General features: G+C 47.2%; 1 protein-coding gene and 1 pseudogene across 2 annotated transcripts; one reads left to right on the forward strand and one right to left on the reverse strand.

The window, feature by feature from the left end:
• The first annotated feature begins 37,108 nt into the window (after positions 1 to 37,108).
• Positions 37,109 to 37,902, forward strand: LOC123168203 (macrophage migration inhibitory factor homolog; annotated as a pseudogene).
• A 1,692-nt stretch (positions 37,903 to 39,594) lies between these two features.
• LOC123169996 (mitogen-activated protein kinase 4) lies at positions 39,595 to 42,327 on the reverse strand. 2 transcript variants are annotated; one of them, XM_044587848.1, is made up of 3 exons: positions 41,749 to 42,326; positions 41,191 to 41,616; positions 39,595 to 40,614 (listed from the first exon to the last, which is right to left on the reverse strand). In XM_044587848.1, exons 2-3 carry the CDS (start codon positions 41,611 to 41,613, stop codon positions 39,928 to 39,930), a joined length of 1,110 nt encoding a protein of 369 aa, XP_044443783.1. In that variant the 5' UTR covers positions 41,614 to 41,616; positions 41,749 to 42,326; the 3' UTR covers positions 39,595 to 39,927. The 2 variants fall into 2 exon arrangements, with proteins under 2 accessions (XP_044443783.1, XP_044443782.1); XM_044587847.1 differs by having other exon boundaries at positions 41,191 to 42,327.
• Positions 42,328 to 72,089: the final 29,762 nt, after the last annotated feature.

Consider the following 72,089-nt stretch of genomic DNA (forward strand, 5'->3'; position numbering starts at 1 on the left):
TCGTGCTGAGACACCATGCGATGATCGGGTGTGATAAGCTCTACGTTCACATACAACGAGTGTAAGACAGTTTTGCACATCCGAATACTCGGGTTAAACTTGACGAGCCTAGCATGTACAGACATGGCCTCGGAACACTGGAGACCGAAAGGTCGAACGTGAATCATATAGTAGCTATGATCAACATAGAGATGTTCACCATTGAAAACTACTCCATCTCATGTGATGATCGGACATGGTTTAGTTGATATGGATCACGTGATCATTTAGATGACTCGAGGGACGTCTATCTAAGTGGGAGTTCTTAAGTAATATGATTAATTGAACTTAATTTATCATGAACTTAATCCTGATAGTTTTTGCATATCTATGTTGTAGATCAATGGCCCGTGCTTCCATTCCCTTGAATTTTAATGCGTTCCTAGAGAAAGCTAAGTTGAAAGATGATGGTAGCAACTACACAGACTGGGTCCATAACTTAAGGATTATCCTCATTCCTGCACAGAAGAATTATGTCCTTGATGCACCGCTGGGTGAAAGGCCTGCTGCAGGAGCAGATGCTGATATTATGAACGTCAGGCAAGCTCGATCTGATGACTACGTGATAGTTCAGTGTGCCATGCTTTACGGCTTAGAATCAGAACTTCAAAGACGTTTTGAACGTCATGGATCATATGAGATGTTCCAGGAGTTGAAGTTAATATTTCAAGCAAATTCCTGAGTTGAGAGATATCAAGTCTCCAACAAGTTCTATAGCTGCAAGATGAAGGAGAACAATTCTGTCAGTGAACACATACTCAAAATGTCTGGGTATCATAACCACTTGATTCAGCTGGTAGTTAATCTTCCAGATGATAGTGTTATTGACAGAGTTCTTCAATCACTGCCACCAAGCTACAAAGGCTTCGTGATGAACTATAATATGCAAGGGATGGAAATGACAATTCCCCGAGCTCTTCGCAATGCTCAAAGCTGTGGAGGTAGAAATCAAGAAGGAGCATCAAGTGTTGATGGTTAACAAGACCACTAGTTTCAAGAAAAGGGGCAAAGGAAAGAAGGGGAACTTCAAGAAGAATGGCAAGCAAGTTGCTACTCCCGGGAAGAAACCCATGTCTGGACCTAAGCCTGAAACTATATCTGGCCATGGGCCGGGCCGGGCCGGGCTTGGGCCGGGACTAAAAAAGCCCATGGCAGAAAACTGAGGCCCAGGCCCTCCTAGGCCCTACCATCGGGCCTACTTTTCAAGCCCAAGCCCGGCCCATCTAGTAAAAAGCCCTGAAAAGCCCTTAGGGCTTAGGGCCGTGGGCCGGGCCTCTTCCTTTAAATGCAAATATGCCAAGCCCAAGCCCGTCCAGGCCCTGCTGGTGGGCTCAAAACTCAGGCCCAAGCCCGGCCCACGGGCAAGCCCATTGGGCCTAGGCCCTGGATTTTAGGGCCGGGCCTGGGTGGGCCGACAGGGCCGGGCCTGAGATGTCCAGGACTACCTGAAACCGAGTGCTTCTACTGCAAAGGGATTGGTCACTGGAAGCGGAACTGCCCCAAGTATTTGGTAGATAAGAAGGATGGTAAAGTGAACAAAGGTATATTTGATATACATGTTACTGATGTGTACCTTACTAATGCTTGTAGTAGTGCCTGGTGAAGGAAATATGCCCTAGAGGCAATAATAAAGTTGTTATTTATATTTCCTTATATCATGATAAATGTTTATTATTCATGCTAGAATTGTATTAACCAGAAACTTAGTACATGTGTGAATACATAGAAAACAGAGTGTCACTAGTATGCCTATACTTGACTAGCTCGTTAATCAAAGATGGTTAAGTTTCCTAGCCATAGACATGAGTTGTCATTTGATGAACGGGATCACATCATTAGAGAATGATGTGATTGACATGACCCATCCGTTAGCTTAGCACTATGATCGTTTAGTTTATTGCTATTGCTTTCTGCATGACATATACATGTTCCTATGACTATGAGATTATGCAACTCCCAAATACCGGAGGAACACTTAGTGTGCTATCAAACGTCACAATGTAACTGGGTGATTATAAAGATGCTCTACAGGTGTCTCCGATGGTGTTTGTTGAGTTGGCATAGATCGAGATTAGGATTTGTCACTCCGATTGTCAGAGAGGTATCTCTCGGCCATCTCGGCAAGCAATGTGACTAATGAGTTAGTTGCGGGATGATGCATTACGGAATGAGTAAGGAGACTTGCTGGTAACGAGATTGAACTAGGTATGGTGATATCGACGATCGAATCTCGGGGAACTAACATACCGATGACAAAGGGAACAACGTATGTTGTTATGCGGTTTGACCGATAAATATCTTCATAGAATATGTGGGAGCCAATATAAACATCCAGGTTCCGCTATTGGTTATTGACCGGAGATGAGTCTCGGTCATGTCTACATAGGTCTCGAACCCGTAGGGTCCGCACGCTTAACGTTCGATGACGATTGGTATTATGAGTTTATGTGTTTTGATGTACCGAAGGTAGTTCGAAGTCCCGGATGAGATCACGGACATTACGAGGAGTCTCGAAATGGTCGAGACATGAAGATTGATATATTTGAAGGTTATATTCGGACACCGGAATAGTTCCGAGGTGTATCGGGTAATTTCCGTAGTACCGGGGGGGTTACCGGAACCCCCCGGGGGGTTATTCGGCGTCATGGGCCTAGTAGTGGAAGAGAGGAGGAAGGCCCCCCCCCCTAGCCCAAACCGAATTGGACTAGGGGGCCGGCCCCCCTTTCCTTCTCTCCTCCCTCTCCTTGCCCCTTCTCCTAGTTGGAATAGGAAAGGGGGGCCGAATCCTACTTGGAGTAGGATTGCCCCCCTTGGCGAGACTCCTCCCCTTGGCCGGCCTCCTCCTCCCTCCCCCCTTTATATACATGGGAGGGGGCACCCCAAAGGCACACCAAAGTTTCTCTTAGCCGTGTGCGGTGCCCCCTCCACAGAAACACACCTCGATCATATCGTTGTAGTGCTTAGGCGAAGCCCTGCGCCGGTAACTTCTTCATCACCGTCACCACGCCGTCGTGCTGACGAAACTATCCCTCGGCCTCAGCTGGACCAAGAGTACGAGGAACATCACCGAGCTGAATGTGTGCAGATCGCGGAGGTGCCGTGCGTTCTGTACTTGATCGGTTGGATCGCGAAGACGTTCGACTACATCAACCGCGTTACCTAATGCTTCCACTTTTGGTCTACGAGGGTACGTGGACACACTCTCCCCGCTCGTTTCTATACTTCTCCTAGATAGATCTTTTGTGATCGTAGGCAAATTTTTTGAAATACTACGTTCCCAAACAGTGGTATCAAAGCCAGGTCTATGCGTAGATGTTATATGCATGAGTAGAACACAAAGAGTTGTGGGCGATAATAGTCATACTGCTTACCAGCATGTCATACTTTGATTCGGCGGTATTGTTGGATGAAGCGGCCCAGACCGACATTACATGACCGCGTTCATGAGACTGGTTCTAGCGCCGTGCTTCGCACACAGGTGGCTAGTGGGTGTCTATTTCTCCAACTTTAGTTGAATCGAGTGTAACTACGCCCGGTCCTTGTTGAAGGTAAGAACGGTTCTTGCTAAGCCCGTAGCAGCCACCTAAAACTTGCAACAACGAAGTAGAGGACGTCTAACTTGTTTTTGCAGGGCATGTTGTGATGTAGTATGGTCAAGACATGATGATATATAAATTGTTGTATGAGATGATCATGTTTTGTAACAGAGTTATCGGCAACTGGCAGGAGCCATATGGTTGTCGCTTTATTGTATGCAATACAATCACCATGTAATTGCTTTACTTTATCACTAAGCGGCAGCGATAGTCGTAGAAGCAATAATTGGCGAGATGACAACGATGCTTCGATGGAGATCAAGGTGTTGCGCCAGTGACGATGGTGATCATGACGGTGCTTTGGAGATGGAGATCAAAGGCACAAGATGATGATGGCCATATCATATCACTTATATTGATTGCATGTGATGTTTATCCTTTATGCATCTTATTTTGCTTAGTACGGTGGTAGCATTATAAGATGATCTCTCACTAAATTTCAAGGTATAAGTGTTCTCCCTGAGTATGCATCGTTGCGACAGTTCATCGTGCCGAGACACCACGTGATGATCGGGTGTGATAAGCTCTTCGTTCACATACAACGGGTGCAAGCAAGTTTTGCACACGCAGAATACTCGGGTTAAACTTGACGAGCCTAGCATGTGCAGATATGGCCTCGGAACACTAAGACCGAAAGGTCGAGCGTGAATCATATAGTAGATATGATCAACATAGTGATGTTCACCATTGAAAACTACTCCATCTCACATGATGATCGGACATGGTTTAGTTGATTTGGATCAGGTGATCACTTAGGTGATTAGAGGGATGTCTGTCTAAGTGGGAGTTCTTCAGTAATATGATTAATTGAACTTTAATTTATCATGAACTTAGTGTCTGATAGTATTTTGCATGTCTATGTTGTTGTAGATCAATGGCCCGTGCTACTGTTCCTTTGAATTTTAATGCATTCCTAAAGAAAGCTAAGTTGAAAGATGATGGTAGCAACTACATGGACTGGGTCCGTAACTTGAGGATTATCCTCATTATTGCACAGAAGAATTACGTCCTGGAAGCACCGCTAGGTGCAAGACCCGTTGCAGGAGCAACGCCGGACGTTGTGAACGTTTGGCAGAGCAAAGCTGATGACCACTCGGTAGTTTAGTGTGCCATGCTTTACGGCTTAGAACCGGGACATCAACGACGTTTTGAACGTCATGGAGCATATGAGATGTTCCAGGAGTTGAAGTTAATATTTCAAGCTAATGCCCGGATTGAGAGATATGAAGTATCCAATAAGTTCTACAGCTGCAAAATGGAGGAGAATAGTTCTGTCAGTGAACATATACTCAGAATGTCTGGGTACCACAACCACTTGACTCAACTGGGAGTTAATCTTCCTGATGATAGTGTCATTGACAGAGTTCTTCAATCACTGCCACCCAGCTACAAAAGCTTCGTAATGAACTATAATATGCAAGGGGTGAACAAGACTATTCCCGAGCTCTTCGTGATGCTAAAGGCTGTGGAGGTAGAAATCAAGAAGGAGCATCAAGTGTTGATGGTCAACAAGACCACTAGTTTCAAGAAAAAGGGTAAAGGGAAGAAGGGGAACTTCAAGAAGAACGGCGAGCAAGTTGCTGCTCAGACGAAGAAGCCCAGGTCTGGACCTAAGCCTGAGACTGAGTGCTTCTACTGCAAAGGGACTGGTCACTAGAAGTGGAACTGCCCCAAGTATTTGGCGGATAAGAAGGATGGCAAAGTGAAAGTTATATTTGATATACATGTTATTAATGTGTACCTTACTAATGCTCGCAGTAGTGCCTGGGTATTTGATACTGGTGCTTTTGCTCATATTTGCAACTCGAAATAGGGGCTACGGATTAAGCGAAGATTGGCTAAGGACGAGGTGACGATGCAAGTGGGAAATGGTTCCAAAGTCGATGTGATTGCAGTCGGCACGCTACCTCTACATCTACCTTTGGGATTAGTTTTAGACCTGAATAATTGTTATTTGGTGCTAGCGTTATGCATGAACATTATATCTGGATCTTATTTGATGCGAGACGGTTATTCATTTAAATCAGAGAATAATGTTTATTCTATTTATATGAGTAATATCTTTTATGGTCATGCACTCTTGATGAGTGGTCTATTTTTGTTGAATCTCGATAGTAGTGATACACATATTCATAGTATTGAAGCCAAAAGATATAAGTTTAATAATGATAGTGCAACTTATTTGTGGCACTGCCGTTTAGGTCATATTGGTGTAAAGCGCATGAAGAAACTCCATGCTGATGGGCATTTGGAATCTCTTTATTATGAATCAGTTGATGCTTGCGAACCATGCCTCATGGGCAAGATTACTAAGACTCTGTTCTCCGAAACTATGGAGCGAGCAACAGACTTATTGGAAATAATAAATACTGATATATGCGGTCCAATGAGTGTTGATGCTCACGGCGGGTATCGTTATTTTCTGACATTCACAGATGATTTGAGCAGATATGGGTATATCTACTTAATGAAACATAAGTCTGAAACATTTGAAAAGTTCAAAGAATTTCAGAGTCAAGTGGAAAATCATCGTAACAAGAAAATAAAGTTTCTACGATCTGATCATGGAGGAGAATATTTGAGTTATGAGTTTGGTCTTCATTTGAAACAATGTGGAATAGTTTCGCAGCTCACGCCACCTGGAACACCACAGCATAATGGTGTGTCCGAACGTCGTAACCGCACTTTATTAGATATGGTGCTATGATGTCTCTTACTGATTTACCGCTATCGTTTCGGGGTTATGCTTTAGAGACGGCTGCATTCACATTAAATAGGGCACCATCTAAATCTGTTGAGACGACACCTTATGAACTGTGGTTTAGCAAGAAACCCAAGTTGTCGTTTCTTAAAGTTTGGGGCTGCGATGCTTATGTGAAAAAGCTTCAACCTGATAAGCTCGAACCCAAATCAGAGAAATGTGTCTTCATAGGATACCCAAAGGAGACTGTTGGGTACACCTTCTATCACAGATCCGAAGGCAAGATATTCATTGCTAGGAATGGATCCTTTCTAGAGAAGGAGTTTCTCTCGAAAGAAGTGAGTGGGAGGAAAGTAGAACTTGATGAGGTAATTGTACCTCTCCCTTATTGGAAAGTAGTACATCACAGAAATTAGTTCTAGTGATTCCTACACCAATTAGTGAGGAAGCTAATGATGATGATCATGAAACATCTGATCAAGTTACTACCGAACCTCGTAGGTCAACCACAGTAAGATCCGCACCAGAGTGGTACGGTAATCCTATTCTGGAGGTCATGTTACTTGACCATGACGAACCTACGAACTATGAGGAAGCGATGATGAGCCCAGATTCCACGAAATGGCTTGAGGCCATGAAATCTGAGATAGGATCCATGTATGAGAACAAAGTATGGACTTTGGTTGAGTTGCCCAATAATCGGCAAGCCATAGAGAATAAATGGATCTTCAAGAAAAAGACTAACGCTGACGGTAATGTTACTATCTACAAAGCACGACTTGTTGTGAAAGGTTTTCGACAAGTTCAAGGAGTTGACTACGATGAGACCTTCTCACCCGTAGCGATGCTTAGGTCCGTCTGAATCATGTTAGCAATTGCCGCATTTTATGATTATGAAATTTGGCAAATGGATGTCAAAACTGCATTCCTAAATGGATTTCTGGAAGAAGAGTTGTATATGATGCAACCCAAAGGTTTTATCGATCCAAAGGATGCTAACAAAGTGTGCAAGCTCCAGTGATTCATTTATGGACTGGTGCAAGCATCTCAGAGTTGGAATAAACGTTTTGATAGTGTGATCAAAGCATATGGTTTTATACAGACTTTTGGAGAAGCCTGTATTTACAAGAAAGTGAGTGGGAACTCTGTAGCATTTCTAATATTATATGTGGATGACGTATTGTTGATTGGAAATGATATAGAATTTCTGGATAGCATAAAAGGATACTTGAATAAGAGTTTTTCAATGAAACACCTCGGTGAAGCTTCTTATATATTGGGCATCAAGATCTATAGAGATAGATCAAGACGCTCAATTGGACTTTCACAAAGCACATACCTTGATAAAGTTTTGAAGAAGTTCAAAATGGATCAAGCAAAGAAAGGGTTCTTGCCTGTGTTACAAGGTGTGAAGTTGAGTCAGACTCAATTCCCAACCATTGCAGAAGATAGAGATAAAATGAAAGGCATTCCCTATGCCTCAGCCATAGGCTCTATCATGTATGCAATGCTGTGTACCAGACCTGATGTGTGCCTTGCTATTAGTTTAGCAGGGAGGTACCAAAGTAATCCAGGAGTGGATCACTGGACAGCGGTCAAGAACATCCTGAAATACCTGAACAGGACTAAGGATATGTTTCTCGTTTATGGAGGTGACAAAGAGCTCATCGTAAACAGTTACGTTGATGGAAGCTTTGACACTGATCCGGATGACTCTAAGTCACAAACCGGATATGTATTTATATTGAATGGTGGAGCTGTCAGTTGGTGCAGTCCCAAGCAAAACGTCGTGGCAGGATCTACGTGTGAAGCGGAGTACATAGCTGCTTCAGAAGTAGCAAATGAAGGAGGCTGGATGAAGGAGTTCATATCTGATCTAGGTGTCATACCTAGTGCATCGGTCCAATGAAAATCTTTTGTGACAATACTGGTGCAATTGCCTTGGCAAAGGAATCCAGATTTCACAAGACAACCAAGAACATCAAGAGACGCTTCAATTACATCCACGATCAAGTCAAGGAGGGAGACATAGAGATTTGCAAAATACATACGGATCTGAATGTTGCAGACCCGTTGACTAAGCCTCTCTCACGAGCAAAACATGATCAGCACCAAGACTCCATGGGTGTTAGAATCATTACTGTGTAATCTACATTATTGACTCTAGTGCAAGTGGGAGACTGAAGGAAATATGCCCTAGAGGCAATAATAAAGTTTTTATTTATATTTCCTTATATCATGATAAATGTTTATTATTCATGCTAGAATTGTATTAACCGGAAACTTAGTACATGTGTGAATACATAGAAAACAGAGTGTCACTAGTATGCCTCTACATGACTAGCTCATTAATCAAAGGTGGTTAAGTTTCCTAGCCATAGACATGAGTTGGCATTTGATGAACGGGATCACATCATTAGAGAATGATGTGATTGACATGACCCATCCGTTAGCTTAGCACTATGATCGTTTAGTTTATTGCTATTGCTTTCTTCATGACTTACACATGTTCCTAAGACTACGAGATTATGCAACTCCCGAATACTGGAAGAACACTTAGTGTGCTATCAAACGTCTCAACGTAACTGGGTGATTATAAAGATGTTCTACAGGTGTCTCCGATGGTGTTTGTTGAGTTGGCATAGATCAAGATTAGGATTTGTCACTCCAATTGTCGGAGAGGTATCTCTGGGCCCTCTCGGTAATGCACATCACTATAAGCCTTGCAAGCAATGTGATTAATGAGTTAGTTGCGGGATGATGCATTAAGGAACGAGTAAAGAGACTTGCCGGTAACGAGATTGAACTAGGTATGATGATACCGACAATCGAATCTCGGGTAAGTAACATACCGATGACAAAGGGAACAACGTATGTTGTTATGCGGTTTGACCGATAAAGATCTTCGTAGAATATGTGGGAGCCAATTTGAACATCCAGGTTCCGCTATTGGTTATTTACCGGAGATGAGTCTCGGTCATGTCTACATAGTTCTCGAACCCGTAGGGTCCGCACGCTTAACGTTCGATGACGATCGGTATTATGAGTTTATGTGTTTTGATGTACCTAAGGTAGTTCGGAGTCCCGGATGAGATCATGGACATGACGAGGAGTCTCGAAATGGTCGAGACATGAAGATTGATATATTGGAAGGTTATATTCGGACACCGGAATAGTTCCGAGGTGTATCAGGTAATTTCCGGAGTACCGTGGGGTTATCGGAACCCCCCGGTGGTTATTGGGCCTCATGGGCCTAGTAGTGGAAGAGAGGAGGAAGGCCAAGAGGTGGCGCGTGCCCCCCTAGCCCAGACCAAATTGGACTAGGGGGGCCGGCCCCCCTTTCACTACTAGGGAAAACCCTAGTAGTAGCGCGGGTTTAATGCCCATAGCGCGGGACACCGCGCTACTAGTAAGGCGCTAAAGCTATTCCTTAACAGTAGCGCGTGCAACACGCGCTACTGGTAAGACTTATAGCCGCAGCGTTTTTTCACTCCCGCGCTACTGCTAATATAGCTAGGAGTAGCGTGTTTACTCTCCATCGCTACTAGTATTCTTTTTCTCTTTTTTTTAAATTTTTAGTCTATTTATACGCCGTTATACAAATTTTGGCACAATACCAATTATGAGGTTGTTATATCAATATGTCCATAACAGTGTGTCAAATGAAGGTGGATTAGGTTCAAGTGGAGGCAACATGTGGTGCATGTCAAAAGTATACTACTAATCCAAACTTGATCTAGTTTGGACTAGTAGTACTTTCGATGTGCACCACATGTTGCCTCCACTTGAATCTAAACCGCCAACACAAGCTATTTAATCATCATCATAGTCATTACCACCAACAGTAGCTATTTAATCATCATAGTCATAGTGTAGCACACATCATCATCTTCAAACTCATTCTAGCTAGCTAATCACCACCAACACTAGCTGCCGTAGCTATCTAATCACCACCAACACTAGCTAATAATAATCATCATAGTCATTACCACCAACACTAGCTATTTAATCATCATAACTCATTTCTAGCTAGCTAATCACTCCTTCTGCTCTCTCTCAGGTAAAATAGCATAAAACATGTGTAGCAATCCTGCTTCATCATGTTGGAGCATGCAGATGAATCTGTCTCCTAATCGTGGGTTGCGCTTCTTATTGCTGCCCCCTAGTACTTCTCTCGATCGTTCACAATTTTGCTCCAGTCTTTCACTATTAAGCATTCATCGCTTTTAAATAGCTACTTAGCAATGTGTAGCCATAAGCTAACCATTCTCATGCGACCTTTAGTCTCGATCCAATGAGGCACAACATTCATCGGGAGTCCCTGTTGAAGAACATCGTACAGTAACATACTTAGCAATGAAGTTTAGCTTAAAAAATAATGTATGCAAAAGATGCACTGAGGACTAATAGTAAAAATCTTACCATCTTTCCTAAATAGATGTGACCATAGTTCAATACGATCACTATTGGTCCCACGTTTTGAGTACTAAGATTTTTAAGTCCAGGAAAATAATTTGTCTTGACAGCATCAAGATCCTCAAGCCATGAAACATAATGACTTATCTCCTCACAATTTAGTTCAGCCCCGGGGCAGTGGACGGTCATGTCTACCAAGCGCCGGACATGTTTGCTTGAATGCAAATAAGCTGTCAATAGAAATTAGTTGTCAGCTATTTTTGAATAAACAATATCGAAGACTTAAATATGGTTGAGAAACTCACATAATGGTATAGCTGGAGGCGCCTGCACATCGACCCAGATGTCGATATTACCTTCAATATCATCTTCGGGACGAATATCAAAGGTGATAACCATATCAGGCTCAAATGCATAAGTCTTGCATAGTGCTTGCCAAGTTTTGCATTCAAAATAGGTGTTGGTGTCTGCGTTGTATAATTTTGCATGGAAAGTATAACCATGCTCGGTCTTCAAGTAAACTCTCTTTACCTCCATAGTAGTTTTCATAGGACTGAAACCTATCTTATCCCAGACAAAAACTCTTGCATGGCTGGGGATACGCTAGTAGAATTGTAAAAAAAAAAATTATAAGTTGAATCAGATGTCATGCTTAATTACGAAAAAAGACTTGTCGTTGTGACTTACTGTATCCACTTCAAAGTTCTCATCCAGCTTGATGCTGAAGCGCCTATCATCATCTAGGAAGATTCTGTCGCACAGGTCGCGCTCGTCTTCGCAGTATTCGCAAATACCGAAATCCTTTTCGTCGTGAGACATTTCCTATGTTCATAGTTGAAACATTAATTGAAAATCGATCGAAGGCAACTACCAGGATACTCAACACACAAATCCGGGGCACTCGATATTTCCTACATATTCTGGCACAAGTCATGACAAAATTCACGGAAAAATTCGGCATGACCTTTGCTAAAATAGGACATATCGAGCGCCTGAAATTTTCCGGAACGGAAATGAATCAACACTCCGGCAAAACATAGGCCACTCGGAGGTGTAACCTGCAAACATGACCGACCACTTGGGCAAGCACATATCCTATTTGAGCAACACAAGATATACATTTCAAAATATCTTATAGGACTCATATTGACATGAGCATTCAATAAGCAAAACCAAATCGTAAAATAAATAACTATTCAAATTAGCATGCATTCAATAAGCAAAAGTAAATCATCTCATGCGTCCGTACATCGTCGAATATTATCACTAATACATCCCGAATAGTATCATACATATAACATCACTAATACAACTAAAACCCAGCGCACGACGGGTATCGGCGCGGGCGGTGGACACCTAAAGAGCAGGAACCATCACAGGATCATAGCTCTAGTGAGATCCCTGGAGAACCTGCCAGGTATTGGAGAACCTGTGCTCCAACGCAAACAAGTAGCGACGGACGTGCGCGTCCTCCTCACTGACACGGTGACATACCACCTCCGCGGGGTCCTCAAGCCTCTGCACCGTCACCGGCCCACGCGACCGCCACCAAAGAAGGTTCGGGTCAATGATGGGCTGGCTCCTCACCAAGTTGCGCCCCCCGGTAGGTAGCGCCTCCCAGTGCCAGCCCGGCGGGGCCCAGTCCCGGACATGGCCCATCTGGTCAAGCAGGTGTCCTCCGCCGAGCCGACGACGAGGATGCAGGATAGGCATCGTCGACGTCGATGTGGGAAAAAATGCTTTAACTAAAAAAATAACAACAAATGTGACATGTTCAACTAGTTCTATTAATTCAACTAGTTCTTCCTAAAAATAAACTTACTATAAATAAAAATAAACTAGTACCTAATTAGTACCTAGTTCTTACTAACTAATTAGTACCTAGGAACTACTGCCCTAATTACCATCTAATTTGATGAACCTAGGGGTGGAAAGTGGTAGCGGATATTCCAATTATCCAACTTAAAAGTGAAATAAGTGGTCAAATTTTACTCGTTTTATTATGCATTAAATAGTGTTTATTCATCATCTAAGAAAACATCCGAGCCGCATCCGTATCTGATAAAATCCGCATCCGATTCGTTTCCACCCATAGATGAACCCTAACTAATTTGATGCAACTAAAATTTGAAGAACCCTAGGCAGAGGTCGGGTAGGGGGAGGAGCAGGCATGCTCACCTCGGGTGCCTGCGGCGAGGGAGGGGCAGGCGGCGTTGAGGTCGGGGTCGGTGTCGGTTCAATATCCAGCATATCTCGTAGTAGGGGTCCTAAGCTAGGCGTCTTGGAGCGATGGTAACATGGACACGGGGTTTTACCCAGCTTCGGGCTCTCTTGATGAGATAATACCCTACATGCTGCTTTTGATTGTATTCATATGGGTGTAGTACAGAGTATATGTATCTACCACGAGATTGTAGTAATGAATATGAGATTATCTATTGACTAGCCTAGCCTCGGTTTATATATGCACCGTAGGCCTAGGGTTTAGAGGAGTCCTTATCTTGGTCGCCAAGTCTTGTAGAATCCTCCTTGTATGCCGCATGGGCTGTCCGAACTGGCCCAATAGTGAACCGCCATGGGGGTCCTCGGCCCGATCCAGCTGGTCGGGAGACGGCGTGGTGAGTACCCCCTAGTCCAGGACACCGTCAGTACCCCCCTGAACCGGTCTTCAAGTTGGGGACGCTCCTCGATTCTTCCAAACTATTCTTCATCTTCGGTCGTCGGTCTTGAAAACTGGTTCAACAAATCTTCTCATCTTCGATCTTGAGGATCGCCGAAATGCATCCGAAGAGTTTACACGTCAGGTACCCGAGGAGTCCCTTTAAGTTTCCATCCTTTATCAATGCCCTGTTATTTTTATGCCACACCACGGGTTTGAAGTTGTTCCCAGGCGGCAGTGTCCTCTTGCATCCGAGCTCCAACGCCGGACTGCATTCGAGGTATCTTTTGCAGCCGAGCACCAACGCCAGACCGCTTCTGAGCTCCAACGCCGGAATGTATCCGAGCTCCAATGCCGGACTGTATCCGAAGAGTATTGTTATAGTCGAGCTCCAACGCCGAACTGCATCCGAGCTCCAGCACCAGACTGTATCTGAGCTCCAACGCCGGACTATGTCCGAGGTGTCATAGATCACCTTGGTTCAAAAAAGTGTTAGCCGAGTTTAATGCCGGAAATGCCCTCTAAGGAGCCAGCCACTTGCATCCGAGCTATATGCCGAACTGCTTCCGAGGTGGCTCAACACCTCGGTCATGGGCTGATTGTTTGTGGATTTTATTTCCGATGCATATAAATTTATTTGCTAACGAGATGTATTGCCAGTAGCCCTCAAGGTGTCTATCGGCCTAAAATCCAGATGCACCTGAAGGAAAAGATAACACTGTTGATCCTGGTAGCCCCTGAGACCCAGGTCATGAAATCGGCCTGAGGATCAACTCCTAGCTTGGCAGCATACATAGGAATAGAAACGCAGTGTAATATATTAGAGGTAATAGTGAGCGGCGAACGGGCCCCTGAGAGAGGGTCGTGAGAAGTCGACGTGATATATCAGCTTGATGCCGGATAAGTCCCATATGGTACTTATTGTCGTCCGAAGACGCGCTTGTCCATAGTTCGGTTATGCCGAACACTGAGCACTTTGAATTTTCTGCACTGAATAGGCAATGCAGTAGCCCCGGAGACGCTGGTCGGGTGGCAACACCAGATTAGGGGATTGATGTGCCCCTTTAATATTTGTAAATAATGAGCGCAAAGCCCAGTAGCCCCCGAGCCTTAATGTGGGCACGGGTGGCTGAATTAAGGATTGATATCCATTTGACAGAAAATTTTGTTGTGTTTAACACAAACTTCTCGGAAAGAGAATAAAGATCTCTTAAAAGAGTTTCGAGCTGGTCGAAATCCGAGCTCGCCAAGGTAGGCCCCAAGGGGTTTAAAAGATGGATTGCAGTAAATGGATTTTACTCGCAATTTTTATGTGTAATGATTCTATGTATCCAAGTACTTTTCATCATTAATGCTCAAATCCGCATTGTACAAAACTTTGTTGACCGACCATCGGCTTCAACCTCCTCGGCCAGTAGCTGGGGAGTGTTTGTCCTACTTTATAAAGCCGTTATAAGGGCAAAGTTTTATGCAAACAAGGCAATCCGGTCATACGGTTTTATAAACAAAGGTACACAGAGAGATATGTTATATTACGTTTTAACGTAAGAAACATCTTCCAAAGGAAATAGTCCTGCTATTGGTTCCTTTTTTTGGGTCGTCATGCTTATCATGATCATGAAAACTCACCTCCGATCAATGTGGGAGGAAAATATTGAGGATTTAGTTCGGCGAAAGTTCCTGAACTCTATGGTATTAATGAACCAAAAATTTTACTTCCGTCGTTGCCGACCAATGTGATCCTTTAAGATTGCTAGCTTTCGGCTTCACCCAATCTGAGGTACTAACTCGGATGACCAAGTAGTAACAATCATAGAGGTGCTCCCTTTACCGCCTAGCCGAACAATCGGGAACGTAGGGGTAAGCACAAGAGCTAGGCAACCCAGCTTGGCCAAAATCTTAAGTCAAATTGATGCATATGTATGGCTTTATAACGATGATTACGGAAGGCAGCCTTTTTATATTAAATACAAACGCCGATGATATGTTTATTTTGACTCCGTTGCGACCGTTTATCAGTTGAAAGTGGCCCATCGTCGGCTTCCGCCCCATTGTAGATGCTACGCAGGGTGTTTTTGCAATAACAAAACAACCCTTAGCTGACGTCTCGGTGCCCGAAGGCGGTTGTGTTAGCGGAAATGAGGCAATCAGATATGCGGGCTTTATAACTTTCACTTAGTCATAGGAGCTTTAAACTGGGGAAGCTAGCTACGAGCCCCCGGTTAGTGTTCGGCGACAGCCGAGGTCAAGCCGTAAACACTTCGGCCGATGTTATGAATGGCCCATCATTTAACATAGTAATCGTATCGCTGACCAGTTTACGCTTATTGTGACAGTCAGTTTTCGGCTTTCTCCACTGAGGTGCTTAACCATGCGAGCTGGAAGCACAATCGCAGTAGTTCTCCCTTTGCACACCTAGCCGAACAAAGCGGAACATAGGAGGCAAGCAAAGGAGCTGGGCAACCCAACTATTGACCGAAGACACAATTCGAAACCGATGCATACATAGCAATATCCGAGAATGTTTTCGCTAAATCTCTAAAGGTGTCTGGCGTTGTACTGCGAGACTTATGCGGGAAACACACAAATAGTTTAAAGTGCCATAGGCTTGGAAAACCCAACAATTTAGTAAAACCTTGACGTCTGAATTAGATCAAGTGTTCGGTGCCAATCCGAAAATTGGTCAAAAAAGGGGTGCTTCTGTCGTGCATTAATATGACACATCCGATCTCAAGACTTCAAGCGGGTCGGCCCACGGCTGTAACCTCCTATCCCGAAGGCAGAGTACTGCTCATTAGGCCAGTTTAGCGTACTAAACTCGAACGGCTTTGAGAGAGAGACTGGGCTCCCCGGCTATTGACCACACACTCGCGTCGAAAAAAGGAGTGATAGAAAAAGATTTTGCAATGACCAAGAAGAAAACATTTATTATAAAACGGCTCATACTAATTTAAGAGCCCCCGAGTGACTTGGGCAAAATAATTTTATGTATAATGATTGTATGTACGGAAGTACTTATATCATATCTGCGTTCACCCGAACTATAAACGCTTCTTAACCGACCGTCGGCTTCTCCCTCTTCGGTCAAGGACCGAAAAGTGTTATGTACTCCACCTGTTGAGAATATCGACGGTGTTTCCGATAACCAAGCAATCAGGCCATAAGGCTGTAACAGATAAAGCGCGCTCAGGGAACTTATGCTATATTACTAACGAAGTGTAAGAAGCATCTTTGAAGAAAATAGTACCTCCACCGATACCTTTCTTTGGTTGCTCATTATTACTATGAGACTTGTGCAATAGATTTTTTGTACTCATGAATTCCGTTGTGTGCCGACCATAATTGAAAACAATAAGAGCGCTAGCTTTCGGCTTCACCCAGTCTGAGGTCCGAGCTCGGATGACCCGATCGTGACAATTGCAGAGGTGCTCCCTTTACTCCCTAGCCAATAATCGAGAACGTAGGGGTAAACACAGGAGCAAGGCAACCCAGCTTGCAGAACACTTAAGTCAACATGGTGCATATTGTGGCGTAATACACAAACAAGGAACGAAGCCATACAAGTATAATCATATGCAAGAGGAAAGGCTTCATAAAGGAAGCCCCCAAGCAAACGGGGTATTTGAATTTGTGTGTCACAAAAAAAGTTTTGACAAGGAAGTTTCACAAACAACTTTTTGCCAAAAAAAAGTATAATGCTTGGTCGAACCGAACAAAATTTAAAATTGAAAATTCTGAGCAAAAAAGCGACTTAGCTGGTTAATGTGCTCGGTGTCGATGCACGGCCCGAGCATGCGGTGGGACAAGGTCCCAGCCCCCAAGCCGGTCCCGAGGTGGTGGAGCGAAGAGCTCGGCACTCCGAAGTGGCGACATAGCACGGCCAATGCAGGCCCGCAGTGTGACGCCAAAGTCCCCAACGTGGGTTAATGAAGTGATGACGAAGCCCTTGGTCCAGCCGAGGTGACGTGGTATGTCGGTACGCAGAGGTGACAGCGCTGCCCAATCCGGATCCTTTATCTGTGCATAGAAAATAGTGCAAGCCGGAGATAATAGGAATAATAATAAATTTTAAAAAAAATGTTGCATAATTAATAATTTATGCAAAGTGAGTAATAAAAGACATATGGCTTGTGTGCCGAACACTCGATGAGGTAGAGCTCTCTCAACGATGCCGAAGTCCCCGAGGCAACCGAACACGTCGGTATGGCAACGCGACCAACAAGGTGATCACGCGAGCCGATTTACGCCGATTGGGACGACGGCGTCGGCTTGCCGAAGAGACTACATGACGTAGTCAAAGTCCATTACCGAACCACCATGTGACCGTCGTTAATCCGGCCACCATTTGATAGACATGCGTACAGATGATGGAACAAACCAGAGTAATAATTCCTTGGGAACAATAAACCCAAACAAGCAAAACTTATTAGGAGAAATAGCACCTGGTTTGTTTGTTGTAGCAATCCGAAGAAAGGTGACTCCCAAAATTGGGACTCGATCCGCACACCCCTTGCCTTATGGGCGATAAAGTGACGGCATGGCGATGCTGGCAAAGGTTGGCTTGCCGAGACAACGCCCTCGGTCCAGCTAACGTGACGAAGCTGGTCGGCTGGTGACGCCAAAGTCACCAGAGTATGTTGATGAGGAAATAGCCAAGTCCCCGGTTCAGCCAAGGTGACGGAGCAGGTCGGTGAGGAGACATTGCAGCTGCCTTGTCAGCCGAGGTGTTGAAGCAGGTCGGCTTGATGGACATCGGCTTGAAGAAGCAACGGTGTGGCCATGTTGACATAGGTCGTGACTTGTGACGCGGTCAATGCCGGCTTGATGAAGTGACCATGCGACGATGCCAGTGTGCCCGCTCCATGTAATCCGTGGGGCAGCGATGTTGGTGATGATTTATCCTTCGCGATGCCGAACTCTTGTTCGGCTTGCCGATATGATGATCGAAGAAGTTGAGCTCGGCTCAACAAAGCGGCGATGTGTCTAGCGCAGGTCGGCAGCCATGGAGCAATATTGCCGGACTGGTTTGACACCAGCGTGATGGTGAAGATTACCTCGGAGGAGGCTTAAAATTTTATGGGTACGTGTTTAAAAACAACACACAATACCCTAGAAAAAATTTCCTTCAAAAGGGTTGTCCAATATTCCGTTCATGAAGAAACATGAACTCGGTCCGGATTCGTATTCGTATTTGCGCAGAAAACAGATCCAAAAATTGGTCCACTCATCGGAAGGTTCCCGGAGTTTGAACCGTCGGATCGAGCTGAAATTTTGAGGCGTGGTAGATATGGGAATTCCGCAGCAGATGAACGGTTCGATCTTCCAAAGGACCTCCGAGCTGGGCTCTGGAGACCACGCCCTAAACTCGTCCAGATACCCGTCGAGATTTGACAGGGCTCCGGTATATCGTAGATTGCCAGAGATTCCTCCATCGGAACTCGACGAAATTTGGCATGGTTGTTGTACACTTAATTCCGCACAATTCCACCGAAGGAGTCGCCAAAGCGATGCTCGAGGAGGTGGTGGTGGCAGCGGATACAAGTTTGCGGTTCGGAAAAACAGCACGGTCGCCCGAGGGCAATGTTGACGTTGAGCCCCCGAGCTCCATGGATGATTCTTCCATGATCATGATAGAGATCGGAGTTGATGTTGACGAAGGCCCTCGTCCGAACATGATGATTGGAGGTAGGGTACAGTCCTTGGTTAAGCCAGGTGACCAGTCGAGCCGGCGACAAAAGATGCCGACATCGACCATAAAGCTCGGCTCTGATGCGTAGATCGCGTCGGAGACGGTCCGAATTCCCATCGCCCCCTGGCGACCGCCAGCAGGCTCTCAATGAAAGCACCAATGTCGGTTCAATATCCGGCGTATCTCGTAGTAGGGGTCCAAAGATAGGCGTCTTGGAGCGATGGTAACATGGACACGGGGTTTTACCCAGCTTCGGGCTCTCTTGATGAGATAATACCCTACATGCTGCTTTTGATTGTATTCATATGGGTGTAGTACAGAGTATATGTATCTACCACGAGATTGTAGTAATGAATATGAGATTGTCTATTGACTAGCCTAGCCTCGGTTTATATATGCACCGTAGGCCTAGGGTTTAGAGGAGTCCTTGTCTTGGGCGCCAAGTCTTGTAGAATCCTCCTTGTATGCGGCATGGGCTGTCCGAACTGGCCCAATAGTGAACCGCCATGGGGGTCCTCGGCCCGATCCAGCTGGTCGGGAGACGACGTGGTGAGTACCCCCTAGTCCAGGACACCTTCAGTCGGGGCTCGGGCGCGCGGCGGAGAAGGCGTCAAGGTCGGGGTCGGGGGCGGCATCGAGGTCGGGGGCGGTGTCGAGGTCGGGGTCGGGGGTGGCGTCGAGGGTGTGGGGAGAGCGATGGGAGAGCGCGCGGCGGCCGACGGGCGACGGCGACGGTGACAGCGAAGGAGTTGGATTTGGGGGAAGTGGCCGTGGGGAAGAACGAACCGCGCGGTTAAGTCAGAAGTAGCAGTAGCGCGTTCCAGGAAGCGTGCTACTGCTAAGCTAGCTACAGCGCATTCCTCTATACGCGCTACTGCTACTACTTTCTCTTTTTTTTCCTTTTTCATTTATTTTGCTTTATATTTTATTTTTTTCCTTACACCTTTTTCTATTTCTTTCATTTTCATTTACTTTTCTATTTTCTTTCCATTTAATTTTATTTCCTTTAGCAGTAGCGCCTTTCAGCGTAAACGCGCTGCTACAAAGCAAGTAGCGGCAGCGTGGTTTGACGTAGATCGCTACTACTATGTGTAGCCTATCGGCTAAGCCGTGGGAATTTTAGTAGTAGCGCTTTTATCTTCAGGCGCGCTACTGCTACAACTGTATCTGTAGCGCCGTTTACATCAGCGCGCTACTGCTACTTAGCACCAGCGTGCTTTTTTAACACGCGCTACTGCTAAAGTTCTATGTATAAAGTTTTCCCTAGTAGTGTTTCCTTCTCTCCTCCCTCTCCTTCCCCCTTCTCCTAGTTGGAATAGGAAAGGGGGGCCGAATCCTACTTGGAGTAGGATTGCCGCCCTTGGCACGCCTACTCCCCTTGGCCGGCCTCCTCCTCCCTCCCCCCTTTATATACGTGGGAGGGGGGCACCCCAAAGTCAGACCAAAGTTTCTCTTAGCCGTGTGCGGTGCCCCCCTCCATAGAAACACACCTCGGTCATATCGTTGCAGTGCTTAGGCGAAGCCCTGTGCCGGTAACTTCATCATCACCGTCATCACGCCGTCGTGCTGACGAAACTCTACCTCAACCTCAGCTGGATCAAGAGTACGAGGGACGTCACCAAGCTTAACGTGTGCAGATCGCGGAGATGCCGTGTGTTCGGTACTTGATCGGTTGGATCGCGAAGATGTTCGACTACATCAACTGCGTTACTTAATGCTTTCGCTTTCGGTCTACGAGGGTACGTGGACACACTCTCCCCGCTCGTTGCTATACTTCTCCTAGATAGATCTTGCGTGATTGTAGGCAAATTTTTTGAAATACTACGTTCCCCAACACCTGGGTATTTGATACTGGTTCCGTTGCTCATATTTGTAACACGAAACAGGGACCACGGATTAAATGAAGATTGGCTAAGGACGAGGTGACGATGCACGTCGGGAACGGTTCCAAGGTCGATGTGATCGCCGTCGGCACACTACCTCTACATCTACTTTCGGGATTAGTTTTGGACCTGAATAATTGTTATTTGGTGCTAGCATTGAGCATGAACACTATATCTGGATCTTGTTTAATGCGAGACGGTTATTCATTTAAATCAGAGAATAATGGTTGTTCTATTTATATGAGTAATATCTTTTATGGTCATGCACCCTTGAAGAGTAGACTCTTTTTATTGAATCTTGATCGTGGTGATACACATATTCATAATATTGATGCCAAAAGATGCAAAGTTGATAATGATAGTGCAACATATTTGTGGCACTGCCGTTTAGGTCATATTGGTGTAAAGCGCATGAAGAAACTCCATGCGGATGGACTTTTTGAATCACTTGGTTATGAATCATTTGATGCTTGCGAACCATGCCTCATGGGCAAGATGACTAAAACTCCGTTCTCCAGAACAATGGAGCGAGTCACTGACTTATTGGAAATAATACATACCGATGTATGCGGTCCGATGAGTGTTGAGGCTCACGACGGGTATCGTTATTTTCTAACCTTCACAGATGATTTGAGAAGATATGGGTGTATCTACTTAATGAAACACAAGTCTGAAACATTTGAAAAGTTCAAATAATTTCATAGTGAAGTGGAGAATCATCGTAACAAGAAAATAAAGTTTCTACCATCTGATCGCGGAGGCGAATATTTGAGTTACAAGTTTACCCTTCATTTAAAACAATGTGGCATAGTTTCACAACTCACGCCACCTGGAACACCACAGCGTAATGGTGTGTCCGAACGTCATAACCGTACTTTATTAGATATGGTGCAATCTATGATGTCTCTTACCGATTTACCACTATCATTTTGGGGTTATGCATTAGAGATAGCTGCATTCACTTTAAATAGGGCACCGTCTAAATCTGTTGAGACGACACCGTATGAACTGTGGTTTGGCAAGAAACCTAAGCTGCCGTTTCTTAAAGTTTGGGGTTGCGATGCTTATGTGGAAAAGCTTCAGCCTAATAAGCTCGAACCCAAATCGGAGAAGTGCATCTTCATAGGATACCCAAAAGAAATTGTTGGGCACACCTTCTATCACAGATCCGAAGGCAAGATCTTCGTTGCTAAGAATGGATCCTTTCTAGAGAAGGAGTTTCTCTCGAAAGAAGTGAGTGGGAGGAAAGTAGAACTTGATGAGGTAATTGTACCTTCTCTCGAATTGGAAAGTAGTTCGTCATAGAAAACCATTCCTGTGATGCCTACACCAACTAGAGAGGAAGCTAATGATAATGATCATGAAACTTCAGATCAAGTTACTACTGAACCTCGTAGGTCAACCAGAGCACGATCCGCACCAGAGTGGTACGGTGGTCTTGTCCTGGAAGTCATGTTACTAGAGCAAGACGAACCTATGGACTATGAGGAAGCGATGATGAGCCCAGATTCTGCAAAATGGCTTGAGGCCATGAAATCTGAGATGGAATCCATGTATGAGAACAAAGTATGGACTTTGGTTGACTTTCCCGATGATCGGCAAGCCATAGAGAATAAATGGATCTTCAAGAAGAAGACTGACGCTGATGGTAATGTTACTGTCTACAAAGCTTGACTTATCGCGAAAGGTTTTCGACAAGTTTAAGGAGTTGACTACGATGAGACCTTCTCACTCGCAGCGATGCTTAAGTCTGTCCGAATCATGTCAGCAATTACCGCATTTTATGATTACGAAATCTGGCAAATGGACGTCAAAACTGCATTCCTTAATGGATTTCTTAAAGAAGAGTTGTATAAGATGCAACCAGAAGGTTTTGTTGATCCTAAAGGTGCTAACAAAGTATGCAAGCTCCAGCGATCCATTTATGGACTGGTGCAAGCATCTCGGAGTTAGAATATACGCTTTGATGAGGTGATCAAAGCATATGGTTTTATACAGACTTTCGGAGAAGCCTGTATTTACAAGAAAGTGAGAGGGATCTCTGTAGCATTTCTAATATTATATGTCGATGACATATTGTTGATTAGAAATGATATAGAATTTCTGGATAGCATAAAAGGATACTTGAAGAAAAGTTTTTCAATGAAAGACCTCGGTGAAGCTGCTTATATATTGGGCATCAAGATCTATAGAGATAGATCAAGGCGCTTAATTGGACTTTCACAAAGCACATACCTTGATAAAGTTTTGAAGAAGTTCAAAATGGATCGGTCAAAGAAAGGGTTCTTGCCTATGTTACAAGGTGTGGAATTGAGTCAAACTCAATGCCCGACCACTGGAGAAGATAGAGAGAAAATGAAAGTCATTCCCTATGCCTCAGCCATAGGTTCTATCATGTATGCTATGTTGTGTACCAGACCTGATGTGTGCCTTGCTATAAGTCTAGCAGGGAGGTACCAAAGTAATCCAGGAGTGGATCACTGGACAGCGGTCAAGAACATCCTATAGTACCTGAAAAGGACTAAGGATATGTTTCTCTTTTATGGAGGTGACAAAGAGCTCGTCGTAAATGTTACGTCGATGCTAGCTTTGACACTGATCCGGATAACTCTAAGTCACAAAGCGGATACATATTTATATTGAATGGTGGAGCCGTCAGTTGGTGCAGTTCCAAGCAAAACGTCGTGGTGGGATCTACGTGTGAAGCGGAGTATATAGCTGCTTCAGAAGTAGTGAATGAAGGAGTCTGGATGAAGGTGTTCATATCCAATCTAGGTATAATACATAGTGCATCGGGTCCAATGAAAATCTTTTGTGACAATACTGGAGCAATTGCCTTGGCGAAGGAATCCAGATTTCACAAAAGAACCAAACAAATCAAGAGATGCTTCAACTCCACCCGTGATCAAGTCAAGGAGGGAGACATAGAGATTTGCAAAATACATACGGATCTGAATGTTGCAGATGTTGGGGATCATAGCAGAAATTTAAAATTTTCTACGCATCACCAAGATCAATCTATGGAGTCATCTAGCAACGAGAGAGAGGAGTGCATCTACATACCCTTGTAGATCGCGAGCGGAAGCGTTCAAGTGAACGGGGTTGATGGAGTCATAATCGTCGTGATCCAAATCACCGATGACCGAGCGCCGAACGGACGGCACCTCCGCGTTCAACACACGTACGGTTGGGGAAGACGTCTCCTCCTTCTTGATCCAGCAAGGGGGAAGGAGAGGTTGATGGAGATCTAGCAGCACGACGGCGTGGTGGTGGAAGTAGCGGGGATCTCGGCAGGGCTTCGCCAAGCTCAGCAAGAGGGAGAGGTGTCACGGGAGGGAGAGGGAGGCGCCAGGGGCTGTGGTGCGGCTGCCCTCCCTCCCCTCCAATATATATAGGGGCCCTGGTGGGCGCCAGCCCCTGGTTGATCCAATCTCCAGGGGGCGGCGGCCAAGGGGGCGGCTTGCCCCCCAAGCCAAGTGGGGCGCCCCCACCCCTAGGGTTTCCAACCCTAGGCGCAGGGGGGAGGCCCAAAGGGGGGCGCACCAGCCCACCAGGGGCTGGTTCCCCTCCTACTTCAGCCCATGGGGCCCTCCGGGATAGGTGGCCCCACCCGGTGGACCCCCGGGACCCTTCCGGTGGTCCCGGTACAATACCGGTGACCCCCGAAACTTTCCCGGTGGCCGAAACTGGACTTCCTATATATAATTCTTCACCTCCAGACCATTCCGGAACTCCTCCTGATGTCCGGGATCTCATCCGGGACTCCGAACAACTTTCAGATTTCCGCATACTAATATCTCTACAACCCTAGCGTCACCGAACCTTAAGTGTGTAGACCCTACGGGTTCGGGAGACATGCAGACATGACCGAGACGACTCTCCGGTCAATAACCAACAGCAGGATCTGGATACCCATGTTGGCTCCCACATGTTCCACGATGATCTCATCGGATGAACCATGATGTCGAGGATTCAATCAATCCCGTATACAATTCCCTTTGTCAATCGGTACGTTACTTGCCCGAGATTCGATCGTCGGTATCCCAATACCTCGTTCAATCTCGTTACCGGCAAGTCACTTTACTCGTACCGTAATGCATGATCCCGTGACCAACCACTTGGTCACTTTGAGCTCATTATGATGATGCATTACCGAGTGGGCCCAGAGATACCTCTCTGTCATACGGAGTGACAAATCCCAGTCTCGATCCGTGTCAACCCAACAGACACTTTCAGAGATACCTGTAGTGTACCTTTATAGTCACCCAGTTACGTTGTGACGTTTGGTACACCCAAAGCACTCCTACGGCATCCGGGAGTTACACGACCTCATGGTCTAAGGAAATGATACTTGACATTGGAAAAGCTCTAGCAAACGAACTACACGATCTTTGTGCTATGCTTAGGATTGGGTCTTGTCCATCACATCATTCTCCTAATGATGTGATCCCATTATCAATGACATCCAATGTCCATAGTCAGGAAACCATGACTATCTGTTGATCAACGAGCTAGTCAACTAGAGGCTCACTAGGGACATGTTGTGGTCTATGTATTCACACATGTATTACGATTTTCGAATAACAAAATTATACCATGAACAATAGACAATTATCATGAACAAAGAAATATAATAATAACCATTTTATTATTGCCTCTAGGGCATATTTCCAACAGTCTCCCACTTGCACTAGAGTCAATAATCTAGTTACATTGTGATGAATCGAACACCCATAGAGTTCTGGTGTTGATCATGTTTTGCTCTAGGGAGAGGTTTAGTCAACGGATCTGCTGCATTCAGGTCCGTATGTACTTTACAAATATCTATGTCTCCATTTTGAACATTTTCACGAATGGAGTTGAAGCAACGCTTGATATGCCTGGTCTTCCTGTGAAACCTGGGCTCCTTGGAAAGGGCAATAGCTCCAGTGTTGTCACAGAAGAGAGTCATCGGGCCCGACGCATTGGGAATCACCCCTAGGTCAGTAATGAACTCCTTTATCCAGATTGCTTCTTGTGCTGCCTCTGAGGCCGCCATGTACTCCGCTTCACATGTAGATCCCGCCACGACGCTTTGCTTGCAACTGCACCAGCTTACTGCCCCACCATTCAAAATGTACACGTATCCGGTTTGTGACTTAGAGTCATCCAGATCTGTGTCGAAGCTAGCGTCGACGTAACCCTTTACGACGAGCTCTTCGTCACCTCCATATACGAGAAACATATCCTTAGTCCTTTTCAGGTACTTCAGGATATTCTTGACCGTTGTCCAGTGTTCCATGCCGGGATTACTTTGGTACCTTCCTACCAAACTTACGGCAAGGTTTACATCAGGTCTGGTACACAGCATGGCATACATAATAGACCCTATGGCCGAGGCATAGGGGACGACACTCATCTTTTCTCTATCTTCTGCCGTGGTCGGGCATTGAGCCGTGCTCAATTGCACACCTTGCAATACAGGCAAGAACCCCTTCTTGGACTGGTCCATATTGAACTTCTTCAATATCTTGTCAAGGTACGTACTTTGTGAAAGACCAATAAGGCGTCTCGATCTATCTCTATAGATCTTGATGCCTAATATATAAGCAGCTTCTCCAAGGTCCTTCATTGAAAAACACTTATTCAAATAGGCCTTTATACTTTCCAAGAATTCTATATCATTTCCCATCAACAGTATGTCATCCACATATAATATGAGAAATGCTACAGAGCTCCCACTCACTTTCTTGTAAACACAGGCTTCTCCATAAGTCTGTGTAAACCCAAACGCTTTGATCATCTCATCAAATCGAATGTTCCAACTCCGAGATGCTTGCACCAGCCCATAGATGGACTGCTGGAGCTTGCATACCTTGTTAGCATTCTTAGGATCGACAAAACCTTCCGGCTGCATCATATACAATTCTTCCTTAAGAAGCCGTTAAGGAATGCCGTTTTGACGTCCATTTGCCATATCTCATAATCATAGAATGCGGCAATTGCTAACATGATTCGGACGGACTTCAGCTTCGCTACGGGTGAGAAAGTCTCATCGTAGTCAACCCCTTGAACTTGTCGATAACCCTTAGCGACAAGTCGAGCCTTATAGATGGTCACATTACCATCCGCGTCTGTCTTCTTCTTAAAGATCCATTTATTTTCTATGGCTCGCCGATCATCGGGCAAGTCAGTCAAAGTCCATACTTCGTTTTCATACATGGATCCTATCTCGGATTTCATGGCTTCTAGCCATTTGTCGGAATCTGGGCCCGCCATTGCTTCTTCATAGTTCGAAGGTTCTCCGTTGTCTAACAACATGATTTCCAAGACAGGGTTGCCGTACCACTCTGGCGCGGAACGTGTCCTCGTGGACCTACGAAGTTCAGTAGGAGCTTGATCTGAAGTACCTTGATCATCATCATCATTAACTTCCTCTCTAGTCGGTGCATGCACCACATGAACATTTTCCTGAGCTGCGCTACTTTCCGGTTCAAGAGGTAGTACTTCATCAAGTTCCACTTTCCTCCCACTTATTTCTTTCGAGAGAAACTATTTCTCCGGAAAGGGCCCGTTCTTGGCAACAAAGATCTTGCCTTCGGATCTGAGGTAGAAGGTATACCCAATGGTTTCCTTAGGGTATCCTATGAAGACGCATTTCTCCGACTTGGGTTCGAGCTTTTCAGGTTGAAGTTTCTTGACATAAGCATCGCATCCCCAAACTTTTAGAAACGACAACTTAGGTTTCTTCCCAAACCATAATTCATACGGTGTCGTCTCAACGGATTTAGACGGTGCCCTATTTAAAGTGAATGTGGCAGTCTCTAAAGCATAGCCCCAAAATGAGAGCGGTAGATCAGTAAGAGACATCATAGATCACACCATATCCAATAGAGTGCGATTACGACGTTCGGACACACCATTACGCTGAGGTGTTCCAGGCGGCGTGAGTTGTGAAACAATTCCACATTTCCTTAAGTGTGTGCCAAATTCGTGACTCAAATATTCCCCTCCACAATCTGATCGTAAGAACTTTATTTTCCTGTCATGTTAATTCTCAACCTCACTCTGAAATTCCTTGAACTTTTCAAAGGTCTCAGACTTGTGTTTCATTAGGTAGACATACCCATATCTACTCAAGTCATCAGTGAGAGTGAGAACATAACGATAGCCACCGCGAGCCTCAACACTCATTGGACCGCACACATCAGTATGTATGATTTCCAATAAGTTGGTTGCTCGCTCCATTGTTCCGGAGAACGGAGTCTTGGTCATTTTGCCCATGAGGCATGGTTCGCATGTGTCAAATGATTCATAATCGAGAGACTCTAAAAGTCCATCAGCATGGAGCTTCTTCATGCGCTTGACACCAATGTGACCAAGGCGGCAGTGCCACAAGTATGTGGGACTATCGTTATCAACTTTACTTCTTTTGGTATTCACACTATGAATATGTGTAACATCACGCTCGAGATTCATTAAGAATAAACCATTAACCAGCGGGGCATGACCATAAAACATATCTCTCATATAAATAGAACAACCATTATTCTCGGATTTAAATGAGTAGCCATCTCGCATTAAACGAGATCCAGATACAATGTTCATGCTCAAAGCTGGCACTAAATAACAATTATTGAGGTTTAAAACTAATCCCGTAGGTAAATGTAGAGGTAGCGTGCCGACGGCGATCACATCGACCTTGGAACCATTCCCGACGCGCATCGTCACCTCGTCCTTCGCCAGTCTCCGCTTATTCCGCAGCTCCTGTTTTGAGTTACAAATATGAGCAACCGCACCGGTATCAAATACCCAGGAGCTACTACGAGTACTGGTAAGGTACACATCAATTACATGTATATCACATATACCTTTGGTGTTGCCGGCCTTCTTGTCCGCTAAGTATTTGGGGCAGTTCCGCTTCCAGTGACCACTTCCCTTGCAATAAAAGCACTCAGTCTCAGGCTTGGGTCCATTCTTTGGCTTCTTCCCGGCAACTGGCTTACCGGGCGCGGCAACTCCCTTGCCGTCCTTCTTGAAGTTCTTCTTACCCTTGCCTTTCTTGAACTTAGTGGTTTTATTCACCATCAACACTTGATGTTCCTTTTTGATCTCCACCTCTGCTGATTTCAGCATTGAATATACCTCAGGAATGGTCTTTTCCATCCCCTGCATATTGAAGTTCATCACAAAGCTCTTGTAGCTCGGTGGAAGCGACTGAAGGATTCTGTCAATGACCGCGTCATCCGGGAGATTAACTCCCAGCTGAGTCAAGCGGTTGTGCAACCCAGACATTTTGAGTATGTGCTCACTGACAGAACTATTTTCCTCCATCTTACAACTGAAGAACTTGTCGGAGACTTCATATCTCTCGACCCGGGCATGAGCTTGGAAAACCATTTTCAGCTCTTCGAACATCTCATATGCTCCGTGTTGCTCAAAACGCTTTTGGAGCCCCGGTTCTAAGCTGTAAAGCATGCCGCACTGAACGAGGGAGTAATCATCAGCACGTGACTGCCAAGCGTTCATAACGTCTTGGTTCTCTGGGATTGGTGCATCACCTAGCGGTGCTTCTAGGACATAATCTTTCTTGGCAGCTATGAGGATGATCCTCAGGTTCCGGACCCAGTCCGTATAGTTGCTGCCATCATCTTTCAGCTTGGTTTTCTCTAGGAACGCGTTGAAGTTGAGGGCAACGTGGGCCATTTGATCTACAAGACATATTGTAAAGATTTTAGACTAAGTTCATGATAATTAAGTTCATCTAATCAAATTATTCAATGAACTCCCACTCAGATAGACATCCCTCTAGTCATCTAAGTGAAACATGATCCGAGTCAACTAGGCCGTGTCCGATCATCACGTGAGACGGACTAGTCAACATCGGTGAACATCTTCATGTTGATCGTATCTTCTATACGACTCATGCTCGACCTTTCGGTCTTCCGTGTTCCGAGGCCATGTCTGTACATGCTAGGCTCGTCAAGTCAACCTAAGTGTATTGCGTGTGTAAATCTGGCTTACACCCGTTGTATTCGAACGTTAGAATCTATCACACCCGATCAACATGTGGTGCTTCGAAACAACGAACCTTCGCAACGGTGCACAGTTAGGGGGAACACTTTCTTGAAATTATTATAAGGGATCATCTTATTTACTACCGTCGTATTAAGCAAATAAGAAGTAAAACATGATAAACATCACATGCAATCAAATAGTGACATGATATGGCCAATATCATTTTGCTCCTTTTGATCTCCATCTTCGGGGCGCCATGATCATCTTCGTCACCGGCATGACACCATGATCTCCATCATCATGATCTCCATCATCGTGTCTTCATGAAGTTGTCACGCCAACGATTACTTCTACTTCTACGGCTAACGTGTTTAGCAATAAAGTAAAGTAATTTACATGGCGTTATTCAATGACACGCAGGTCATACAAAAAATAAAGACAACTCCTATGGCTCCTGCCGGTTGTCATCCTCATCGACATGCAAGTCGTGATTCCTATTACAAGAACATGATCAATCTCATACATCACATATATCATTCATCACATCTTCTGGCCATATCACATCACAAGGCATATGCTGCAAAAACAAGTTAGACGTCCTCTAATTGTTGTTGCATGTATTTACGTGGCTTCTATAGGTTTCTAGCAAGAACGTTTCTTACCTACGTAAAACCACAACGTGATATGCCAATTACTATTTACCCTTCATAAGGACCCTTTTCATCGAATCCGATCCGACTAAAGTGGGAGAGACAGACACCCGCTAGCCACCTTATGCAACTAGTGCATGTCAGTCGGTGGAACCTGTCTCACGTAAGCGTACGTGTAAGGTCGGTCCGGGCCGCTTCATCCCACGATGCCGCCGAATCAAGATAAGACTAGTAGTGGCAAGTAAATTGACATGATCTACGCCCACAACCATCTTGTGTTCTACTCGTGCATAGTAACTACGCATAGACCTAGCTCATGATGCCACTGTTGGGGATCGTTGCAGAAATTTAAAATTTTCTACGCATCACCAAGATCAATCTATGGAGTCATCTAGCAACGAGAGAGAGGAGTGCATCTACATACCCTTGTAGATCGCGAGCGGAAGCGTTCAAGTGAACGGGGTTGATGGAGTCGTACTCGTCGTGATCCAAATCACCGATGACCGAGCGCCGAACGGACGGCACCTCCGCGTTCAACACACGTATGGTTGGGGAAGACGTCTCCTCCTTCTTGATCCAGCAAGGGGGAAGGAGAGGTTGATGGAGATCCAGCAGCACGACGGCGTGGTGGTGGAAGTAGCGGGGATCTCGGCAGGGCTTCGCCAAGCTCAGCGAGAGGGAGAGGTGTCACGGGAGGGAGAGGGAGGCGCCAGGGGCTGTGGTGGTTGCCCTCCCTCCCCTCCACTATATATAGGGGCCCTGGGGGGCGCCGGCCCCTGGGAGATCCAATCTCCAGGGGGGCGGCGGCCAAGGGGGTGGCTTGCCCCCCAAGCCAAGTGGGGCGCCCCCACCCCTAGGGTTTCCAACCCTAGGCGCAGGGGAGGCCCAAGGGGGGCGCACCAGCCCACTAGGGGCTGGTTCCCCTCCCACTTCAGCCCATGGGGCCCTCCGGGATAGGTGGCCCCACCCGGTGGACCCCCGGGACCCTTCCGGTGGTCCCGGTACAATACCGGTGACCCCCGAAACTTTCCCGGTGGCCGAAACTGGACTTCCCATATATAATTCTTCACCTCCGGACCATTCCGGAACTCCTCGTGACGTCCGGGATCTCATCCGGGACTCCGAACAACTTTCGGATTTCCGCATACTAATATCTCTACAACCCTAGCGTTACCGAACCTTAAGTGTGTAGACCCTACGGGTTCGGGAGACATGCAGACATGACCGAGACGACTCTCCGGTCAATAACCAACAGCGGGATCTGGATACCCATGTTGGCTCACACATGTTCCACGATGATCTCATCGGATGAACCATGATGTCGAGGATTCAATCAATCCTGTATACAATTCCCTTTGTCAATCGGTACGTTACTTGCCCGAGATTCGATCGTCGGTATCCCAATACCTCGTTCAATCTCGTTACCGGCCGTAATGCATAATCCCGTGACCAACCACTTGGTCACTTTGAGCTCATTATGATGATGCATTACCGGGTGGGCCTAGAGATACCTCTCCGTCATACGGAGTGACAAATCCCAGTCTCGATCCGTGTCAACCCAACAGACACTTTCAGAGATACTTGTAGTGTACCTTTATAGTCACCCAGTTACGTTGTGACGTTTGGTACACCCAAAGCACTCCTACGGCATCCGGGAGTTACACGACCTCATGGTCTATGGAAATGATACTTGACATTGGAAAAGCTCTAGCAAACGAACTACACGATCTTTGTGCTATGCTTAGGATTGGGTCTTGTCCATCACATCATTCTCCTAATGATGTGATCCCGTTAGCAATGACATCCAATGTCCATAGTCAGGAAACCATGACTATCTGTTGATCAACGAGCTAGTCAACTAGAGGCTCACTAGGGACATGTTGTGGTCTATGTATTCACACATGTATTACGATTTTCGGATAACACAATTATAGCATGAACAATAGACAATTATCATGAACAAAGAAATATAATAATAACCATTTTATTATTGCCTCTAGGGCATATTTCCAACAGCAGACCCATTTACTAAGCCTCTTCCACGAGCAAAACATGATCAGCACCAAGACTCCATGGGTGTTAGAATCATTACATTGTAATCTAGATTATTGACCCTAGTGCAAGTGGGAGACTGAAGGAAATATGCCCTAGAGGCAATAATAAAGTTGTTATTTACATTTCCTTATATCGTGATAAATGTTTTTTATTCATGCTAGAATTGTATTAACCGGAAACTTGATACATGTGTGGATACATAGACAAAACACAGTGTCCCTAGTAAGCCTCTACTAGACTAGCTCGTTAATCAAAGATGGTTAAGTTTCCTAACCATAGACATGTGTTGTCATTTGATGAACGGGATCACATCATTAGGAGAATGATGTGATGGACAAGACCCATCCATTAGCTTAGCATAATGATCGTTAAGTTTTATTGATATTGCTTTCTTCATGACTTGTACATATTCCTTTGACTATGAGATTATGCAACTCTCGGATACCGGAGGAATACCTTGTGTGCTATCAAACGTCACAATGTAACTGGGTGATTATAAAGAAGCTCTACAGGTATCTCCGAAGGTGTTTGTTGGGTTGGCATAGATCGAGATTAGGATTTGTCACTCCGAGTATCGGAGAGGTATCTCTAGGCCCTCTTGGTAATGCACATCATAATAAGCCTTGCAAGCAATGTGACTAATGAGTTAGTTACGGGATGATGTATTACGCAACGAGTAAAGAGACTTGTCGGTAATGAGATTGAACTAGGTATGAATATACCGACGATCAAATCTCGGGCAAGTAACATACCGATGACAAAGGGAATAACGTATGTGTGGGAACCAATATGAGCATCCAGGTTTCTCTATTGGTTATTGACCGGAGAGGTGTCTCGGTCATGTCTACATAGTTCTCAAACCCGTAGGGCCCGCACGCTTAATGTTCGATGACGATTTTTATTATATGAGTTATGTGATTTTGGTGACCGAATGTTGTTCGGAGTCCCGGATGAGATCACGGACATGACGAGGAGTCATCGGGTACATATCGGAGTACTGGGGGGGTTACCGGAAGCCCTCGGGGGAAGATATGGGCCATATGGGCCATAGGAGGGGAGCACACCAGTCCACAAGGGGTGGCGCCCCCCTTATGGTAGGAGGCCGAATAGGAGAAGGAGATGGGGGTTCGGCTCCCCTTTCCTTCCTCCTTCCCTCTTCCCTCTTTTCCCCCTCCGGAAAAAGGAAAGGGGGCAGGCCGAATTGGACGAGGGGCCGAAGTACGATTCCTCCTACTTGGGCGCGCCCTAGGCTGCCTCTCCCCCTCCCTCCTTTATATAAGTGGGGAGGGGGCGCCTAGAAGACACACCAACCATTGTTAGCCGTGTGCGGCGCCCCCCTCCATAGTTTACGCCTCCGGTCATATCACGTAGTGCTTAGGCGAAGCCCTGCACGGACCACTTCAGCATCACCGTCACCACGCCGTCGTGCTGACGGAACTCTCCCTCGACACTTTGCTGGATCAAGGGTTCGAGGGATGTCATCGAGCTGAACGTGTGCAGAACTCGGAGGTGTCGTACGTTCAGTGCTCGATCGGTCGGAACGAGAAGAAGTTCGACTACGTCAACCGCGTTGTCAAATGCTTCCGCTTTCAGTCTACGAGGGTACGTGGACACATTCTCCCCCTCTCGTTGTTATGCTTCTCCTAGATAGATCTTGCGTGAGCGTAGGATTTTTTTTGAAATTGCATGCTACGTTTCCCAACAGTTGGTCTCCACTCTATAGGCAGTGGGGCAGCGTTGGGTGGCAGTGGTGATTGCATCATGTGTGGCCAACCGATGATGGTGTTGTACCTGTCAGACTCAGCCCATAGTGATGCTTAGCCTACAGTGGTGGTATGCTCTACTCCTTGCGTGACGACAATGGTCTTGAGGAATGCGGTGGCAGTTGGATGACGCGAACGTCGCACATAGTGGTGGACGGCGGGCGATCGAGTTCTGATGAGGCTTCCCTACCAGGTTCGCTACCTGAATGCTCGAGGTTGTGTCTGGAACCGTCGCCAAAGGACTTTGGTGAAGATGGGTCGAGGCTGCTGGATGGACTATGGGTTATGGCCGCTCTGGTGGCTTTATGTTTGCAGTTTGAGTCCAAACATTGCTGAAGAGTTGAGGATACAAGATTTCCCCTTCAGTGGGTTCTTGGTGGCATTGGTGACCTTGTTGATCCTGACGGACGTGCTCTGATCTGCTGCACACACACGTGGTACGTCCTGTATGTTCAGTCGGGAAGGCATTCCGTCGAGCAGGCCCACACATGGTATGAAGTAGTTATCTTTCATGGTGAAAACCCAAGCTCTAGCCTCCAGGGATGGATATGACAATGGTGGTGCTCTCGTGTTGTTCCCTTCTTGCAATCATGGTCGTTGAAGCACTTTTCTCACAGTCCAGAGTTCTGTCATCGGTGGTGGTTGATGTTGATGCTTGCGACTGCATGCTTGAGTTCACTTCAAAATGAAATTTGGATGTCACTTTCAACTACTTTTTCTCTATGTTGCATATTTTTATGCAACATTATGAATCAATAAAATTTGTCTATTATGGGAAAATAATAATGAAACTGACCTCCTAAATTCCTTTTCCTCTCCAATTACTGTTATCTATCCAATTTCTGTCACTATCACTGATTTCCTCCACCAAACACAATGTCACGGAAAAATGTGGCTCCTGAGTCCTGACCAGCGAACGGAAATGCAACTCTTGACCAGCGAGTGAGCCGACTCACCGAGCCGGAAAGAAGCTCGGTTCCGAGCCGGGCTCGGGCCGCCTGGGCCCGCGCCAAATCCGCCTTTGCCTCGCTATCGCCGCACGTAATCAATCCCTCCCTGTTCCTCGGAATTTCCTATTCGCCGCTCTCTGCGGCAAGAAGTCGCAGGTTCACACAGGCGGTCGATCCGATAGGTCGTATTGGGCCGGCCTGTTTAAGCGCTTTCAGCGTTCCCGGTTTTGGGAACCTTCTAGAGGTTCCCAGCCGGTTTTTTACGGTTTTGAGAACCTTCTAGAAGGTTCCTGAACAGGATTTCTTAGTTTTTTGTTTATCTTTTCTTTTTCTTTTTTCTGTTTCTTTTTTCCTTTTCTCTCCTTGTTTCCTTTTTCTGTTTATTTTATTTACTTACTTCTTTTTGTTTCTTTTTTCTCCGATTTTCTTTTCTTTTCTTTTTTCCTTTTTCTTTCTCAGATTTCTTTTTCTTTTTCAAAAAATGTTCACATTTTACAAAAAAAAATCATTTTTACGAAAAATGTTCCTGTTTTCAAATTTTATTCATAACTTGCAAAATTTGTTCGCTTTGTTTAAAAAACTGTTCATAATTTCATGAAATGTTCCATTTTCAAATATTTGTTCAAAAATTCAAAAAATATTCGTGGTTTCAATTTTTTCCAAAATTTCATAATTTGTTCGCAACTTCAAAAAAGTTTCATGTTTTTCAAAAACATTTTCTGCAGTTTCAAATTTTCTGTTTGCATAGGCAAAATATGTTCTTGTCTATGAAAATGTTCAGAAATTCAAAATATGTACGCACTTTTTCAAAATATAGACATTTTTCTGAATTTTTGAACAAATTTCAGGTTCGAGGACATTTTTTTTGGAATGTTTCAAAAATTGTTCACGTTTCAAAAATTGTTTGCAATTTTCAAAAAATGATCGTTTTTCATATTTTGTTTTGGTACGGTTTTCTTTAAAAAAATCACATCTTTAAAAAATTGTTCATCATTCTAAAAAATTGTTCCCGTTTTAAAAAAAAATCACAAATTAAAAAATGCTCCTCTTTTTGAAAAGTGTTCACAAATTCAAAAACTGTTCGCATTTTGTCAAAACTTGTTCATGACTGTGAATTTTTGTTCAGAATTTAACAAAATGTTCATATTTTTCAGGATTTGTTCACAAATTCAAAATATGTTCCTGTTTTTAGTTTTTTTCAACAATTCAAAATATTGTTCACATTTTTCAAAAAACTTGTCTGTTTTTATCAAAACTGATCGTAATTTTAAAAAATGTTCCTTTTTTCGATATTTGTCCACAACTTCAAAATTGTTCCTTTTTAAAATTTGATTACATATTAAAAAATAAAACTCGTGTGTGTTCGTAAAAAAGTTCTTACATTGAAAAATATATTCAGAAATTACAAGAAAAGATCGAAAAAAGAAAAAATAACCGGATCTGGTGATGTGACTAGTTCTATAGTGTTCGCATTGCCATATCACCATAAGCATCAATCAGGCGTAGTGGTCAGGTACCTCGCTCTACAAGTGCGCGGTCGTGAGATTGATTCCTCCCTGAAACTTTGCGTTTTTCTTTCATTTTTACACCGCTCGCTGCCTGTGTGGGCCGGCCCAGCCGGGGAGCGCCCTGTGCGAAGCCCCGACTGGTTGCCGCAGTAAGCGGCACATAGGTGCTCCCCTGTTTCCTCCCCGCTCGTCTCAGCTAGCACGCGTGCCTTGTTCCCCTGTCCACAGATTCCACACCCCCGCCATAGTACGCGATGCCGCAGCTGAGCCTGAGCACCAACGTGCCGGTGGACGCCGTCGCCGCCGCCGACATACTCAGGGACTGCTCCAGGGCATTCGCCAGGATCATCGGCAAGCCAGAATCCGTAGCCCCCACCAACTAAACCCCTCCCTCCCCGGCGCGCGCTCCGTCTGCTCGACAGAATGCCTTCCCGAGTCAGACTGCGTTGCTGACCCGCTGCCCTTTGTGGCGCAGTACGTGACGGTGTCGATCGACGGGTCGGTGCCGACGTCGTTCGCGGGGAGCGAGGAGCCCGCGGCGTAGGGGGAGATCATGTCCATCGGGGGCCTCGGCCCGGGCGTCAACGGCAAGCTCAGCGCCGCCCTCGCCGACATCCTCGAGGCCAAGCTCTCCGTCAGCGCCAGCAGGTTCTACGTCAAGTTCGACGATGTCCAGGCACACACACACATTGATCCATTGGGAGTAAATCTGTACTGTAGTTGACAACAAGAAATGTACCGTGTTTTTGTGTTGTGATGATGATGTGCCTCGTTTTGCGCTGCAGGGGTACAATGTGGGCTTCAACGGAACCACGTTCTAAGACAAATCCATCAGAAGAAAGATGTTGGCGACAGTAGTGAACCAGTACCATACCATGCCCCACTGTGTATCATCTGCATCTTGGATTTTCGTCAGTTAATATTTCTCACATATCTGAACTACTACTGGTACTGTGATTTTAAGTCAACACAATGCAAGTTCTGCTTTTGTTTGCTTATTTGTTCAGTTACATAGAAACACAAAGTGAAAATAATCCAACCACTCCAGTTTTTCTTTTTAGAAAAGGAGGATGACCCCCGGCCTCTGCATCTGGGCAATGCATGCGGCCACTTTATTAATTATTCTCACAAGACCTTACAAAGTTATACAACAGTAAGACTAAAGCCACCGTCTAGGCAACATCTGCCGCTACTCCTATCTAGTTGATGTAGGGATGCTGATAGTCTGGGCCTAATACCAAACAGACCTCGCAGCCAAACCTAACATCTATGACCTGAGGTCCCAACCAGGACGCCTGCCGGGTATGGGGCACCCACCAGTCCGGCGCACTCTTCAACCCGGACGCCTGCCGGGTATGAGGCCGCCGCAGCCACCTGCCACCAACCCATCTTCAGAGTTGTACTGTTGCATCTACCGTGCCAGGTCTCTCTGCCATCGACGCCACCACGACACCAGACAGCGTCGTCCTCCTGCGCTAGTCCATCCTCGCACATCGGACAACGAATCTGCACTGCGCCAGGCCATCGAGATCCGTCGCCATCAATGTGTAGGATGAAGCACCGCTCCACCTAAGATGTGGTCCACTGGTCCCTTGAGCCCATGCACACCTCCAAGAGCGACGCCCCCAAGGGGGGAACGACATAAGAATGCCGCCGTCTTCCGATCAACTGATCTAGGGTTTCCCCCGGAGGTAGCAGACAGTGACCTTGAAACTCTCCTCGGCGATGCCTTCAAGAAGGGAATGTCGCAAAATAGCGCCGCCACCGCTGGCTTTGGCAGTAAGCCAAAAGCAAGTTTTCACCCGGATCTGTTCGAAGGACCTCCATCAAGCATCTCGTGCACGGATCGCCGCCATCTCTGCCGGGGACTGGACGATGGATCCAGGCCGCCGCCGCCTGACCGGCCACGGCACCACCGCGGTGCCTAAGCCGGCGCCGTCAGGCCCACCATGCCCGCCTGTAGACGCCCTCCAGATCTGCTGGCCCGCGGACGAGGCCCGCGATCTGGGCCGCTGCCACAGGTGCTCCTCGGCCGCGGGAAGAACGCGCCTGCGCTGTCGTTGCCGTCACACTCGCCGCCGGGCGCCCGCTGCTCCTTGCCGCCGGTGCACCGTCGATCCATGAGCCGCCGCCGCTGACAGGAGATCGCCATCACCGCGCGAGGGAGAGGGCCCCGCCGCCGCCGTCATTGGCCAGGCAACGCCGGCCTGGCCTCGGGCGGCGGCAGGAGGAGGGAGAGAGGAGCGGAGGCCTAGGGCCGGCGCGGTAGATCGCCCTCCGTGTCGCCAGGGGCTGGCGACGCGGGGGTTTCGTTGGACCTGGACTCCAGTTGAGGGCTTGAGAGTTCAGAATTCTTCGGATGAGTTCTTTCCCAGGGGAATAGGAGTAATAACTTTGACCACCATTGCATCAGCACATTCAGTGTGTACATCAGCATATGGTGGTACTACATTGCAGATTACAAGGGGGCTTCAGAGTTTATACATTTTAAGCCAAACAGAAAACATCATACAAACTGCAGTTTTCTAGCTCTTGAAGAAACAAGACAAATTTGAAGGTAGAAGCAAACAAGGTCACTTGAAAGTTTAGGCCTTCCATACATAGAGCAGCTTCTAAAATTACAACTTACAATCATGGGGAGAAGAGAAGATTACAACTTACACAAGCTTCTTCATAACCCAATTCTTAATTAACCGAATTCCGCTTCTACAATACAGTAGTCCATATACATAGAGTAGTGTCTAAGATTACAAACTTACAATCAGGGAAAAAAAGAAGAAGATTACAACTTACACAAGCTTCTTCATAACCGAATTCCGCTTCTACAACACAGTAGTCTATGTATATACTACCAAGTACTGACCCACAGCTAGAGAAATCCATACGCCGTTTATTGTACACATATTTACATAAACAGGTCACTCGACGGCATTGTGATAATTGCATTAAAGCTTTATACGAAGAATGAACATGTGAAGGCCCTGGTGTGGCACACTGCTCTCACATGTTCATTCCTGCTTGTCACATATTCACCATCCTGGCGGCCCCAGGGTGGTACTGGAGCATCTCCTGCCACAACATTTCTCGGATCATATCTGTGCCAATGTTTTCATCTATGTCGAGATCGATGGGCACCTGAGCAGGAGGGTTTGCGCTGGGATCATACAGCGGGGACATGTAGGGGTGCTCCAGAGCCTGGGTGACACTGATCCTCTTGGAAGGGTCGAAGACAAGCATCTTCTGCAACAGATCAATGGCAAGAGGGTGCGCGTGCGGGTACATGATACTGAGGGGCATCCCCGGGGTGTATGGAAGGGATTTAATGTAGTTGCCAGCTTTTGGGTTGTCAATGAACGCGAGATCAGCCTTGCTCATGGTGCCAAGAACATTGACTATAAGCTTAAGCTGATTAAGGCACTCAGTTCCTGGAAAGATCGGCTTGCGGCCAAGTAGCTCAGCAAAGATGCAGCCAACAGACCAGACATCTATGGAAGTGCCATAGTTGTCGCAGCAGAGTAGCAGCTCGGGAGCTCTGTACCAGCGGGTGACAACGTATTCTGTCATAAACTGACCTTTAGTGTTATTTGTGCGGGCCAGACCAAAGTCACAGATCTTCAGGTCACAGTTCGCATTGACCAGAAGGTTCCCAGGCTTCAGGTCTCTATGGAGTATCCCCGCTGAATGAAGGTACTTCAGTCCTCGGAGCACCTACAGTCAAGGAAAATGGTGGGGGTCTTAGATTATTGATTGATCGACAAATATGAGAGAAAAAGGATCAGCAGAAAAAGGAGAAGATGACATGGTAACAAACAAGACTAATCTGTAGGACAACTATTTAATTATCGGTCCGATGCAAGATGCTCAAGTTCAGTTTCTACATAGTTTTCCTCAAATAATTTACAGAGGCTCAAGTTATAGGTTCATGCAAATACCATATTCATGTCTGCTGTGTATTAGGTTGCTTTTAAGAAATGCACTTCCAGGGCACAAGCACCATTAGGGAGCAGCTATAGAAGCTAAGCTACTACTAGACATATTCAAATTGACATGTGCTTCTTCCATAAATTAGCAGATTGTTCTTTGGCAACTTAACTAGTTAAAACCCAACAGCTTTAGATAGATCATGAACTTAATGCAAATTAGTATGAACTGCAAAAACAACATTATACTAGCGTACACCTGAAGCATGAACAAACTAGCTTATGTCAGAATGGTGAACAGATGAAAGACTACATGGATAAGCGTTATGCAAAGGTAAAAATGAAAAACAGAGCCGACGCATACCTGAAAAAGGAAATACTGGCAGTGGTCATTGGACAGCGGCTGAGACGACTTGACTATCTGATGCAGATCCATGTCCATGAGCTCGGAGACCAAGTAGACATCCTTGAAGCTCCTCCTATGTATCGGCATCATTATATCCTTCAAGGCAATGACATTCTCATGGCGCAGGTGCCGAAGGAGCTTCAGCTCGCGCAGCGTCCTCAGCGCATCCAGGCGGTTGTCAAAGACGTTGTTTATCTTCTTGATGGCGACCTTCTCGTTGGTCTCCTGGTTGATCGAGGAGCAAACTATCCCGTAGGCTCCTCTCCCGATGGGCTTGATCGGCACGTACTTGGTGTCGATCTCGAACATGGTCTGCCACATGGTGTAGTAGTGCTTCCCGTGGTTTCCCATGCCGTTCGGGGGATCCACCATCATTGCCATTTTCTGCGGAGAAGAGGGAAACATAGAGTTATCTATTAATTGAGAACAATGGAAGCATAACAAGGAAAAAGTTTACTAGTTTAGGGTGCCAATTTAATTTTGCCAAGTCTTATCAGCTTGACCCATGGTACTGACAGTCTCTGTTTCCACCCCACACACAATTCATCATCACGGAGGCGGAGGCAAAGGCAGAGAGCGACCGAGCAGGAGGGCTCTCTGTCTATTTTTTTTGTTTCGGGGAAGGAAGGAAGGAAGGAACGAACGAGCGTACGCACGCACGTAGCTCCACTGGACTTGGGGGAGTGGTGATGAGGAAGATGGCGATGGGTGCCGCTCAGGTACAGCGAAGGGGCGGGCAGATAGCGAGATGGAACACGCGGCAGGCTGAGGAAGACGATGAGAAAGGCCTCATGTGGCCGCCCTATATATACCCGCCGCCCTGCCCACCTGGCCGGCCTCGGGACACATGGCCACTGCCGCTCCTAGGGACCGGGATCAGGGTCGACGAGTCGCCGCCGCTTCTTCCGGGTAAGCCGCCCACCCGCTTTCCGGCAACGCCTCGTACGTGCGCGGCCGGCCCCGCCACCGCGTAGCGTGCGGCGCTGGAGCGACGGCTGGTGATCCGTCGGGGGCGCGTGCCCGGCGTCGGGCGGGGCCACGAGGGCGCGCTGCGCTCGGGCGGTAGAGTAAAATGTGGGTCGTTTTCCTGATCGGTGCAGCGGTTGGGTTGCTTCTCCGCCGCGCGCGCCTTTCCTTCCCCCGTTGACCCGGCAGGCGGCAGCGGCGCGTACGGTAAGGAGGAGTTACCCGAGGGCTGTCAAACCGTCTCCAACGGCCGCACAAAAAATTCACGTCGAATAAAAGTTATAGCACGTCATTGTAGCACTTTTATTGTGCCGGGACCCACATTATTTTAGTAAACGCCAAAAACGTGTGCTCACAAAAGCACGCAGTGCAAATTGTGAAGCGTGCGCAATTCGGAGCCTAAAATATGCTGTGCACGATAGCGTTTTTCAGCGCGTGCCCAAAACTTTTTAGCGCACGTAATATTTTACAGTATCTGTTGAAGATGTTCGGCGTCAAAAAAATGAAATTTTAGCGCGCGGAGCTTTTTTTGGGCGTCTATTGAAGATGCTCTCATGATTTCGCCGTGTGATTCGAGTTGGGCGGGTCTAACGTCCAGGATATTTGGGAGCATCCCATCCACATCCATGATGATCAGCCAGTGGTTACGCTTATGCACTCGGCTGCCCGATTATATATTTTATTAAGCGATGCCAGATACTGATACTGTATTCTTTGATCATCCTGGGTTATCCTCCAGCTTTGGGTCACTGCAAGCGGTTACGCCTTGCGAGGTCAGCTGCCTAATTCTGTTTGATCAACATTTTGAGTCCTAACGTTTTTAGCTTTTGAGCTGCTTCTTTACACAAACTTTCCATATACGATCTATTCATATCAAATATCACGTCAATACAAAGAATACCAGAAGTGATCTATTTTCGTAGACCACCTAGCGATGAGTACAAACACTTGAGCGAGCTGAATGTTGCTACTGTCATCGCCCCCCCCCCCCCCCCTCTCACAGGAGTCAGACAAACCTTAGGGCAGTTAAAACTAAGACCCAAAGGACCAGCGTACCAATCAACAACTGTCACCGATGACAAGAAACGTAGATGGAAGGGATCCAACCTATAGACACTTGAATGCAGACGAACGAAGAACGGGTCCAAACAGATCCAGCAAAGACAAACACCGATGAAATACCGCGAGATCCGCGGAAGACACACCTCCACACGCCATCTGACGATGCGAGACACATAGTTGGGACGGAGGATAGGAGGGGAGAACCTTATTTCATCTCCAGGGAGCTACAACCACTAGAAGAAAAAGACCCATTTGTCCCGGTTCTGGAACCGGGACTAAAGCCCATGACCTTTAGTCCCGGTTCGCTTACGGACCGGGACAGGTGGGGCTCCACATAGCCGCTTCGGAGAGCAGGCAGGAGGGCCTTTGGTCCCGGTTGGTAACACCAATCGGGACCAAAAACATCCACACATTAGCAGCTCAGGAGCTGGGGTTTTTGTTTTTTTAGGGGGGGGGTTGTCGTGGATCGAGGACTAACAGTAGAATGGGGGGTAGGTATGAGGAGGCAAGATCCTGGCTATGGCAAAGTTGTACACACAAGTTTTACGAGTTCAGGCCCTTCGCGGAGGAAGTAATAGCCCTACGTCTCGGTGCCCGGAGGCGGTCGACTGGATTATGCGTGTGTGTGTTACAGGGGGTGCGAACCCTTGTGCTAGTGGAGGGGGTGGCTTATATAGAGTGTGCCAGGACCCCAGCCAGCCAACGTTACAAGGAGTTCAATGTACATAAAGAAGGAGCGTTACAGGTAACGTCCGTAATAAAGTGCTATAAATGATCATTAAGTCTATGAGTAAATGCCCGACCGCTGCTGTGCAGAGTGACTTTAGATCTTCTGTATGTCGAGTTGTTTCTGTTACGGTCGAGTGACAGTGATTCTTCCGAGTGGAACGTTTCTGGTCGAGTGGATGATGGTACCCTTCGAATGCTTCTGACTCTAGGGTGATGTCCTTGGGGAGGGTGTCTAGGTCAGGCCTATAACCCTACCCTAGGTACATAGCCTCATCATTAGCCCCCGAATGGTTCAGGGTTTGAGTGGAGAAGGAGTTGAAAATACTTCCGATTCAATTTTCGCGCTTCGGAACTATCTTGTTGGGATCGACGAATCAACATGGTGACACCAACTTCTTTTTCAGTCGCCTTGATCCATTCTTGGTTTTGTCGAGTGAACTTTTACTGAAAAGCTCCGAGCGTTGATATGGAGAAAATCTTCCGTCTGACAGGTTGCTCTGTTGCCCGCGGATCTCGCGGGATTCGAATTTTGGGAAGCGCATGGGGCGGAGGAGGCCGCAGTAATCGGGTTGGATTAGGCAGGGCCGCCTCGATTTCTGCGCCACCTTTTTCGCCACGTATCGTGCGCGCGACTGTTGCGGGATTTGATAAGATCGCCCGGGTCCATAGGTCAGTCGCTCGGAAGCAACCTCATATAAGGCGTCGGACTGGGGTTTTTTGAACAGTGCGTTCCCATTCTTCCTCTTCCTTCTCCGTTTTCTCCATCGCATCTGCTCCCACCCCGGCGCCGCCGCTCTGTTCGAGCTCCGACCGCTGCGATGGGGAAGGAGAAGACGGTGGCTTTGGAGCGCGCGAAGAAGGCGACGGCGAAGGCGAAGGGGAAGAAGTCCAGCCGGGGCGGATCTTCGTCGAGGTCCGGTTTGCCGCGCGGTTGGATCCAGGGCGATTGGATCCGGTCGACGATTCGTCAGGACGACATCGACGATCTGCCCGAGGAGGGATTGATCCCCCACGGTTCCACGCGGCTCCCGGAGGACGAGACTGAGCCCCAACCGCAGGAGGGTGAGTGCGTCCTCCTCGCCACTCACGTCGACCGCGGGTTTTCTTTGCCTCCTCATCCTTTTTTCCGAGCTTTCCTGAACTTCTTTGGAGCACAACTTCATCACTTTTCCCCCAACACCATCGTGTATCTTGCCGCTTTCGTGTCTATGTGCGAGAATTTCTTGGGTTGTCGACCACACTGGGGCCTCTTCAAGCAGATTTTCACGTGTCGCTCTCAGTCGGTCAAAAAAGCTAGTCCGAGTGATGAGAAGACAAAAGTGATCCAGATGTGTGGGGCTCTTGGGATTCAAATGAGGGGTAAGAGCTCCTTCCCAGCCATAATCCTTCCCGAGTCAGTCCGAGGGTGGCAGTCGACCTGGTTTTACTGCAAAGACCAGCCGATTCCAGGTCAGTCGACTGGACTTCCCCCCTTTTCCATGGCTCCAGTAGAGAAGCCCTCCGCCTTGAAAGTGACCCCGGGGGAGAAAGCGGAGGTGAAGGTGCTGGTTGAGCGAGTGGTCCAGCTCATCCGTGACGGCGTGACCGGCATGGATCTGTTGGAAGTCTTCCTCAGACGACGCATTCAGCCGCTTCAAGCCCGTGACCATCCGATGTGGATGTATTCGGGCATTGACGATTCCACTCGGATCCACCCAGAAGAGGTCGACGAGGATACGGTGGAGAAGTGGTTGAAGGGTATCACTGGCAACAAAGATAACCCCAGGGGGTCCAGGAGAGTCCCTCCACTCGACAACTCGTACGAAACAGACAAGGTCCAACTCTGAATTGCCGAGTGTTATCTTGATTTATCATGTAGCTGCTTGTAGTCAACCGACTGACTTTTGTCTTGCTTGTTGTCTTCTAGGCTCTTACTGAGATGTATTCGATGCCCAACGGAGAGCAGGAGCAGGACCCGGAGGGGGAGGCGAGTGGAGGCGAGAGCGGCGAGTGGCATTCTGATGGTGAAGAGGACGAGGAGAGCGACGACCCGAGTGATGAAGAAGAGGTCGACTCACCTCCCCGTAGGGAAAGGCGTCCAAGCTCACTCACGATCCGGCAAGCGCCCACGGCAAAGCGACCGCGCAAACCGGGCAGTCGTCAAAGTGCCCTCGGACGTCTCCTCCAGCGCCGACTGAAAAGGCACCGAAGCAACCGAAAGCTGCGCCATCAAAACCGCAGAAAGCCTTGCCCAAGATCAAAGTGACCATTCCCACTGTTTCCGGGTAATAGTTGGACTTGAATTCCTTGTTTAGTACGAACTGGGTCTTGGTCGACTCACTGTTATAGACATGACCGACTGAATCTTGAAATTTGCAGTGCTGCTACCTCCGAGACTTTCGCTTACAAGAATGAAGACGAAGAAATGGAAGATGCCGTCACCTCCAATCCAGGTACGATTCTCATAATCTTGTCCTTATTTACTCGGTCATTTTATTGGTCGATTGAATTTCTGGCAATTAATTCTTTTTGCAGCTCCTCCCCATGTCATTGATCTTCCAGATGATGACGAAGACGTGCCACTAAGGTCCCAGGGGAGAAGAAACAGGAAGGCGTCAGCTGGAAAGACACCTCAGTCTGCGTCGGCGACCGAAACAGCGATCCAGGAAGGTGGCAATGCCAATCGGACTTCCGTAACTTTCGCCGTACCACTGACGAGTGCTCAGCCTTCAGCGTCGACTGCTCAGACTCTAGCCGATCCATCTTCGCTCTTTACGCACATCACGTCCCAGAGGACCAAGTGGGTGCTGCCAAGGAAGCCATACGCTAGGCGGGCATCATGATGGAGCAGATGAAGATGGTCCGGGAAGCCAGCCAAGCTGCTTACGACGCCAGCTCAGCCCTTCAGAGCAACGTCCAGCTTGGTTGATCACCAACTGACTCTTTAGCTTGCCACTTGTTCTGTTAGGATATGCTGCCTGAAAACTTCCTTTGAAAAATCTTTTCATATGTCTGCGTTTCACATTTGTACACCCACTGGGTGTTTTTGATTTGCCACTGAGCAAACTTGTATCTTGAGTCGAATGGATCTTTGAACTAGTGGGGGCACGCTGAGTGCACCCACTGGGTGTAGTCCCCGAGACTATAATTGACTGCGGGCAGTCGACTGTAGTCTTAGAATTGGAATTTTCTCACTCGGCCTGGTCGGGCCATGTCGAGTGGAACCTGAACCAGTGGGGGCACGCTAAGTGCACCCACTGGGTGTAGTCCCCGAGACAGTGGTCGACTGCGGGCAGTTGACTACGGTCTGAGAACAACTTGCCTCTTTTTTTAACACTCGGCCTAGACAGAGCACGTCGAGTGGAAACTGGACTAGTGGGGGCATGCTAAGTGCACCCACTGGGTGTAGTCCCCGAGACTACTGTTGGATGTTTGATTCGGTAGTAGTCTTAGATCTTGCTGAATTTATCAGACCATTGCTCTGAAGTAACCAGTCTTTCCATCTGTCGATTGACTGTCCTTTGATTACATAAATCTTGTGAACTTGGAGCTCGTTTTGCTGACCTGGAGAAGAAGCAGATAAAACTCATCCTCGATCTGGAGCTGGCCAAGACAAATCTGCAAAAAGCCAAGGATGAAGCCGCTGGTAAGAAAAAACTTGTCAACTGAGTTGTCTCTGAACCGGATCTTATTTTGCTTTTTCTGAACCGAGCGTTGTTTCTTTCAGAGAAACTGAACCAAGCTCTGGTGAAAAAGGACCAAGATCTTGCGGCCGCACAGAAAACAACTGATGAGAAAACTGCACTCGCTGAACAGAAACTAGCTTCAGTCGGCAAACTGGAGGAAGAAAACGCCAAGCTGAAAACTGCCCTTGATGAAGCCAATAAGGAAGCGACTCGCCTGAAGAAGGACAAGAACAATCTGAATGAGAAGATGGAAGGCATTTCTCGCAAGAGGGACGATCTGGAGAACTATCTGGGGGGTCTTGCTAAGAAGCTGTTCGTCATGCTTGAAGGTATTTTCTCCGACCCGACTGACTTGTTACCGTCGACTCGACATACAACCATTGACTCACCTTTAAATTGTGCGTGCAGAATTTTGCCAGAACTTCAAGGAAGAGACTGGGCGAGTTGAGACAAGCATGGACCCCATCCACTCTCCAGTGAAGGACGAAGCTGCCACGAACGTGCTCCGACTGGAATCTCGTGTTGCTGGTGTTGTCGACTATCTTGCTCGACTGAAAGTCGCAATGTCGCGGATCGACGCAGCTCTCTGAGCAAGGGCGACGCTCCAGAATGACCTCAAGTCTCTGATGACTCGACTTAATGAGGTTCCCGGTCGAGTGCAAGAATGGAAGAAGTCTTCTGCCTGGTGCGGCGCTGATGTGGCTCTGTCCCTGGTTCGTGTCCACTGCAAGGAAGCGCGAGAAGAGAGCTGGCAGCGATCAAGGTTGCCAATACCAAGAAGCACGACTTCCAATCTTTCATGGAGACCTTCATTGCTGCTGCCACTCGGACTGCCGACGGAATCGACCTGGAAGAATTCGTCGAGCCTGCTAGCCCTCCTCCTGCGGAGTGAACAAACTTTTTATGCCTCACCTTAAATTTGCCTCGGAATGCTGAGTGATTTTGTAACCATTAAACTCCTTCGGGCTTGATGTCCGAGTACTTTAATCTGCGGTCTGGAGCCTTAGGATTTATCTGAATTTGGTTTATCTCCGAATATGCTTGTGTTTGCTGTCGAGTGGAACTTGTCCTTCACTCGGAATAACATTTGTACTTGAGATGCAGCTCTGAGGAGGAGATTCCAGTCGTCCTGTATCTCGTCGACCTTGCGGATAGGGATGGAGCGTACGTTATACTTGTGGCGTAGCTCCGAGGAAAAGGTTGCAGTCGACCTGCACCTCGTCGTCCATGCGGATAGGGATGGAGCGTACGTTGTACTTGTGACGTAGCTCCGAGGAGAAGGTTGCAGTCGACCTGCACCTCGTCGTCCTTGCGGGTAGGGATGGAGCGTACGTTGTACTTGTGACGTAGCTCCGAGGAGAAGGTTGCAGTCGACCTGCACCTCGTCGTCCTTGCGGATAGGGATGGAGCGTACATTATACTTGTGACGTAGCTCCGAGGAGAAGGTTGTAGTCGACCTGCACGGATGGAGCGTACATTGTACTTGTGACGTAGCTCCGAGGAGAAGGTTGTAGTCGACCTGCACCTCGTCGTCCTTGCGGATAGGGATGTGTTTCAAACTTAGGCGAGTACTGGACTACAGCTAAGCCTCCGAGTGGGAGGGTTGCTCACCACTCGGTAGGATTTTTCAAACTTAGGCGAGTACTGGACTGCAGCTAAGCCCCCGAGTGGGAGGGTTGCTCACCACCCGGTAGGATTTTTCAAACTTAGGCGAGTACTGGACTGCAGCTAAGCCCCCGAGTGGGAGGGTTGCTCACCACGGTAGGATTTTTCAAACTTAGGTGAGTACTGGACTGCAGCTAAGCCCCCGAGTGGGAGGGTTGCTCACCACTCGGTAGGATTTTTCAAACTTAGGCGAGTACTGGACTGCAGCTAAGCCCCCGAGTGGGAGGGTTGCTCACCACTCGGTAGGATTTTTCAAACTTAGGCGAGTACTGGACTGCAGCTAAGCCCCCGAGTGAGAGGCTTGCTCACCACTCGGTAGGATTTTTCAAACTTAGGCGAGTACTAGACTGCAGCTAAGCCCCCGAGTGAGAGGCTTGCTCACCACTCGGTAGGATTTTTCAAACTTAGGCTAGTACTAAACTGCAGCTAAGACCCCGAGTGAGAGACTTGCTCACCACTCGGTAGGATTTTTCAAACTTAGGCGAAACGGATTCACAACTAAGCCCCCGAGTGAGAGGCTTGCTCACCACTCGGTAGGATTTTTCGAACTTAGGCGAAACGGGTTCACAGCTAAGCCACCCACTGGGGGATTTAGAGAATAAAAAAGGAACAACAATCATTTATGAGACTGTAAAACTGTGTCTTTGATAATCAAACTAGAAGGTATTTCTTATTACATCTCAACAGTCTGAATGCTTAAGTGTAAAAGGGGCGGAGTAGCTCCGCATTCCAAGCGCGTGGCTCGTCTTTCTTGTGCTCGACGTTGTAAAGGTGGTATGCTACGTTGTGGAGCACTCTGGTGACGATGAAGGGACCTTCCCAAGCAGGAGCAAGCTTGTGTGGTTTCTGCTGATCCACTTGAAGAACCAAGTCTCCCTCTTGAAATGCTCGACCCCTCACGTTTCTGGCGTGGCATCGACGCAGGTCTTGCTGATAATGGTTGACCGGATCAAGGCCATCTCTCTTTCCTCTTCCAAGAGATCAACTGCATCTTGTCGTGCCTGTTCTGCTTCATCTTCTGAGGAAAGCTCGACTCGGGTGCGTTGTGGAGCAAGTCACTCGGAAGTACAGCCTCAGCTCCATAGACCAGGAAGAATGGAGTTCGGCCAGTCGACCGATTGGGAGTTGTCCTCAATCCCCAAAGTACTGATGGAAGTTCATCGACCCAGGCGCCTGCTGCGTGCTTGAGATCACGCATCAGTCGGGGTTTCAGTCCTTTGAGAGTCAATCCGTTTTCTCTTTCAGCTTGTCCATTCGACTGGGGGTGGGCGGCTGAAGCATAGTCGACTCGAGTACCTTGGGAAGCACAGAAAGCTCTGAACTCATCAGAATCAAAGTTCGACCCATTGTCAGTGATGATGCTGTGCGGAACACCATATCTGAATGATAACTCTCTGATGAAGCTGAGAGCAGTACTGGCTTCAAGGTTTTTGATAGGCTTGGCTTCAATCCATTTGGTGAACTTGTCGACTGCCATGAGCACATGAGTGAAGCCGCTCCTACCAATCCTCAGAGGTCCAACCATATCCAATCCCCAAATAGCAATGGGCCAGACGAGTGGAATGGTCTTCAGGGCTGATGCAGGCTTGTGAGACACGTTGGAGTAAAACTGGCAACCTTCACATTTGTCGACTATTTCTTTTGCCATCTCATTTGCCCGTGGCCAATAAAATCCCGCTCGGTATGCTTTGGCCATAATGGTCTGAGAGGACGCATGGTGACCACAAGTCCCCAAGTGGATGTCATTGAGGATCACTCGACCTTCTTCTGGTGTTATGCATTTCTGGCAGACTTCAGTCACAGTAAAGGCTTTGGATCGACGGACGATCTGCCGAGCCTCTTCTTCATCCTCTGGGACTTCCTTTCTAAGAATGTACGAGATATACAGTACTGTCCAGTCGGGAGTGATGACCAAAACCTCCATGATCAAGTCGACCACTGCTGGGACTTTGACTTCAGTCGGATCAGTGGCACTCTTTGGTTGTGGGGGCTCTTCAGTGAAAGGGTCTTCTTGAACTGAAGGTGAATGAATATGTTCCAAGAACACATTGCTGGGAATGGCTTCCCTCTTGGAACCTATCTTTGCCTGATCATCGGCTGCTTGAATTTTCAGTCGGGGTATGTGATGGAGCTCTAACCCCTCAAACTTCTTCTCTAACTTTCTCACTGCATTACAATAGCCAGTCATAGCTGGGCTTCTGACGTCCCACTCCTTCATCACTTGATTGACCACTAAATCCGAGTCGCCATAGACCATGAGGCGACGGACGCCAAGTGAAATGGCCATACGCAACCCCGTACAGAAGTGCTTCATATTCAGCTTCATTGTTGGAGGAGTCAAAGTGAATCTGGAGAACATAGATGAGTTTGTCGCCTCGGGGGGATACCAATACCACCCCAGCACCGGAACCATTCAGCATCTTGGATCCATCAAAGAACATGGTCCAATGCTCCGAGTGAATCTGATTCAGAAGTTGCTGTTCGATCCACTCGGCGAGGAAATCTGCTATTGCTTGGGACTTGATAGCTTTCTTTGCCTCAAACTTGATATCCAAAGGAAGGAGTTCAATCGCCCACTTTGCCACTTGACCAGTTGCATCTCTGTTATTCAGGATCTCTGACAATGGTGCGTCGCTGACGACTGTAATGGAGTGATCAGAGAAATAGTGAGCAAAACCTTCTTCATGGTCATGTAAATTCCATAAGCAAGCTTCTGATAATGTGGATATCTTTGCTTGGATGGAGTCAGAACTTCAGAAACATAGTATACTGGGCGCTGAACTTTATCGGCTTTTCCTTCTTCTTCCCGCTCGACCGTGAGTACTGTACTAACAACTTGTCCTGTGGCTGCAATATAAAGCAGTAAAGGCTCTTTGCTGATTGGGGCAGCAAGCACCGGCTGGGTGGAAAGCAGGGCTTTGAGCTCTGCAAACGCTGCGTCAGCTTCATCTGCCCACTCGAACTTGTCAGGCTTCTTCTTCAGTCGGTAAAGAGGCAAGGCCTTTTCACCGAGACGAGATATGAATCGACTCAAGGCGGCCAAACAACCAGTAAGCTTCTGGACATCGTGTACACGCACAGGGCGTTTCATCCGGAGTATAGCACCAACTTTCTCTGGGTTAGCGTCGATCCCTCGTTCAGAAACGAGGAAGCCGAGTAGCTTTCCGCCAGGAACTCCGAATGTGCACTTTGATGGATTAAGCTTGATATCATACCTTATGAGATTGGCAAAGGTTTCAGCAAGGTCAGCCAGCAGGTCGGAACCCTTACGTGACTTGACCACAATGTCATCCATGTATGCTTCCACATTCCGACTGATTTGAGTGAGCAGACACTTCTGAATCATCCTCATGAATGTGGCTCCGGCGTTCTTCAGGCCGAATGGCATGGTGACATAACAGAAGCATCCGAATGGAGTGATGAAAGCCATTTTTATCTCATCGGGTCCATACAGTCAGATCCGATGATACCCAGAATAGGCGTCCAGAAAAGACAATCGCTCACATCCCGCAGTCGAGTCGACGATTTGGTCAATGCCGGGGAGAGGAAAATGATCTTTAGGACAGGCCCGATTGATATGCTTGAAGTCAATGCACATGCGAAGCGAGTTGTCCTTCTTGGGGACCATGACAACTTTGGCGAGCCACTCGGAGTGGTAAATCTCACGGATGGACTCAGCTGCCAGGAGCCGAGCCACTTCCTCACCAATTGCTTTTCTCTTCTGTACGGCGGACCGTCGAAGATGTTCCTTGACTGGTTTTACTTTCGGGTCGACTCACAAACGATGCTCAGCCAGTCCCCTGGGTACACCCGGCATGTCAGAAGGCTTCCATGCAAAGATGTCCCAGTTCTCACGGAGGAACTGGATGAGCGCTTCTTCCTATTTGCTGTCGAGTGAAGTTGAAATATGAGTAGGAGCAGCACTAGGATCGGTCGGGTGAATATGAATCGGCTTGGTTTCACCGGACGACTGAAATGCAGAATCATTGGCAGGCTTCTTGGAGCGCAACAAATCTGTCGGAGTAAATGGCCACGGGTAGCCTAACCGACTACCCCTGGCTCTTCAGAAAAATTATCAGGCCTTTTGGCCTTCAAGCACTCCAAGCATTTGGGCCGCCTTCCCTGGCCGGCTACCTCTGAAGCCGACTCCCGGAAGGCGACCCAGCCTCAAGCAACCCCTCCCCAGGACGAATACGGGGTGGCCGACTCCAAGAAGCCGGCCAAGAAGAATGCCGACTCCTAGAAGCCGACCGAGACCACAACCACTAAAGCTGTTCCCACATAACGGCGACAAGACGGGGTGTGGCCACAGTGCGGCCCACTTCCCCCGAAGCCCGAGGCGGACATGGCTACAGGAGGCCGTACGGGACGGCCGTCTCCCGTGCGGCTCGGCACTGTAGCCATGCTAGCCTCGACGTCATCCACGACAGACTCCCGTACGGCCCACGGGCGGCGGGCCCCTTCAGCCAGAGAGAGGCGTGAAGGCGGCCCGGCCATTCCCAGTCGGCCAAGAGCGTAGCCGGCCCCCAGAAGCCGGCTACTCCCTTCCTCGAAGCAGGAGCCCCATTAAGGAGACAAGACGAGGTAAGGCTACAGTGAGAGCCCCCGAGGCGGCCCGCTGTAGCCATGCTTACCTCGACAAAGCCTTCGTCATCAGAGGCGAGGCTACAGTAAGCAGCCGCCGACAAGACCCTAGGCGGTGGGGCCGGCCTGTCGACCAAGAAGCCGGCAGCCGGCGGGACCCACCAGTAGGCGGGACCCAACAGCCGGCGGAGAAGCCGGCGAGCATAGACACTGACAGCTGGGACCAGAGCCCAGTCGGATTACCATTGTACCCCCGGGGAGTAGGCCTATATAAACCCCCCGGAGCACCCATGCAAAGGGTTGGCCCCTGAGCATAGTTGGCTTCTAAGCATAGCACACACACCATAGATAGAGAGAAGTAAGAGCTAGCCTTGTTCTTCTTCCCCCTTGAACCCGAACAGCTCTGGGAGCGATTGTAGCTACTTTCACCGATCTAGTGATCATGCGGAGACCCCGCAGAGCAGGACTAGGGGTGTTATCTCCTCGGAGAGCCCCGAACCTGGGTAAGATCCGCCGGCGTGCATGTCTTCGCCTCATCCCGTTTCCAGGCACCGGCGACGTCTTGTTGGCACCCACACAGATAAGCCATCCGTTGGCATATGTCGCACCAACCACCCGACAAAATCACTCGGATCTGTGTTCTTCCGGTATTCTTGCATTTCGACTGCTGCCATTTGTGCATCGGCGATTTTTGAGCCCTTCTGGAAGCACTGTTCTGCCTTCTGCCGATTGCCAGTGATAGTGATCACTCCTCTGGGACCAGGCATTTTCAACTTGAGGTACACGTAACATGGTCGAGCCATGAAACATGCATAGGCAGGCCTACCCAGAATAGCATGATAAGCACTCTGGAAATCCACTACTTCAAATGTCAACTTTTCTTTGCGGTAAGTCTTGGAATCACAAAACCACATCAAGGGCGATCTGGCCGAGTGATTCAGCCTTCTTGCCAGGTATAACGCCATGGAAACTCATATTGCTTTCACTAAGCTTGGACATCGGAATGCCCATTCCCTTCAAGGTCTCAGCATACAGGATATTCAGGCCACTACCACCATCCATCAGCACTTTAGTCAGTCGAGTGCCTTCAACAACTGGGTCGACCACCAACGCTTGTCTCCCAGGGGTGGCTATACGTGCCGGATGGTCAGACTGGTCGAATGTGATGGCAGTGTGGGACCACTTCAAATAACTTGGTGTTGCCGAAGCAACCATGTTCACCTCTCTGTTGATAACTTTCAGTCGACTTTTGCTTTCAACATCAGCAAAAATCATCAGAGTGGAATTGACGTTGGGAAACCCATCATCATTCTTCCCTATCCTCACCCTTGTCTGACTCCTTTTCCTTCTCCTTGGGTTGTTTCTCTCGGAACTGCTGGATCAGGAGCCGACAATGTCGAGTGGTGTGTTTAGGGTAAATGAGATTACCCTCTTCATCTTTTTTGGTGTGAATGTGGCATGGTAAATCCAACACATCATTTCCATCTTGATCTTTCACTTTCTTGGGGTTCCACGGCCCTTTGGGCTTCCCCTTGAACTTCCCTTGAGCCACAACTAAAGCTTCACCAAGAGCCGCTGGTTCGGCCTTGCGTTTCTGTTTCCGACTGGAATTCCCTCCTCCGGTTTCTTGGGCGACTGTTTTGTGTTTGCCACTCCGGAGTCGGTCTTCCTCTTCACCATTACTTGGTGGAAATCTCCATCATCCGAGTCAGGGACATATCCCCTGTCCGACCGAATTTCAGATTCAACTCTCGATACTTAACACCCTCCTTGAAGGCACAAACTGCTTGGTGATCTGACACATTCTCCACTGTATGGTGCAATGTGATCCATCTCTGGATATAATCTCTCAAGGTCTCATTCGGTTTTTGCATGCAGGACTGTAATTCTGTTAACCCTGTTGGTCGTTTGCATGTACCTTCAAAGGTTCTAACAAACACTCGGGCAAGGTCCGCCCAACTACATATGCTGCCAGGTGCTAACTGATTGAACCATGCTCTGGCCGAGCCTTCCAACATCAGAGGAAGGTGCTTCATGGCCACTTCATCATTGCCGCCACCAATCTGTACAGCCACTCGGTAGTCCTCAAGCCAAGTGTCAGGCTTGGACTCACCAGTGAACTTGCTGACTCCAGTCGCCAACCTGAAGTTGGGAGGAATCACTGCAGCCCTGATGGCTCTGCTGAAACACTCTGGACCTGAAACATGCACTCTGCTGCCAGCCGGATAATCTCTGTCATGACCTTCTCTGTGTGCCCTGTTCCTGTCAACCAGACCTTGAACGAGAATAGATCTCGCATCAAAGCCCGGCTCTCTAGGGTCGTCTGGAATTCTTCGCCCACCACTGTGAGGGCGTCTGTCATCGTGCTGCCGTGGCACATATGACCCACTCCTCGGGGGAGGCGTGGGCACTCGACGACGGTCATCGTGGTCGAGTCGGTGATCATACTGCTCACGGTTTTTGTACTGATCTCGCCGGTCTCCACGTCCCTCACGCCGCGGGGGCGATCTTGGGTTGTGAGCCGACTGAACTGTGTCTGCCATCATAGATCTGCTATGAATCCTATTCCGCGACTGAGATACTGCTGTGTTCTGCTCTCCCGCTGCCCGGAGTAAAGCCCGGATCTGCATCAAACCTCTGCCAGCTTCCGACTGGGAAGGCTGAATCGACTCTGCTATTCGGGCTGCAGCTGTGATATTCTGAATCGGAGTTCAGTATACCTGAGTTGGAGGCGGAAAAAGCTGTCGTCGACTGGACTCAAGAATCCGCTGCCGAGCACGCTCGTCGAGTGCGTGCTGGAGGTTCTCCAGTCAAGTGCGCTCAGCCAAGTTGGCCAGGCGCACCTCCTCCAAGGCCGGGCCTCGGGGGTTTCTCCAACGATAGGAGTGTGAAGTGCATCCATATTGCGACGGCGGAGCTCTTCCCTCTGCTGAGAAGAAAGAGGCTCGGGGCAGTACTCCTCGTGAGCGCGCGACGGATCGCCACCGCAATCACCACCGTCGTCACGGGGGAAGCCAGGAGGACTGCGTGGTCCATTGACCATCAAAACTTCCGCCGCTGGGTCACTGTTGTCGCACTCAGATGCGGTCTCAACGGAGCCAGTCGAACAGGCCGTAGAGAGTTTCATCGGGCTCGATTGCCGCGACTTGTGGGGTGTCCGACTGGCGGGCCACCGCGTGCCTCACCCACCGCTAGAGCCGCGATCGACCGGAATGCTTGCGCCGGCGAACAGCGGGGAACCAGGATGCCACATGAGCCGACCGATACTGAGTCGATGGCTGCATGCGCGAAAGTGCGTCGCCCCACGGATAGGGAGCGCCTCGACGTCGAGTGGACCCTCTTGGAGCCAGGCGGAGTCGTCCGCGACGAAGACGAGCGCGCCGAGACGGATCTCACGGCCCTCAGCCAATCCACCGCTGGAAACCATGATGATGGGAATCAGAAAAATTGCAACTTCACCAACAAGACGCTAAGGCACCTGCCCCACGGTGGGTGCCAACTGTCGTGGATCGAGGACTGACAGTAGAATGGGGGTAGGTATGAGGAAGCAAGATCCTGGCTATGGCGAAGTTGTACACACAAGTTTTACGAGTTCGGGCCCTTCGCGGAGGAAGTAATAGCCCTACGTCTCGGTGCCCGGAGGCGGTCGACTGGATTATGCGTGTGTGTGTTATAGGGGGTCAGAACCCTTGTGCTAGTGCAGGGGGCGGCTTATATAGAGTGCGCCAGGACCCCCGCCAGCCCACGTTACAAGGAGTTCAATGTACATAAAGAAGGAGCGTTACAGGTAACGTCCGTAATAAAGTGCTATAAATGATCATTAAATCTATGAGTAAACGCCCGACCGCTGCTGTGCAGAGTGACTTTAGATCTTCTGTATGTCGAGTGGTTTCTGTTACGGTCGAGTGACAGTGATTCTTCCGAGTGGAACGTTTCTGGTCGAGTGGATGATGGTACCCTTCGAATGCTTCTGACTTCAGGGTGATGTCCTTGGGGAGGGTGTCTAGCTCAGGCCTATAACCCTAGGTACATAGCTTCATCAGGTGGTGTTGGGGGTTTTGGTGGGTTAATTTAGGGTTTCATATATTGTGTTAGCTAGCTAATAGAGAGAAGTGACCTCTCTTATCTCCTTGCTTGGTCGATGCTACGTGCTATACGTATAGAGAGAACTCGCGACATGCTAGCTAGTAAGCAAATGAAGGAAACCATTAAGTACACAAGATCATCATGAACATATATAGAGAGAAGTGATCGACCTCCTCCTTCTCCGAGAGATTGGTCGAACAAAAAGTTTTCGTATATCTATCCGACTCTACTAGCTGCATATATACAATATAAGATCTCTTACAATCCCTAACATATGAAGTCAAGTGCCACATGATATTCTCCGGCTTTATTGATGACGTGGTCAAGAAAGAATCCCGCCAATTCCTCTTGAATTGCTTTTATGCAATCATGTGGTAGGAGTTGATCCCGCATCTGCCAGATCTAAATTGAAGAAGAGGGTCAATACATGTGTATGAATGAAACTCAACACAAATGATGGTAATAAAATAAAATTATGAATATTTTTGCTTACGCATTTCATATTTTTTTCAGAGTAGCCCCACTTATTACAGGCCTTCGCGTTGTAGATGAACTCACAAACGTAGTATCCACAGAAATCATTCCCGGCTTCCTGCCACAAGCACTTTACGAGAAATAGAGGTCAATCAAACTGATAAGCAAGCATGCTAAATGGTATTGATGAAACTAGGTAGAATCAATGGGAGATGCGCGGAACTAGGTAGTAGTACTTACTTTTGGGTTTTTAAATCGCAGCTCGGTCGGCAGTCCCGGAGAAATTTTGATGAACTCTTTCCAAACCTGCTAGACAAAGAAAATAATTACTTGATATCAAGAAATGAACAAAGTTGCCGATATGGTGCGATAATGATCGACTGAACTTACTTCTCGAGCATTCGAGTCATGTCTGCATACTCCTCGGGATCTTTTCGTCTGGAGTCTAAGACGGTTACTTCTCCCCGCTCAAGCTTAATTGCTAGGAGAATAAAGTGGTACTTGCGCACGCATGCACAACTCATCAGTTACATTACTATAACCTCGAGTAATAAGGGAAACCGAATGTGCACAAGACAGTAACACTCACTTGAAGTTGTAAGGAAAGAGTATTTTATCTTTGCTTTGATTTTTGAGCAACGATTGTAGCAAGTTGTGTGATTTTTTTTTGATTTTTCAGGGTTCGTTTGGACATTTTTATGCATTAACTGAGTTTCAAAGCATTTATTCGCATAATTCAAATTTGAACTACATGCACATGCTCCAGTGCATATAAATTGGTTGAAAAATCAAATCTGTGTTCTTGGGTGCATGCTTAGGTCCCATGCAAGAAATGGGAATGAATTTCAAACACCGGGGCACCGTTGATTGCCAGCAAAACATTGAGATGCCTGGTTTTTAAATTCTAGTAAATCCAAAACTCGTCTGAAATTCATGAAACTTGGCATGCTATCGTGGAGCGGCATCAACATGCCGTGGTACAATTTTTTTCCCATTTGGGGCAGGTTTGGGTATATGCTTCTCACAAATTGGAGCTTCTCACAACAAGCATGATGGTTTTTGGTAGGGAAGGTCCCACCTTTGTGGACGAAACGATATTCATTGCCTCTTATTGCTTTCAATTTTTTTTTCTCGTGTCAACATAGAACAATAGGAGTGTTGTGTGTTTTTTTGTGATTTTTCGGGGTTCGTTTGGACATTTTTATGCATTAACGGAGTTTCAATGCATTTATTCGCATAATTCAAATTTGAACTACATGCACATGCTCAAGTGCATATAAATTGGCTAAAAAATCAAATCTGTGTTCTTGGGTGCATGCTTAGGTCCCATGCAAGAAATGCGAATGAATTTCTAACACCGGGGCACCGTTGATTGCCGGCAAAACATTGAGATACCTGGTTTTTAAATTCTAGTAAATCCAAAATTCTGTTAACCATCCACGTGACGCCACATGTCTTGGTTTTAATGGCTGTAGGACGTGCCGTGTGGACAGCTGCTTGACCTTGATTGAACGGGAGGCGTGCGAGCGCCGTCCGGTGCGCACGCTGACCGAGAGGCGTGCAAGCTGTCCTTTTGTGCGCAGGCTCACCGAGAAGCGTGCGAGCTCTACGCTATGCAGGCTCACTGGGAAGCGAGCCCTTTGAGTTCCATGGCCGCCTGCCTTGCTCGCATCCTCTCCATTAATGGCGCCCAAGCCGCAGTTTAATTCGCTTTTTAAATATAAAACACTCATCGCAAACGTTTTAGTTAGAACACCCGTATGCAAACCGATAACTTCCCCAGGAAGCCAAGAGAAAATATGCCGAGCAGGATTTCTGCAGCTCTTGATCGCAAACGTTTTAGATAGAACACCTGTATGCAAAGTGAGAGCAGCGCAGGATTTGTGCATCCCTTCAACGCAAACGGTTGTTTTGAATGACCCGTGTGGAACCACGTACACACAATTTGGTAAGATTTGTCAATCCTTGTAACACTGCGATTTCTCAAAATATGAACCTAAAAATCACTAGCAGTATCTAATTTTTGCAACTAAAATTCAGTAATTTAGCATAAATTTCATTCATAGATTAAGCAGTCGTTCTTAATTTATACAAACAGTTCAACTCGACAGCTGAACCGACCAAACATTTCCCCAATTGTTGCCAACCACGTACTGAAATAGCTAGTTCAACTATATATACTAGCTAATTTTAAGTACGTTGTACAGTTCCACCACATCTATAGTCAGATGAACTGAACAAAATAGCCCCTAAATACTACTACTACTACTGCGGAGGGGCTTTATACTACTTCCGGCTTCCTCTACTCTGCCGAGCGTGCTCAGTAAGAGGCGGAGGAGGAGGAGCGCATGGACGAGCTGGGCAACCACAATTCAGTGCCTGCTGCTAATGCAGCTTCAGCGACGCTCGCCTCGAACGCCCTCTGCCGCTCCAGACGACCCCTCTCGAGGCGGTGGATCTCCTCGTAGATCTCCCGATTCCTCGCCTCTGAGGCGGCGTGTGCCGCTGCCACTGTGGCGGTAAGGCTCTTTGCGTGCTCGACGAGGCGCTCCTCCTCCTCCTGCAGGAACTCGGTGTAGCGCGCAAGGTCGCTGTCACACGTGCGGGCATCCACCTCCGCCTCCCGCCTTCGGGCAGCGGTGGGGGAGTGGGTGATGACCCCGACGGTCGACGGTGGGCTGGCGGCCACGGCGGCCGACGATGGGGTGGCGGCCACGACCACCACCTCCCGCCTTCGGGCCGCGGTGGCGGAGCGGGTGATGGCCACAGTGGCTGGCAGTGGGGTGGCGGCCATGACGGCCATCTCCCGCCTTCGGGCCGCGGCGGCGGAGCGGGCGATGGCCCTGGCTTTCAACGATGGTGTGGCGCGGCCGGCAACAGCTCCCGACGGGCACCGGTGGCGGAGCGTGTGGTGGGTGTTCCACGCACACCCAACAGGGACGCCACGTGCACTACACTACGCCGGGGACTGCGCCGCCGCCGCAGTGTAGCCTCCCAGCTGGAGCTGTCCTCTGATGATGGCGGAGTGGTTGAGTGACGACGATGGACCGGTGCCATTTGCGAATGTGGGAGAAGCAGACGAGATAAGCTACATGGATGGAGGGGAAAATGCGACGCAGGACTCGCCAGCCGTGAGGGTTTTTATAGCAGGCCGGTAAGCATTGGGATTTTGGGAGATTTCTCCGAGTCGGGCGGGAAGCTTGCGCGGGAACCTGCGAGGTTGCACGGGAACGGGCTCAACGACGATTCATTGGCGCCACCGTTTGGCAAAAAGAACACCCCTGTGCGCTGCGCAAGCTTGCACTCTAAACCGTCTGCGGCAGCGGGGTGACAAGATGTGCGAGAGGAGGACGAAAGGCCACGTACACATATGGTTAATAGAAAAACGTTTGCGATTTAATTACCTACTATACCACCGTCCTGGTTTATAAGTATGATTAAACTAATAAAATACGAATGCATGTCGCCAAAGATTATATAGTTGGATTTGTATTTGAACATAGTTTCCAATTATATAATTTTTAAAACATGCATTAACATTTTGTTGGTTAAATTTGAGGGCAAAGTATGGCACGGAATATAAAGGAGACTATAGACTAGACGAAGGTGGTACCACACGGCCGCTCTCTACGCAGCGAGGCAACTGTCGGCCGGCTTGTAGGCAACCATTTGCTGCGTGTTCAACTGCTCCATGCGTGTGGTTGCTTGCGGTTCAGGCGGCCGCGGCGCGCTCTGCTCGCATCCCGCCATGCGCGCTCTGCTCTCGCGTCCCTCCGGGTGCTCTGCCCTTGTCCCTCCACGCACGCTGCCAGTGTTTTGGGCCGGCGCACGATCACGCACGTTGATGTGCAAGCGGTTGCGCGAGGCGCGGCGCGACGATGCAGTTACCCGCTGCAAAAACTGCCATGCGGACGCGTCGAGAATCCACGCCGCCCGGCCCCCTTTTATTCCTGCGGCCATTTACCTTCATCTCTCGTCTCACACGTCACAATAACCACACCCACGAGGAGACATACAGAGAGGACATCCAGCGGTTCCAATGGCGCTCCCCGTGGTTCTAATGGCGCTCCCAGCGGCCGACGATGACAACGGCGGGCTGTTCACCATTCATCACGTAGTGGATACCCACGTGAGGGGGAAGGCCCTCTTGGTGGTGTACTCGAAAGATCTGGTCTCGGTGGAGAGCTCCATCCAAACTATGGAGCAGTTCCTTGCCGAGGACAAGTACCGAGTGGTCGGCTTCGACCTCGAGTACACCATCGGTCGTGCCGGGCACGATCAGAAGGTTGCCGTCCCCCAGTTGTGCATGCGACATGACGTCCTCGTCTACCACTTCCACCTTGCCACAAGGCCTTGCAAGCATTTCTCCAGGTTATCAAGAGCTCCGCCTACAGTTTCGCTGCGGTGGACACTACCAATGATCTAAAAGCGCTCAAGGTTTCAGACTTGAAATGCCCGAATCTTGTCAACAACCAGCACCAATAGAAGGTCTGGGGCACCGACAAAAGCAAACTGTATCCCTGGTTGACCTTGCCTCAGCCATCATCGACCCCTACTACGCGAAGATGAAGCAAGAGAGAAATAAGGACAAGAACACCTGGCACAGTGTGTGGCATAAGAGACTGGATGAACAACATGTCAACTATGCGGCCATGGACGCGTACACAAGTTACGAGATGTACAGGCGGATCGTTGACATGAGGAACTGTCTTCTTCCTGACCCAGACGAGGGATCGAGCCACATAGCAGTGGCGGGAGTGTCACAAGAAGTAGATGAATAGACGATCGTTTCTCCTACTTTAGAATGCATGCAATTGTTTATTGAGGTGTGTGCGAATGATCTATATAGTCACTTATGTAATTGTATGTTTATTTTAGTTGTATATATATACATGTTATTCTACTGTAGACAGAGCAATTCACACGGCTTATTAGCAGCAATTGTCTGTGTTATTATTGGTCTTCGCGCACATTTCAGATTACGGACCTGTTTGCCGCGTATCACACACATCTTATTCAGTTGAACCATTGCCATTGTGTTGCCTAATCACACACAGTTCATCCCAGTGAACCGTATGCTGTATATCGCACACGCCTTCATTTGGCTGCATGTTTCTTTTGTGCGTCCTCATCACAAACAGTTCATTGAGCTGAACCATATGCCCTGCATCGCACACGCAACTAAATTCTGAACCGTGTTTGATGCATCTGTCATCGCAAACGTTTTGCACCTTTTTGACGGTTTTTTTACACCACCGTTCGGGATTATGGCATCGCACACAGTTTCGTCGACGGGTCTCTGATCGTAGTGTCTCGTTTGGACCATCCTGCAGTAGTGTCCAATGAAATTGTGGCCATCTTTAATTCTCATCGTCAAAGCATCCTTCCCATACTCGCTGCAGGTTTTCATGTACCAATTGATGGAATTTTCGCATCATCGTTGTTAGAGGAGGACTTCCATCTTTGACGAGAGGCTTCTGTATTGGTATCTGAATTCGTCCACCTCCATTGTATCAAAATGTGCATCGCCCAGCAGGTAATCACCAGGATTGGTACCGGGCACCATCCCCAGCAGATTTGCAACGATATCGCTAGACACCTTGAGCGGGGGGCACGATTGGTTCGCCTGTTCGCCGAGCTGGCGAATTTTTTCCCACTTCTTCGTTCTTCTAACCTTTTGTCAGTTGAAGTAGTTCCCGACCGGCGCACATCTTGCAATGTCTTTTTAAGACAGCGGACATGGTTGTCATCCGGCGGAGGCGGTGGTGGTCGCTTCAAGGCGGATCTGTCTTCTCCTCCGGAGGTGGATGTTTCATAGATCTTCGCGTTTCAAAGAAGTCCCTCACTTGGGCTTCACAAATCTTCGCGTTTTCCTCCACGGTCAACTTGTATGGTAAGTTCTCTAGAGGCTTGAGAGATGGACTGTATCTGTATTGCCTCCCGCCTCTGGCTGTTCTGCTAGACACCGGAGTGGCCGCATCTCTCTTCCGTTGCTGCTGACGAGTAGTAGAAGGAGGCGAGTGCTCCGACGCGCCGGAGCGACGGCGTCTGTCTTCCGCCGTTGCTGACGAGGTGGAGCAGGAAGCGGGCTGCTCGGACGCGCCGAAGCAGGCGGAGTGCCGTCCTCACATGTCAGAGCAGCCGGAGATGGAGGTGGAGTGCCCTGATCACTCGAGGGAGGAGGAGGAGGAGGAGGCGCAGTGCCCTGACTCGCCGGAGGAGGAGGAGGAGGCGGAGGCGTCCAGTTCGGAAGCTTGATGTGCTCCTTCCGCCATAGACATGGAGTCTTCAGAGCAAGACCCAGCTGAGTCTCCCCTTCACCTGTAGGGTGGTCAAGCTCGAGCTCCTCAAATCCCTCCGTTATTTCATCCACCATCACAATAGCATAGCCTTGTGGAATCGGACGACAGTGAAAAGTTGCGTCGGGTTCAGGAGGTGCAATAGAGCCGACAGCCGCCTTGACTTTGAGGTTCTGCCATTGCGTCATAAGCTAGCAATGTTGAGCCTCCGTGATAGCATCACAGGGTAGCTAGGAGCCATGAAGTCAGGCTGATGAACGAGCTTGGTGGAAGCCACGCTGCTTCTCCGCTGAGATGGCGGGGTAGCTTCTAGGGTAGCTCCGGCACCTCGCTGGCTCTCAACTTGTTCCTCTAGCTTTCGTACTCCTGCATTCAGCTTCTGCAGTTCGCTCTGCTCCAATTTCATCTTTCTCACCCGGGTTTTGTAACCGCCTGCACCGGGAAACCCAACCTTCCACGCAACGGAGCCCGGCGTGCCTCGTGTTTGTCCAGGGTGCTCAGGATTCCCGGGGGCCTCGGTGAGCTCGTCATTCTCTCTGCCGGGAACGAACGTCCCTTGCTGCGCTGCGGTGATACACTTCAGAAGCTTCTTGAACAGTGTTGCAAGTTGCTCGTCCGTCCAAACGCACTTCCCTATTTCAGGGTCCAAGGTTCCCCCAACCCCGAAGAACCAAGTCCTTGAACGGTCTGGCCAGTTCAATGTCTCTGGTTCGACCCCATTAGCAATCAGGTCATTCTCATCTTTGTCCCACAATGGCCGGGCTTTGAGGTAGCCACCTGACCCCGTGCGATGGTGAGACTTCTTGTTTGCAGCATTGTTCTTGTTTGTCTCTGACATCTTCTTACTCCTCTCTGATGTCTTGTAGGCCACAAATGCGGGCCAGTGATCTCTTATCTTCTCAAATCGGCCGGTGAATTCTGGAGTCCTCCCTTTGTCGACATACGTTGATTTCAACTCAGTCTTCCACCTCTTGAATAGATCTGCCATCTTATTAAGAGCATGAGCCTTGACCAATGGCTCTATAACTGGCTTATCCAGATCCTCCTCTGGCGGTAGGGTGAAATTTTCCTTCAGCGCAGTCCAAAGATCATCTTTTTGTCTAACGTTGACATAAGGAACTTGAGGGTCTTCGTTCTTAGGCTTATTCCATTGCTGGATGCTGATCGGGATCATGTCACTAACAATAGCCCCGCACTGAGTAGAAAATGCTTCCTTGGTCCGCCTGGGTTCAATCGGTTAGCCATCGTCCGCGATTGCTGTGATCGTGAACCTTTCATCCTGGCGCAACCTTTTCTTCGGGCCTCCTCTCATTACCGAAGTTTGGCTCGATCCGGAGGGCTAGAAAATAAGAAAGAAGAGTTAATATGTGTACATACCAAAATAATTAATGCATCAATTAGCTAGTCAGCATAGGCTTAATTAATATATATACCTCGCCGGACTTTGCAACAGCTCCCCCCTCCGTTCGGTCAGCGGAGCCGTCATCACGGTCTCCTTCTTTCACCGGCATTCGGTCACCGGAGCCATCATGATCATGTACTTCCTCCTCCATTGTTCGATCACCGGAGCCTTCACCCTCTCCTTCCAGACCATCTGTGTCATTGAGATATGACAAGACATCACCTCCACCGAGGATTATGTCCCCCAACAACTGTTCTGTTTCCAAGCCTCGGTGCTCCATAGTTTCTGCAAATATTACAACATGTCAATTAATATACACAAAGATGACAGATGGATATATATATATATATATATATATATATATATATATATATATATTAGTGGCAAACATAGACCTAGCTAGCTCGATGCTTCTAAGGTTTCGGGTGGCCTCGACAACGCTTCTAGGGTTTGGGGTGGCCTCGGCAACGCTTCTAGGGTTTGGGGTGGCCTTGACACTTCTAGGGTTTGGTCGGGTGAGAGTGGGTTGCTCGACGTCCCCCCTCATGTTGAAGAGTTACCAGAGTTCTCTCATGAATGCCCGATGTCTGTACCGCCTCTCTCATGAATGTCAAACAAGGGATTTAACAAAATGGCGCCATTCTGGATGTGCAGAAAATTGTCCATATTTTCCAGATCTCATCTACCCTTCTATATGTCATGTTGTCTAGTGTCAAAGGATTCAAGAAAACCATGGCTTCTTCATTAGTCGGAAGTAACAGGCGCATAATGGTACAAAGCTCTCCAAAATTGTTTTGGAACGGACTCCCGGATAGTATAATTAGCCTTTTGGTACGAAGTTCAGCAAGAGCCTTCCGAATATCGCTATTTGGAAGGCCTTTGCTAAAATTTGTACAAAAAAGCGAATTATTCTATCCGGAACTCCATTCCAAAACAACTTTGAAGAGCTTCGTAGCATCATACGCCTGTTACTTCCGGCTAATGATGTATTCCCATTTATCTCGTACCTACTACCTCTTGAGCATTGCGTTGGTTTTCCCTTGAAGAGGAAAGGGTGGTGCAGTAAAGTAGCGTAAGTATTTCCATCAGTTTTTGAGAACCAAGGTATCAATCCAGTAGGAGGCCACACACGAGTCCCTCACACCTACACAAACATATAAAATCCTCACAACCAACGCAATAAAGGGGTTGTCAATCCCTTCACGGTCACTTACGAAAGTGAGATCTGATAGAAATGATAAGATAATATTTTTGGTATTTTTATGATAAAGATGCAAAGTAAAGAAAGCAAAATAAAAACAACGCCAGAAATAGCTTGTTGTCGGGAGATTAAATATGATGGAAAATAGACCCGGGGGCCATAGGTTTCACTAGTGGCTTTTCTCGAGAGCATAAGCATTACGGTGGATGAACAAATTACTGTTGAGCAATTGATAGAATTGAGCATAGTTATGAGAATATCTAGGTATGATCATGTATATAGGCATGATCACGTCCGCGACAAGTAGACCGACTCCTGCCTGCATCTACTACTATTACTCCACGCATCGACCACTATCCAGCATGCATCTAGAGTATTAAGTTCATAAGAACAGAGTAATGCTTTAAGTAAGATGACATGATGTAGAGGGATAAACTCATGCAATATGATATAGACCCCATCTTGTTATCCTTGATGGCAACAATACAATACGTGCCTTGCTGCCCCTACTGTCACTGGGAAAGGACACCGCAAGATTGAACCCAAAGCTAAGCACTTCTCTCATTGCAAGAAAGATCAATCTAGTAGGCCAAACCAAACTGATAATTCGAAGAGACTTGCAAAGATAACCAATCATACATAAAAGAGTTCAGAGAAGATTCAAATATTGTTCATAGATAAATTTGATCATAAACCCACAATTCATCGGTCTCAACAAACACACCGCAAAAGAAGATTACATCGAATAGATCTCCACAAGAGAGGGGGAGAACATTGTATTGAGATCCAAAAAGAGAGAAGAAGCCATCTAGCTAATAACTATGGACCCGAAGGTCTGAGGTAAACTACTCACACATCATCGGAGAGGCTATGGTGTTGATGTAGAAGCCCTCCGTTATCGATGCCCCCGCCGGCGGAGCTCCGGAAAAGGCCCCAAGATGGGTTCTCACGGGTACAGAAGGTTGCGTCGGTGGAATTAGGTTTTTGGCTCCGTCTCTGGTAGTTTGGGGGTACGTATGTATATATAGGAGGAAGAAGTACGTCGGTGGAGCAACATGGGGCCCACGAGGGTGGAGGGCGCGCCCAGGGGGGTAGGTGCCCCCCTACCTCGTTCCTTCCTGGTAGCTTTCTTGACGTAGGGTCCAAGTCCTCTGGATCACGTTCGTTCTGAAAATCACGTTCCCGAAGGTTTCATTCCGTTTGGACTCCGTTTGATATTCTTTTTCTGCGAAACTCTGAAATAGGCAAAAACAACAATTCTGGGCAGGGCCTCTGGTTAATAGGTTAGTCCCAAAAATAATATAAAAGTGTATAATAAAGCCCATTAATGTCCAAAACAGAATATAATATAGCATGGAACAATAAAAAATTATAGATACATTGGAGACGTATCAAGCATCCCCTAGCTTAATTCCTGCTCGTCCTCGAGTAGGTAAATGATAAAAACAGAATTTTTGATGTGGAATGCTACTTGGCATAATTTCAATGTAATTCTCTTAATTGTGGTATGAATATTCAGATCCGAAAGATTCAAGACAAAAGTATAATATTGACATAAAAATAATAATACTTCAAGCATACTAACTAAGCAATTATGTCTTCTCAAAATAACATGGCCAAAGAAAGTTATCCCTACAAAATCATATAGTCTGGCTATGTTCTATCTTCACCACACAAAGTATTTAAATCATGCACAACCCCGATGACAAGCCAAGCAATTGTTTCATACTTTTAATGTTCTCAAACTTTTTCAATCTTCACGCAATACATGAGCGTGAGCCATGGACATAGCACTATATGTGGAATTGAATGGTGGTTGTGGAGAAGAAAAAAAAGGAGAAGATAGTCTCACATCAACTAGGCGTATCAACGGGCTATGGAGATGCCCATTAATAGATATCAATGTGAGTGAGTAGGGATTGCCATGCAACGGATGCACTAGAGCTATAAGTATATGAAAGCTCAACAAAAGGAACTAAGTGGGTTTGCATCCAACTCGCTTGCTCACGAAGACCTAGGGCATTTTGAGGAAGCCCATCATTGGAATATACAAGCCAAGTTCTATAATGAAAATTTCCCAATAGTATATGAAAGTGATAACATAGGAGACTCTCTATCATGAAGATCATGGTGCTACTTTGAAGCACAAGTGTGGTAAAAGGATAGTAACATTGTCCCTTCTCTCTTTTTCTCTCATTATTATTTTTTATTTGGGCCTTTTCTCTTTTTTTATGGCCTCTTTTTTTAGTCCGGAGTCTCATCCCGACTTGTGGGGGAATCAAAGTCTCCATCATCCTTTCATCACTTGGGACAATGCTCTAAAAAATGATGATCATCACACTTTTATTTACTTACAACTCAACAATTACAACTCTATACTTAGAACAAAATATGACTCTATGTGAATGCCTCCGGTGGTGTACCGGGATATGCAATGAATCGAGAGTGACATGTATGAAAGAATTATGAACGGTGGCTTTGCCACAAATACGATGTCAACTACATGATCATGCGAAGCAATATGACAATGATGGAGCGTGTCATAGTAAATGAAAAGGTGGTAAGTTGCATGGAAATATATCTCGGAATGGCTATGGAAATGCCATGATAGGTAGGTATGGTGGCTGTTTTGAGGAAGGTATATGGTGGGTGTATGATACCGGCGAAAAGTGCGCGGTATTAGAGAGGCTAGCAATGGCGACAGGAAGAAAAGTGCGTATAATCCATGGACTCAACATTAGTCATAAAAAACTCATATACTTATTGCAAAAATCTACAAGTTATCGAAGCAAAGTATTACGCGCATGCTCCTAGGGGGATAGATTGGTAGGAAAAGACCATCGCTCGTCCCCGACCGCCATTCATAAGGAAGACAATCAATAAATAAACCATGCTCCGACTTCATCACATAACGGCTCACCATACGCGCATGCTACGGGAATCACAAACTTTAACACAAGTATTTCTCCAATTCAAAACTACTCAACTAGCATGACTCTAATATCACTATCTCCATATCTCAAAACAATTATCAAGTATCAAACTTCTCATAGTATTCAACACACTCATAAAAAAAATCTAATCTTGAATGCCTATCATAATTAAAGCAAATTACCATGCTGTTTTGTAGGACTCTCAAAATAATCTAAGTGAAGCATGAGAGAACAATAGTTTCTATAAAACAAAACCACCACCGCGCTCTAAAAGATATAATTGAAGCACTAGAGCGAAAACTATATAACTCAAAAGATATAAGTGAAGCACATAGAGTATTCTAACAATTTCCGAATCATGTGTGTCTCTCTCAAAAGGTGTGTACAGCAAGGATGATTGTGGAAAACTAACAAACAAAGACTCAAATAATACAAGACGCTCCAAGCAAAACACATATCATGTGGTGAATAAAAATATAGCTCCAAGTAAAGTTACCGATGGAAGTAGATGAAAGAGGGGATGCCTTCTGGGGCATCCCCAAGCTTTGGCTTTTTGGTGTCCTTAGATTATATTGGGGTGCCATGGGAATCCCCAAGCTTAGGCTCTTGCCACTCCTTGTTGCATAATCCATCAAATCTTTTACCCAAAACTTGAAAACTTCACAACACAAAACTCAGCAGAAAATCTCGTGAGCTCCGTTAGCGAAAGAAAACAAAACACCACTTCAAGGTACTGTAATGAACTCATTATTTATTTATATTGGTGTTAAAACTACTGTATTCCAACTTATCTATGGTTAATAAACTATTTTACTAGCCATAGATTCATCAAAATAAGCAAACAACACACGAAAAACAGAATATGTCAAAAACAGAACAGTCTGTAGTAATCTGTAACTAACGCAAACTTCTGGAACTCCAAAAATTCAGCCAATATAGGACAACCTAGATAATTTGTTTATTGATCAGCAGCAATTGGAATCAATATTTTATCATATTCTAGTGATTTTTAACAATTATTTTCGTGAACAGAAAGTTTCTGGAATTTTCAGCAAGATCAAATAACTATCATCCAAGAAGATCCTATAGGTTAAACTTGGCACAAACACTAATTAAAACATAAAAACACATCTAACCAGAGGCTAGATCAAATATTTATTCCTAAACAGAAGCAAAAAGCAAAAAACTAAAAATAAAATTGGGTTGCCTTCCAACAAGCGCTATCGTTTAACGCCCCTAGCTAGGCATAAAAGCAAGGATAGATCTAGGTATTGCCATCTTCTGTAGGCAATCCTCATAATAGATTCATAAGGTAATTTTATTTTATTTCTAGGGAAGTGTTCCATGCCTTTCCTTAACGGAAATTGGAATCTAATATTCCCTTCCTTCATATCGATAATTGCACCAATCGTTCTAAGGAAAGGTCTACCAAGAATAATAGGACATGAAGGATGCAATCTATATCAAGAACAATAAAATCTAAGGGCACATAGTTACTATTTGCAACAATAAGAACATCATTAATTCTTCCCATAGGTTTCTTAATAGTGGAATCCGCAAGGTGCAAGTTTAAAGAGCAATCATCAAAATTACGAAAACCTAGCAAATCACACAAAGTCTTTGGAATCGTGGAAACACTAGCACCCAAATCACACAAAGCATAGCATTCATGATATTTAATTTTAATTTTAATAGTAGGTTCCCACTCATCATAAAGTTTTCTAGGGATAGAAACTTCCAACTCAAGTTTTACTTCATAAGATTGCATCAAAGCATCAACGATATGTTTGG

This window comes from Triticum aestivum, chromosome 7D (assembly GCF_018294505.1).
Source record: "Triticum aestivum cultivar Chinese Spring chromosome 7D, IWGSC CS RefSeq v2.1, whole genome shotgun sequence".
Lineage (NCBI taxonomy): Eukaryota > Viridiplantae > Streptophyta > Magnoliopsida > Poales > Poaceae > Triticum > Triticum aestivum.

What these genes read in the sequence shown, in the direction of transcription:
- LOC123169996 (XM_044587847.1), bottom strand. Translation starts at nt 41,637, where the DNA reads ATGTTTCCCTCTTCTCCGCAGAAAATGGCAATGATGGTGGATCCCCCG. An exon ending in GCCAGTATTTCCTTTTTCAG is followed by an intron (nt 40,615 to 41,190) that starts GTATGCGTCGGC and finishes CCTTGACTGTAG; the next exon opens with GTGCTCCGAGGACTGAAGTA.